The following is a 68,273-nucleotide window of genomic DNA, read 5'->3' as shown; positions in this document are numbered from 1 at the left end:
CCCAGGTGCTCTCTCCCTGGTGCTCTCTCCCAGGTGCTCTCTCCCAGGTGCTCTCTCTCAGGTGTACTCTCCCAGGTGCACTCTCCCAGGCACTCTCTGCCAGGTGCTCTCTCCCAGGCGCTCTATCCCAAGCTTGAATAAAGGAGACTATGAAGGTATGAGAGCAGAACTGAGTAGAGTGGATTGGGAAAATAGGTTAAAGGGTAAGACGATACATGATCAGTGGTGTACATTTAAGGAGTTATTTTACAACTTCCAAAAAATATATATTCCACTGAGAAGAAAAGGGTGTAAAAGAAAAGACAGCCATTCGTGGCTAAGTAAAGAAATTAAGGATAGTATTCGACTAAAAACAAGGGCATATAAGGTAGCCAAATCTAATGGGAGGATAGAGGATTGGGAAAACTTTAAAAGACAGCAAAAAATAACAAAAAGATTGATTGAGAAAGGGAAGATTGATTATGAAAGTAAATTAGCAAAAAATATAAAAACAGATAGTAAGAGTTTTTATAGTTATAAAAAAAGAAAAAGGGTGGCTAAAGTAAATGTTGGTCCCTTAGAGGATGAGACCGGGAAATTAATGGTGGGAAATATGGAGATGGCAAAAACACTGAATGAATATTTTGTATCAGTCTTTACAGTAGAGGACACTAAGAATATCCCAACACTGGACAAACAGGGGGCTAAAGGGGGGGAGGAGCTAAACACGATCAAAATCACTAAGGAAGTGGTACTCGGTAAAATAATGGGACTCAAGGTGGATAAATCACCTGGACCTGATGGCTTACATCCAAGGGTCTTGAGGGAAGTGGCGGTAGGGATTGTGGATGCATTGGTAATAATTTTCCCAAACTCCATGGACTCAGCAAAGGTCCCGGCAGACTGGAAAACTGCTAATGTAACACCCTTATTTAAAAAGGGCAGTAGACAGAAGGCTGGAAACTATTGCCTAACATCTGTGGTAGGTAAAATTTTGGAGTCCATTATTAAGGAGACAGTAACAGAACATTTGGATAATCATAATTTAATAGGACAAAGTCAGCATGGTTTTATGAAGGGGAAGTCATGTTTGACAAATTTGCTGGAGTTCTTTAAGGAAGTAACATATAGGGTGGATAAAGGGGAACCAGTGGACGTAGTGTATTTAGACTTCCAGAAGGCATTTGACAAGGTGCCACACAAAAGATTATTGCTTAAGATAAAAAATCACGGGATTGGGGGTAATATTCTGGCATGGATAGAGGATTGGCTATCTAACAGAAGGCAGAGAGTTGGGATAAATGGTTCATTCTCAGACTGGCAATCAGTAACTAGTGGTGTTCCGCAGGGGTCAGTGCTGGGTCCCCAACTCTTTACAATCTATATTAACGATTTGGAGGAGGGGACCGAGTGTAACATATCAAAGTTTGCAGATGATACTAAGATGGGAGGGAAAATAGTGAGTGAGGATGACATAAAAAACCTGCAAGGGGACATAGACAGGCTAAGTAAGTGGGCAGAGACTTGGCAGATGGAATACAATACTGGAAAGTGTGAGGTTATGCACTTTGGCAGGAAAAATCGTAGAGCAAGTTATTATCTTAATGGCAAGAAACTGGAAAGTACTGAAGTACAAAGGGATCTGGGGGTCCTGGTGCATGAAACTCAAAAGGTTGGTATGCAGGTGCAGCAAGTGATTAAGAAGGCCAATGGAATGTTGGCTTTCATTGCTAGGGGGATAGTGTAGGAGTCTACGTACTCCTAACAAAATATGCTGAACTCGGAGAGGTTCAACAGAAAAGATTTAATTGTTGAGACTACATGTTGAACACAAAAATGGCGTCAGAGACTACACCAAGTTGGTCTGCCTTTCATCAGTCCACAGCTTCGACTGCTCCTCCCCCGCTCTGGGCTTAACTATGTTGCAGATCGAGTTTCTTAAAGGTGTGATCCTTCTTAAAGGCATGACGCCTGATTTATAGTCTACGGACCGAAAAGCGGATTGTGTCCTTTCTGTGATCGGTACGCCACACAGCTCCCCGCAGAATCCGTTAGTAGGGAGTGTACGAACCGGCGTGGCGGCTTGATGGCACGGCCGGAACGGCTCTTGGCAGTTGGTGTCGGGAGCGGGGCGGTCGGACGCGTCGGGCTCTTAGGTGGTCTGCCCCACGGTGGGGGTTGGCCCACTTGAACGGGTTCGTCGGGGTCTCGGTGCGCCAGCTTGAGCCGGTCGACCGACACCTTGTCAGTTCTGCCATCCACTTGGAGGAGGAAGAACATGTTCCCCGTCTGGAGTACCTTGTAGGGTTCGTCGTATGGGGGCCATAGAGGTCCTCGGTGGGTGTCATGGCGCACGAAAACAAATTTGGCCATGTGCAGGCTAGGTGGTACGCGGGTTGCTGGTTCGCCGTGCTGGCCGGTGGGTACCGGAGCGAACTGTTGTGCTCGGTTGGCGAAAGCGCGGCGTTGATGGTCAGCCGACCAGGGGATCGTAGCGGTGGGCAGGAACTCTCCGGGTACGTGCAGCGGCTGGCCGTACACGAGTTCCGCCGCCGAGGCTTGCAGGTCTTCCTTGACCGCGGAGCGTAGGCCAAGTAGCACCCACGGGAGGCGGTCGATCCAAGCCTCATCCTCGAGGCTGGCGTGGAGGGACGCCTTCATGGGCCTGTGGAATCGCTCGCACAGTCCGTTGGCTTGGGGGTGGTAAGCCGTGGTGCGGTGAACGGCCACCCCGAGGTTTCGGGCGATGGCGGCCCACAGATCAGAGGTGAACTGCGGGCCTCTATCCGACGTCATGTCGGAGGGGACGCCGAACCGAGCGACCCAGGTCCCGATGAACGCCCTCGCGATGTCGGCGGTGGTGGTGGACGTCAGTGGAATGGCCTCGGGCCAGCGGGTGGTACGGTCCACGATTGTCAGCAGGTGCGTGTGAACTTGTGATGGCGGCAGGGGGCCGACGAGGTCGATGTGGATGTGGTCAAACCTTCTTTCTGGCACGGTGAACTCCTCGAGTGGGGCTTTGACATGCTGGTGGATTTTGGCACGCTGGCAAGCTATGCAGGATCTGGACCAGACGTGCACATCTTTGCGCAGGCCGCGCCAGACAAATCGGTTGGCCACCAGTCTAATGGACGCGCGGGTGCCGGGGTGTGAGAGGCCGTGGACGATGTCGAACACCCGTTTTCGCCAGGACGCCGGGACTACGGGGCGGGGTTGCGCCAAGGAGGTGTCGCATTTGACTGTGATGGCAGACGGGCCGCAGGCGACGTCGGTCAGTCACAGCCCTGGGAGGGTTGTGGGCGCGGAGAGCAGATCGGGGTCGGTGCGTTGCTCCGCTGCCAGTTGAGCATAGTCCTTTGCCAGGTGGGCGCCGTGGACGGCGGGGCGGGATAGGCAGTCGGCCACCACGTTGTCTCGACCGGAGACGTGCTGGATATCCGTGGTGAATTCGGACACCGCGGCGAGCTGGCGTTGTTGCCTGGCTGACCACGGGTCCCCAGATTTTGCCATCGCGAATGTCAGGGGTTTGTGGTCGACAATCACGGTGAAGGGGCGGCCCTCCAGAAGAAATCTAAAATGGCGGACTGCCAGGTACAGTACGAGGAGCTCGCGGTCAAAGGCGCTGTATTTGGCCTCCGGGGGGCGCAGTTGGCGGCTGAAAAAGGCCAGCGGTTGCCAGGCCCCGTCGACCCACTGTTCATACACGGCGCTGACCGCGTGGTCAGAGGCGTCCATGGTGAGGGCCACCCTAGCGTTGGGCTGTGGGTGAGCGAGCATGGTGGCGTCGGCAAGCGTCTTTTTGGTCGAGTTGAAAGCGGTCAACATGTCCGCCGACCACTCGATCGCCATTCTGTCTTTCTTACCCCGGAGGGCTTCGTATGGGGGCCACATGAGGGAGGCCACTCCAGGAATGAAGCGGTTGTAAAAGTTGATCACCCCCAAGAACTCCTGGAGGCCTTTGATGGTGGTAGGCCGGGGGAACTGCTGGACGGCTTGCACCTTGGCAGGCAGGGGAATGGCTCCGTCCTGTGTGATGTGGTGGCCGATGAATTCGATCCTGCTGAGGCCGAATTGGCACTTGGCTGGGCTGATGATGAGCCCGTGCTCACTGAGCCGCTGGAACAGGGTGCGGAGGTGCTCGATGTGTTCCTGCTTGGAGGAGCTAGCTACCAGGATGTCATCCAGGTAGACAAAGAGGAACTTCAGGTCCCGGAGGACCGAGTCCATGAGCCGCTGGAAGGCCTGGGCCGCGTTTTTGAGGCCGATGGTCATTCGGAGGAACTCGAACAGCCCAAAAGGGTGATTATGGCCGTCTTGGGAACGTCCGTGGGGTGGACTGGCACCTGATGGTAACTGCGCACCAGGTCGACTTTGGAGAAGACTGAGCGGCCGGCCAGTCTAGCCGAGAAGTCTTGAATGTGCGGTATGGGGTACCGATCTGGCGTGGTGGCGTTGTTTAGGCGCCGGTCGTCCCCGCAGGGGCGCCATCCCCCGTCGGGTTTGGTGACGATGTGGTGTGGGGAGGCCCAGGGGCTGTTGGAGCGGCGGATGATGCCGAGCTGTTCCATTGTGGCAAACTCGGCCTGCGCGATCTCCAGCTTGGCCGGGTCCAGCCTGCGTGCGTGGGCATACACCGGTGGGGATGAAGTGTTCTACCCCGTGCTTAGCAACTTTCGCGGAGAAGGTCGGGTTGGTGAGGGCTGGGAACTCAGCCAGGAGTGCTGAGTAGTCGTCCGTTGAGCGGGCGCGGCACTGCCACGCCATTTCGGCAGGTTGGGAGGGGCCCATGTCCTCCGGGATAGGTGACATGGTGTTCATGTCCACGAGGCGGTGCCGAGGCATGTCGACCAACAGGCCGTGGGCGCACAGGAAATCCGCACCGAGGAGCGGGGAGAGCACCTTGGCGGTGATAAACTCCCAGTGGTAGCGGCGGCCTGCGAGGTCGATGGTGACGGTGCGGGTGCCGTACGTCCGGATGTCGGTGCCGTTGGCGGCAGCCAGCGCAGGGCCGCGGTCGCCTCGCTGGATCTCGAGGGCGGACGCGGGGATGATGCTGCGCTGCGCGCCTGTATCGCATAGGAAACGGTGTCCGGAGGCGCTGTCCGTAATATACAGCAGCGCGCCTGCTTGCCCCACGGCCATCGTGTAGGCCGGTGTGGGGGTGGTTGGAAACGTGCAGGGATGGCTGCAGCGGCATGCCCGTGCGCCGAACCGGGTATGGAAGTAGCAGTAGCCCGAGGTCGGAGGGCTTGGGGGATGTGGGGGCCTGGGGGGCCTCGTGGCCGAGCTGTGTGGCCGCGCGATAGAGGGTGGAGCGCGCACCGACGCTGCGGAGGCCAGGTCGGGGGTGACGGCATGGTTGGAGCCGGCGGACAGGAGCTTATCGGCTTCGTCGGCCAGGTCCTCGAGGTCCGTGAGGCTGGTCGCCACGATCGCCGGGCTGACGCTGGGGGTTAGTTGGCGGATAAAGAGCGTGCGGAAGAGGGAGCCGGGCGGTTTCTCGTCGGTCAGAGCAAGCATGTGTGAGAGCAAGTCTGACGGCGTGGAGTCACCGAGGCCCGGGAGGTCCAGGAGGTGGCAGTTGCGCACGAATTGGGAGGCTGTGAATTTTTTAAGGAGCGCGGCCTTGAGATGTGCGTACTTGCCTTCCTCCGAAGGGTTTTGTAGTGTTGTCCAGACTTTCGTGATTGTGGAGCTGCCCAGGGAGGCGAGGAGGTAGTCATACATCGTTGCGTCGGCGGTGATGCCGCGGAGTCGGAATTGCGACTCGGCTTGAAGGAACCAGGCGGTGGCTAGGTTCTCCCAGAACTCCGGCAGCTTCACAGAAACTGCGTTTGTGTCAGCCATGGTTACGCTTAGGAGTCGTCCTGAGCATCGGGGTCACCAATGTAGGAGTCTACGTACTCCTAACAAAATATACTGAACTCGGAGAGGTTCAACAGAAAAGGTTTAATTGTTGAGACTACATGTTGAACACAAAAATGGCGTCAGAGACTACACCAAGTTGGTCTGCCTTTCACCAGTCCACAGCTTCGACTGCTCCTCCCCCGCTCTGGGCTTAACTATGTTGCAGATCGAGTTTCTTAAAGGTGTGATCCTTCTTAAAGGCATGACACCTGATTTATAGTCTACGGACCGAAAAGCGGATTGTGTCCTTTCTGTGATCGGTACACCACAATAGAATATAAAAATAGGGAGGTATTGCTTCAGTTGTACAAGGTATTGGTGAGACCGCACCTGGAATACTGCATACAGTTTTGGTGTCCATACTTAAGAAAAGACATACTTGCTCTCGAGTCAGTACAAAGAAGGTTCACTCGGTTAATCCCGGGGATGAGGGGATGGACATATGAGGAGAGGTTGAGTAGATTGGGACTCTACTCATTGGAGTTCAGAAGAATGAGAGGCGATCTGATTGAAACATATAAGATTGTGAAGGGGTTGGATCGGGTGGATGCAGGGAGGATGTTCCCGATGATGGGTGAAACTAGAACTAGGGGACATAGTCCTAGAATATGGGGCTGCTCTTTCAAAACTGAGATGAGGAGGAACTACTTCACTCAGAGGGTGGTAGGTCCATGGAATATGCTGCCTCAAAAAGCTGTAGAAGCTATATCATGACATAAATTTAAAACAGAAATAGACAGTTTCCTAGAAGTAAAGGGAATTAAGGGTTACGGGGAACAGGCAGGAATTTGGACATGAGTCTAGGTTCGGATCGGACATGGCCCTGTGGGTAGCGGAGCGGGCCCAGGGGCCATGTAGTCTGATCCTGCTCCTATTTCGTGTGTCTAATTCTGTTAGATTCAGGAGATGGCTCTGTGATAGTAGATTGGCGGTTAGGATCAGATCAGCCATGATCTTATTGAATGGCGGAGCAGGCTCGAGGGGCCGATTGGCCTACTCCTGCTCCTATTTCTTATGTTCTTATGTTCTCTCCCCCAGGTGCACTCCCCCAGGTGCACTCTCCCAGGTGCTCTCTCCCAGGTGCTCTCTCCCAGGTGATCTCTCCCAGGTACACTCCCTCAGGTGCTCCATCCCAGGTGCACTCTCACAGGTACTCTCTCCCAGGTGATCTCTTCCAGGTGTACTCTCTCAGGTGCTCTATTCCAGGTACTCTCTCCCAGATGCTCTCTCCCAGGTGCAATCTCCCAGGTGCACTCTCCCAGGTGCTCTCCCCAGGTGCTCTCTCCCTGGTTCTCTCTCTTCCAGGTGCGGTCTCACAAGTGCTCTCTCCCAGGTTCTCTCTCTCCCAGGTGCTCTCTCCCAGGTGTTCTCTCCACCAATTACCATCTCTCAGATCCCACTCCCAGGTGCTCTCTCCCAGGTACTCCCTCCCAGGAACACTCTCCCAGGCGCACTCTCCCAGGCGCTCTATCCCAGGTGCTCTCCCCCAGGTGCTCCCTCCCATGTGCACTCTCCCAGGTGCTCTCTCACAGGTGCTCTCTCCCAGGTGCTCTTTCCCAGGTGCTCTCTCCTAGGTGCTCTCTCCCAGCTGCTCTCTCCCAGGTGCACTCGACCAGTTGCTCTCTCCCAGGTGCACTGTTCCAGGTGCTCTTTCCCAGGTGCTCTCTCCCAGGTACTCCCTCCCAGGAACTCTCTCCCAGTCGCTCTCTCCCAGGTATCCTCTCCCAAGCACCCTGTCTCAGGTGGTCCCTCTCCGATGATGTCTCCCATGTGCATATTCCCAGCTACCCTCTCCCAGGTGCTCAATCCCAGGAATCCTCTCCTGGGTGCTCTCTCCCAGGTATCCCCTCCCAGGTGCTCCCTCCCAGGTGCACTCTCCCAGGTGCACTCTCCCAGGTGCTCTCTCCCAGGTGCTCTCTCCCAGGTGTTCTCTCCCAGGCGCTCCCTCCCAGGTGCTCTCTCCCAGGTGCTCTTTCCCAGGTGCTCTCTCCCAGGTGCACTCTCCCATGTGCTCCCTTCCAGGTTCTCTCTCCCATGTTCTCTCTCCCAGGTGCACTCTCCCAGGTGCACTCTCCCAGGTGCTCTCTCCCAGGTGCTCTCTCCCAGGTGCTCTCTCCCATGTAAACATTCCCAGGTGCACTTCCCAGGCGCACTCTCCCAGGTGCTCTCTCCCCGGTGCTCTCTACCAGGTGCTCTCTCCCGGGTGCGCTCTCCCAGGTGCACTCTCCCAGGTGCGCTCTCCCAGGTGCACTCTCCCAGGTGCTCACTCCCAGGTGTTCTTTCCCAGATGCACTCTCCCTGGTGCTCTCTCCCAGGTGCTCTCTCCCAGGCGCTCTATCCCAGGTTCTCTCCCCCAGGTGCACTCCCCCAGGTGCACTCCCCCAGGTGCACTCTCCCAGGTGCACTCTCCCAGGTGCACTCTCCCAGGTGCACTCCCCCAGGTGCACTCCCCCAGGTGCACTCCCCCAGGTGCACTCTCCCAGGTGCACTCTCCCAGGTACACACTCTCAGGTGCTCCCTCCCAGGTGTGCTCTCTCAGGTGCTCTCTCCCAGGTAATCTCTCCCAGGTGATCACTTCCAGGTGCAATCTCCCAGGTGCTCTCTCCCAGGTGCACTCGCTCAGGTGCTCTATTCCAGGTACTCTCGCACAGGTGCTCTCTCCCAGGTGCACTCTCCCAGGTGCACTCTCCCAAGTGCTCGCTTCCAGGTGCTCTTCGCAGGTGCTCTCTGCCAGGATCTCACTCTTCCAGGTGCGCTCTCACAGGTGCTCTCTCACAGGTTCTCTCTCTCTCCCAGGTGTTCTCTAACAGGTGCTCTCTCCACCAATTACCATCTCTCAGATCCCACTCCCAGGTGCTCTCTCCCAGGTACTCCCTGCCAGGAACCCGCTCCCAGGTGCACTCTCCCAGGCGCTCTCTCCCAGGCGCTCTCTCCCAGGTGCTCTCTCCCAGGTGCTCTCTCCCAGGAGCTCCCTCCCAGGTGCACTCTCCCAGGTGCTCTCTCACAGGTGCTCTTTCCCAGGCACTCTCTCCCAGGTGCTCTTTCCCAGGTGCTCTCTCCCAGGTGCTCTCTCCCCGCTACTCTATCCGAGGTGCACTCGACCAGTTGCTCTCTCCCAGGTGCACTGTCCCAGGTGCTCTTTCCCAGGTGCTCTCTCCCAGGAACTCCCTCCCAGGAACTCTCTCCCAGTCGCTCTCTCCCAGGTATCCTCTCCCAGGCACCCTGTCTCAGGTGCTCCCTCTCAGATGATCTCTCCCATGTGCATATTCCCAGCTGCCCTCCCCCAGGTGCTCTCTCCCAGGTGCACTCTCCCAGGTGCACTCTCCCAGGTGCACTCTCCCAGGTGCTCTCTCCCAGGTGCTCACTATGAGGTATTCTCACCCAGGTGCACTCTCCCAGGTGCTCTCTCTCAGGTGCACTCTCCCAGGTGCTCACTCCCAGGTGATCTCTCCCAGGTGCTCTCTCCCTGGTGCTCTCTCCCAGGTGCTCTCTTCCAGGCGCTCTATCCCAGGTTCTCTCTCCCAGGTGCACTCCCACAGGTGCACTCTCCCAGGTGCTCTCTCCCAGGTGCTCTCTCCCAGGTGCACTCTCTCAGGTGCTCTATTCCAGGTACTCTCTCCCAGGTGCAGTCACCCAGGCGCACTCTCCCAGGTGCTCTCCCAAGGTGCTCTCCCCCAGGTTCTCTCTCTTCCAGGTGCGCTCTCACAGGTGCTCTCTCCCAGATTCTCTCTCTCCCAGGTGCTCTCTCCCAGGTGCTCTCTCCACCAATTACCTTCTCTCAGATCCCACTCCCAGGTGCTCTCTCCCAGGTACTCCCTCCCAGGAACCCTCTCCCAGGTGCACTCTCCCAGGCGCTCTCTCCCAGGTGCTCTCTCCCAGGAGCTCGCTCCCAGGATCCCACTCCCAGGTGCTGTACTCACAGGTGCCCTTTCCCAGGCGCTCCCAGGTGCTCTTTCCCAGGTGTTCTCTCCCAGCTGCTCTCTCCCAGGTGCACTCGACCAGTTGCTCTCTCCCAGGTGCACTGTCCCAGGTGCTCTTTCCCAGGTGCTCTCTCCCAGGTACTCCCTCCCAGGAACTCTCTCCCTGTCGCTCTTGCCCAGGTATCCTCTCCCAGGCACCCTGTCTCATGTGCTCCCTCTCAGATGATCTCGCCCACATGCATATTCCCAGCTGTCCTCCCCCAGGTGCTCTCTCCCAGGTCCTCTCTGCTAGGAACCATCTCCCAAGTGCTCGATCCCAGGAATCCTCTCCCAGGTGCTCTCTCCCAGGTATCCTCTCCCAGGTACTCCCTCCCAGGTGCTCCCTCCCAGGTGCTCCCTCCCAGGTGCTCTCTCCCAGGTGCTCTCTCCCAGGTGCGATCTCCCAGGTGCTCCCTCCCAGGTGCTCTCTTCCATGTTCTCTCTCCCAGGTTCTCTCTCCCAGGTGAAATCTCCCAGGTGAAATCTCCCAGGAGCACTCTCCCAGGTGCTCTCTCCCAGGTGCTCTCTCCCATGTAGACTTTCGCAGGTGCACTCTCCCAGGCGCTCTCTCCCAGGTGCACTCTCCCAGGTGCTCTCTTTCTGGTGCTCACTACCAGGTGCTCTCTCCCTGGTGCTCACTACCAAGTGCTCTCTCCCGGGTGCTCACTACCAGGTGCTCTCTCCCAGCTGCTCTCTCTCAGGTGCACTCTCCCAGGTGATCTCCCAGGTGCTCCCTCCCAGGTGCTCGCTCCCAGGCGCTCTTTCCCAGGTGCTCTCTCCCAGGTGCACTCTCCCAGGTGCTCCCTCCCAGGTGCTCTCTCCCATGTTCTCTCTCTCCCGTGTTCTCTCTCCCAGGTTCTCTCTCCCAGGTGAAATCTCGCAGGTGAAATCTCCCAGGAGCACTCTCCCAGGTGCTCTCTCCCATGTAGACTTTCGCAGGTGCACTCTCCCAGGCGCTCTCTCCCAGGTGCACTCTCCCAGGTGCTCTCTCTCTGGTGCTCACTACCAGGTGCTCTCTCCCTGGTGCTCACTACCAAGTGCTCTCTCCCGGGTGCTCACTACCAGGTGCTCTCTCCCAGGTGCTCTCTCCCAGCTGCTCACTCCCAGGTGTTCTCCCCCAGGTGCACTCTCCCAGGTGCACTCTCCCAGGTGCACTCTCCCAGGTGCTCCCTCCCAGGTGCTCTCTCCCAGGAGCTCGCTCCCAGGATCCCACTCCCAGGTGCTGTACTCACAGGTGCCCTTTCCCAGGCGCTCCCAGGTGCTCTTTCCCAGGTGTTCTCTCCCAGCTGCTCTCTCCCAGGTGCACTCGACCAGTTGCTCTCTCCCAGGTGCACTGTCCCAGGTGCTCTTTCCCAGGTGCTCTCTCCCAGGTACTCCCTCCCAGGAACTCTCTCCCTGTCGCTCTTGCCCAGGTATCCTCTCCCAGGCACCCTGTCTCATGTGCTCCCTCTCAGATGATCTCGCCCACATGCATATTCCCAGCTGTCCTCCCCCAGGTGCTCTCTCCCAGGTCCTCTCTGCTAGGAACCATCTCCCAAGTGCTCGATCCCAGGAATCCTCTCCCAGGTGCTCTCTCCCAGGTATCCTCTCCCAGGTACTCCCTCCCAGGTGCTCCCTCCCAGGTGCTCTCTCCCAGGTGCTCTCTCCCAGGTGCACTCTTCCAGTTGCTCTCTTCCAGGTGCTCTCTCCCAGGTACTCTTTCCCAGGTACTCTCTCCCAGGTGCGCTCTCACAGGTGCTCTCTCCCTGGTTCTCTCTCTCACAGATGCTCTCTCCCAGGTGCTCTCTCCACTAATTACCATCTCTCAGATCCCACTCCCAGGTGCTCTCTCCCAGGTACTCCCTTCCCGGAACCCTCTCCCAGGTGCACTCTCCCAGGTGATCTCTCACAGGTGCTCTTTCCCAGGTGCTCTCTCGCAGGTGCTCTCTCCTAGCTCCTCTCTCCCAGGTGCACTTGACCATTTGCACTCTCCCAGGTGCACTGCCCCAGGTGCTCTTTCCCAGGTGCTCTCTCCCAGGTACTCCCTCCCAGGAACTCTCTACCAGTCGCTCTCTCCCAGGTATCCTCTCCCAGGCACCCTGTCTCAGGTGCTCCCTCTCAGATGATCTCTCCCATGTGCATATTCCCAGCTGCCCTCCCCCAGGTGCTCTCTCCCAGGTCCTCCCTGCCAGGAACACTCTCCCAGGTGCTCGATCCCAGGAATCCTCTCCCAGGTGCTCTCTCCCAGGTGCTCCCTCCCAGGTGCTCCCTCCCAGGTGCTCTCTCTCAGGTGCACTCTCCCAGGCGCTCCCTCCCAGGTGCTCTCTCCCAGGTGCTCTTTCCCAGGTGCTCTTTCCCAGGTGCTCTCTCCCAGGTGCACTCTCCCAGGTGCTCCCTCCCAGGTGCTCTCTCCCATGTTCTCTCTCCCGTATTCTCTCTCCCAGGTTCTCTCTCCGAGGTGCATTCTCCCAGGCGCTCTCTCCCAGGTGCACTCTTCCAGGTGCTCTCTGCCTGCTGCTCACTGCCAGGTTCTCTCTCCTGGGTGCACTTTCCCAGGTGCTCTTTCTCAGGCTCTATCCCCCAGGTGCACCTTCTGAGGTGCTCTCTCCCAGGTGCTCTCTCCCAGGTGATCTCTAGCATGTGGTCTCTTCCCAGGTGCTCTCTCCAAGGTGCTCTCTTCCAGGTGCTCTCTCCCAGCCTCTCTCTCCCAGTTGCACTCTCCCAGTAGCTGTCTCCCAGGTGCTTGATCACAGGTGCACTCTCCCAACTGCTCACTCCCAGATTGTCTCTCCCACATGCACTCTCCCAGTCGCTCTCTCCCAGGTGCACATTCCCATGTGCTCTCTCTCAGGTTCTCTCTCCCTGGTGCTCTCTCCCAGGTGCCCTCTCCCAGGTGCACATTCCCAGGTGCTCTCTCTCAGTTTCTCTCTCCCAGGTGCTCTCTCCCAGGTGCACATTCTCAGGTTATCTCTCTCAGGTTCTCTCTCCGGGATGCACTTTCCCAGCTGCTCTCTCTCAGATTCTCTCTCCCAGGTGCACATTCCCAGGACCTATCCCTCAGGTTCTCTCTCCCAGTCACCCTCTCACAGGTGTCCTCTCACAGATGCATGCTCACAGTTATCTTCTCCCAGGTGCACTCGCCCAGTTGCTCTCTCTCTGGTACCCTTGCTCAGGTGCCCTATCCCTGGTGCACTCTCACATGTGCTCTCTCCCAGGTGCTCTCTCCCAGGTGCTCTCTCCCAGATGCATTCTCCGTGGTGCACTCTTACCAGGTGCACTCTCTGAGGTGCTGACTCCCAGGTGCACTCTCCTTGGAGCTCTCTCCCAGATGCACTCTCCGAGGTGCACTCTCCCCAGGTGCACTCTCTCAGGTGCTGACTCCCAGGTGCACTCTCCTTGGAGCTCTCTCCCAGATGCAATCTCCGAGGTGCACTCTCCCCAGGTGCACTCTCTCAGGTTCTGTCTCCCAGGTGCACTCTACCAGGTATACTCTCCTTGGTGCTCTCTCCCAGGTGATCACTCCCAGGAGCCCTCTCCCAGGTCCTCTCCCCCAGGTGCTCGCTCCCAGGTGATCTCTCCCAGGTGCACTCTCCCAGGTGTACTCACCTAGGTGCACTCTCCCAGGTGTTCTATCCCATTTTCTCCCTTCCAGGTGCTCCCTACCAGGTGCTCCGTCCCAGGTGCTCTCTCCCAGGGACCCTCTCCCAGGTGATCGCTCCCAGGTACCCTCTCCCAGGTACCCGCACCCAGGTACACTCACCAATGTGCTGTCTTCCAGTTGCTGTCTCCCAGGTGCTCTCTCCCAGGTGCTCTCTTCCAGGTGCTCTGTCCCAGGTGCTCTATCCCAGTTGCTCCCAGCCAGTTACTCTCTCCCAGATGCACTCTCCGAGCTGCACTCTTCCCAGGTGCACTCTCTCAGCTGCTGTCTCCCAGGTGCACTCTCCCAGGTATCCTTTCCTTGGTGCTCTCTCCCAGATGCTCGCTCCCAGGAGCCCTCTCCCAAGTCCTCTCTCCCAGGTGCTCGCTCCCAGATGAACTCTCCCACGTGAACTCTCCCATGTGCACTCTACCAGGTGCCCTCTCCCATTTTCTCATCCCAGGTGCTCTCTCCCAGGTGCTCGCTCCCAGGTGCTCTCTCCCAGGTGCTCTCTCCCAGGTGCTCTCTCCCAGGTGCTCTCTCCCAGGTGCTCTCTCCCAGGTGCTCTCTCCCATGTTGCCTCTCCCAGGTGCGCACTCCCAGGCACTCCCTCCCAGGTGCACTCTCCCAGGTGCTCTTTCTCAGGTTCCATCTCCCAGGTGCATCTTCTGAGCTGCTCTCTTGCAGGTGCTCTCTCCCAAGTGCCCTCTACCATGTGGTCTCTCCCAGGTGCTCTCAAAAAAGGTGCAATCTTCCAGGTGCTCCCTGCCAGGTGCTCTCTCCCAATCTCTCTCTCCCAGTTGCACGCTCCCAGGTGCTGTCTTCCAGGTGCTTGATCCCAGGTGAACTCTCAAAGGTGCTCCCTCCCAGTTGCAATTTCCCAGGTGCTTTCTCACCGGTGCACTCGTCCCAGGTGCTCACTCCCATTCGCTCTTTCCCACATGCACTCTCCCAGTCACTCTCTCCCAGGTGCTCTCTCCCAGGTGTTCTTTCCCAGGTGCTCTCTCTGAGGTACCCTCTCCCAGGTGCACATTCCCAGGTACTCTCAACTAGGTGCACATTCCCAGGTGATCTCCCCCAGGTGCTCTCTGCCAGTTGCCCTCTCCCAGGTGCTCATTCCCAGGTGCTCTCTCTCAGGTTCTCTCTACCAGGTGCTCTCTCTCAGGTGCCCTCTCCCAGGTGCACATTCCCAGGTACTCTCAACTAGGTGCACATTCCCAGGTACCCCCTCCCAGGTGCTCTCTCCCAGGTGCACATTCCCAGGTGCTCTCTCTCAACTTCTCTCTCCCAGGTGCTCTCTCGCAGGTGCACATTCCCAGGTTATCTCTCTCAGGTTCTCTCTCCGGGATGCACTTTCCCAGCTGCTCTCTCTCAGATTCTCTCTCCCAGGTGCACATTCCCAGGACCTATCCCTCAGTTTCTCTCTCCCAGTCACCCTCTCACAGGTGTTCTCTCCCAGGTGCATGCTCACAGTTATCTTCTCCCAGGTGCACTCGCCCAGTTGCTCTCTCTCTGGTACCTTCGCTCAGGTGCCCTATCCCAGGTGCAATCTCACATGTGCTCTCAACCAGTTGCTCTCTCCCAGGTGCTCTCTCCCAGATGCACTCTCCGAGGTGCACTCTTCCCAGGTGCACTCTCTCAGTTGCTGTCTCCCAGGTGCACTCTCCCAGGTATCCTCTCCTTGGTGCTCTCTCCCAGGTGCTCGCTCCCAGGTCCTCTCTCCCAGGTGCTCGCTCCCAGCTGAACTCTCCCAAGTGCACTCTCCCAGGTGTACTCTCCCAGGTGCACTCTCCCAGGTGTTCTCTCCCATTTTCTCCCTCCCAGGTGCTCCTACCAGGTGCTCCCTACCAGGTGCTCTCTCCCAGTTGCTCCCTTCCAAGTGCTGTCTCCCAGGGACCCTCTCCCAGGTGATCGCTCCCAGGTGCTCTCTCCCAGGTGCTCTCTCCACCAATTACCATCTCTCAGATCCCACTCCCAGGTGCTCTCTCCCAGGTACTCCCTCCCAGGAATCCTCTCCCAGGAATCCTCTCCCAGGTGCACTCTCCCAGGTGCTCTCCCCCAGGTGCTCCCTCCCAGGTGCACTCTCCCAGGTGCTCTCACACAGGGACTCTCTCCCAGGCGCTCTCTCCCAGGCGCTATTTCCCAGGTGCTCTCTCCCAGGTGCTCTCTCCCAGCTGCTCTCTCCCAGGTGCACTCGACCAGTTGCTCTCTCCCAGGTGCACTGTCCCAGGTGCTCTTTCCCAGGTGCTCTCTCCCAGGTACTCCCTCCCAGGAACTCTCTCCCAGTCGCTCTCTCCCAGGTATCCTCTCCCAGGCACACTGTCTCAGGTGCTCCCTCTCAGATGATGTCTCCCATGTGCATATTCCCTGTTACCCTCTCCCAGGTGCTCGATCCCAGGAATCCTCTCCCAGGTGCTCTCTCCCAGGTATCCTCTCCCAGGTGCTCCCTCCCAGGTGCACTCTCCCAGGTGCTCTCTCCCAGGTGCTCCCTCCCAGGTGCTCCCTCCCAGGTGCTCCCTCCCAGGTGCTCTCTCCCAGGTGCTCTTTCCCAGGTGCTCTCTCCCAGGTGCACTCTCCCAGTTGCTCGCTCCCAGGTACACTCTCCCAGGTGCTGTCTCCCAGGTGCTGTCTCCCAGGTGCTCGCTCCCAGGTGCTCGCTCCCAGGTGTACTCTCCCAGGTGCTATCTCCCAGGTTTCTTCTCACAGGTGCTTTCTCCCTGATGCTCTCTCCCAAGTGCTCTCTACCAGGTGCTCCCAGGTGCTCTCTCCCAGGTGCTCTAACCAAGGTACTCTCAACTAGGTGCATATTCCCAGGTACCCTCTCCCAGGTGCTCTCTCCCAGGTGCACATTCCCAGGTGCTCTCTCTGATGTTCTCTCTCCCAGGTGCACATTCACAGGTTATCTCTCTCAGGTTCTCTCTCCGTGATGCACTCTCCCAGCTGCTCTCTCTCAGATTCTCTCTCCCAGGTGCACATTCCCAGGACCTATCCCTCAGGTTCGCTCTCCCAGTCACCCTCTCACAGGTGTTCTCTCCCAGGTGCATGCTCACAGTTATCTTCTCCCGGGTGCACTCGCCCAGTTGCTCTCTCTCTGGTACCCTCACTCAGTTGCCCTATCCAAGGTTCACTCTCACGTATGCTCTCAACCAGTTGCTCTCTCCCAGGTGCCCTCTCCCAGATGCACTCTCCGAGCTGCACTCTTACTAGGTGCACTCTCTCAGGTGCTGTCTCCCAGGTGCACTCTCCCAGGTCGTCTCTCCCAGGTGCTCTCTCCCAGGTGTACTCTCCCAGGTGCACTCTCCCAGGTGCACTCTCCCAACTGTTCTCTCCCATTTTCTCCCTCCCAGGTGTTCCTACCAGGTGCTCGCTCCCAGGTGCTCCCTCCCAGGGACCCTTTCCCAGGTGATAGCTTACAGGTACCATCTCTCAGGTCCCCGCCCACAGGTACACTCACCCAGGTGTTGTCTCCCAGGTGCTCTCTCCCAGGTGCTCTCTCCCAGGTGCTCTCTCCCAGGTGCTCTGTCCCAGGCGCTCTGTCCCAGGTGCTCTCTCCCAGTTGCTCCCAGCCAGTTGCTCTCTCCCAAGTGCTCTCTCCCAGATGCACTCTCTGAGGTGCACTCTTCCTAGTTGCACTCTCTCAGCTGCTCGCTCCCAGGTGAACTCTCCCAGGTGCTCTCTCCCATGTAGACTCTCCCAGGTGCACTCTTCCAGGCCCTCTCTACCAGGTGCTCCTAACAAGTGATCCCTAGCAGGTGCACCCTACCCTGTGCTCACTGCCAATCTCTCTCTCCCAGTTGCACTCTCCCAGGTGCTCTCTCCAAGGTGCACTCTTCCAGGTGCACTCTCCCGTGTTCTCTCTCCCAGGTGCTCCCTACCAGGTTCTCTCTCCCAGTCTCTCTCTCTCCCACTTGCACTCTCCCAGGTGCTGTCTCCCAGATGCACTCTCTGAGGTGCACTCTTCCCAGGTGCACTCTCTCAGGAGCCCTCTCCCAGGAGCACGCTCCCAGTTGAACTCTCCCAGGTGCTCTCTCCCATGTAGACTCTCCCAGGTGCTCTCTCCCAGTTTTCTTCTCACAGGTGCTTTCTCCCTGATGCTCTCTCCCAAGCGCTCACTCCCAGGTGCTCTAACCCAGGTGCACTCTCCCAGGTGCTCTTTCTCAGTTTCTCTCTCCCAGGTGCTCTCTCCCAGGTGCTCTCTCCCAGGTGCTCTCTCCCAGGTGCTCTCTCCCACATGCTCTCTCCCAGGTGGTCTCTCCCAGGTGCTCTCTCCAAGGTGCACTCTTCCAGGTGCACTCTCCCGTGTTCTCTCTCCCAGGTGCTCCCTACCAGGTGCTCTCTCCCAGTCTCTCTCTCTCTCAGTTGCACTCTCCCAGGTGCTGCCTCCCAGGTGCTTGATCCCAGGTGCTCTCTCAAAGGTGCTCCTTCCCTGTCACAATTTCCCAGGTGCTCTCTCACAGGTGCACTCTTCCAGGTGCTCACTCCCAGGTGCTCCCAGGTGCTCACTCCCAGGTGCTCCCAGGTGCTCTCTCCCAGGTGCTCCCAGGTGCTCTCTCTCAGGTGCCCTTACCCTGGTGCTCTCTCCCAGGTGCTCTCTCAGGTGCTCTAACCCTGGTACTCTCTCCCAAGTGCTCTCTCCCAGGTGTTCCCGTTGCTCTATCTCAGGTGCTCTAAACCTGGTGCTCTCTCCCAGGTGCTCTTTCTCAATTTCTCTTTCCCAGGTGGTCATTCACAGGTGCACTCTCCCAGTCTCTCTCTCCCAGTTGCACTCTCCCAGGTGCTCTCTCCCAGTCTCTCTCTCCCAGGTGTTCCCGTTGCTCTATCTCAGGTGCTCTAAACCTGGTGCACTCTCCCAGGTGCTCTTTCTCAATTTCTCTCTCCCAGGTGGACATTCCCAGGTGCTCCCTCCCAGGAACCTTCTCCCAGGTGCTTTCTCCCAGGTGCTCTCAGCCAGGTGCTCTCAGCCAGGTGCTCTCTCCCAGGTGCTCTCTCCCATTTGCTCTCTCCCAGTTGCACTCCCCCTGGTGCACTCTCCCATTTGCACTCTTCCAGGAGCTCTCTCCCGTGTTCTCCCTCCCAGGTGCTCTCTCCAAGGTGCTCGCTCTCAGGTGCTCTCTCCTAGGTGCTTTCTCCCAGGTGCTATCTCCCAGGTGCTCTCTCCAAGGTGCTCGCTCTCAGGTGCTCTCTCCCAGGTGCTCTCTCCCAGCTGCTATCTTACAGGTGCTCTCTCCCAGGTCTTCTCTCCCAGTTGCACTTCCCCTGGTGCACTCGTCCACGTGCTCTCTCCCAGGAGCTCTCTCCCGTGTTCTCCCTCCTAGGTGCTCTCTCCCAGGTGCTCTCTCCCAGGTCCCTTCTCCCAGGTGCTCTCTTCCAGGTCCCTTCTCCCAGGTGATCACTCCCAGGTGCACTCTCCCAGGTGCACTCTCCCAGGTGCACTCTCCCAGGTGCTTTCTCCCAGGTGGTCTCTCCAAGGTGCTCTCTCCCAGGTGCCTTCTCCCAGGTGCTCTCTCCCAGATGCTCCCTACCAGCTGCTATTTTCCAGGTCCTCTCTCCCAGGTCCCTTCTCCCAGGTGCGCTCTCCCAGGTCCCTTCTCCCAGGTGATCGCTCCCAGGTGCTCTCTCCCAGGTGCACTCTCCCAGGTGCGTTCTCCCAGGTGCTCTCTCCAAGGTTCTCTCTCCCAGGTGCTCTCTCCCTGATGCTCTCTCCCTGGTGCTCTCTCCCTGATGCTCTCTCCCAGGTGCTCTCTCCCAGGTGCTCTCTGCCAGTTGCTATCTCCCAAGTCTTCTCTCCCAGGTTTCTTCTCCCAGGTGCTCTCTCCCAGGTGATCCCAGGTGCTCTCTCCCAGGTGCTCTAACCCTGGTGCACTCTCCCAGGTGCACTCTCCCAGGTGCACTCTGCCAGGTGCTCTTTTCCTTGTCCTCTCTCCCAGGTGCTCTCTCCCAGGTGCTCTCTCCCATGTCGACTCTCCGAGGTGCACTCTCCCAGGTGATCTCTCCCAGGTGCTCTCTCCCATGTAGACTCTCCGAGGTGCACTCTCCCAGGCGCTCTTTCAGAGGTGCACTCTCCCAGGTGATCTCTCCCAGGTGCTCGCTCCCAGGTGCTCTCTCCCAGTGCTCTCTCCCAGGTGCTCTCTCCCAAGTGCTCTCTCCCAGGTTCTGTCTCCCATGTAGACTCTCCCAGGTGCACACTACCAGGCCCTCCCACCCAGGTGCTATCTCCCAGGTGCACTCTCCCAGGTGCTCTCTCCCAGGTGCTCTAACACAGGTGCACTCTCCCAGGTGCTCTCTCCCAGGTAGACTCTCCCAGGTGCTCTCTCCCAGGTGCTCTCTCCCAGGTGCACTCTCCCAGGTGCTCTAACACAGGTGCACTCTCCCAGGTGCTCTTTCTCAGTTTCTATCTCCCAGGTGGACCTTCCCAGCTGCTGTCTTCCAGGTGCACTCTCCTGTGTTCTCTCTCCCAGGTGCTCCCTGCCAGGTGCTCTCTCCCAGTCTCTCTCTCTCCCAGTTGCACTCTCCCAGGTGCTGTCTCCCAGATGCACTCTCCAAGGTGCACTCTTCCCAGGTGCACTCTCTCAGGTGCTGTCTCCCAGGTGCACTCACCCAGGTATCCTCTCCTTGGTGCTCTCTCCCAGGTGCTTGCTCCCAGGAGCCCTCTCCCAGGAGCACTCTGCCAGGTCCTCTCTCCCAGGTGCTCTCTCCCATGTAGACTCTCCCAGGTGCACTCTTCCAGGCCCTCTCTCCCAGGTGCTCCTACCAGGTGCTCCCTACCAGGTGCTCTCTCCCAGGTGCTCCCTACTATGTGCTCACTGCCAGTCTCCCTCTCCCAGTTACATAGAAACATAAAAGATAGGAGCAGGAGTAGGCCATTTGGCCCCTCGAGCCTGCTCCGCCATTCAATGCGATCATGGCTAATCATCCAAATTCAGTACCCTGTCCCTGCTTTCTCCCCATATCCCTTGATTCCCTTAGCCTTAAGAAATATATCTAACTCCCTCTCGAATATATTTAATGAAGTGGCCTCCACTGTCTTCTGTGGTAGAGAATTCCACAGGTTCATCACTCTCTGGGTGAAGAAATTCCTCTTCATCTCAGTCCTAAATAGCTTACCCCTTATCCTTAGACTGTGACCCCTGGTTCTGGAATCCCCGCCATCAGGAACATCCTTCCTGAATCTAGTCTGACTAGTCCTGTTACAATTTTATAATTTTCAATGAGATCCCCTCTCATTCTTCTAAACTCTAGCGAATATAAGCCTAATCGACCCAATCTCTCCTCATACGTCATTCCTGCCATCCCAGGTATCAGTCTGGTGAACCTTCGCTGCACTCCCTCCATGGCAAGAACCTCCTTCCTCAGATAAGGACATCCTTCCTCAGATAAGGACATCCTTCCTCAGATAAGGACATCCTTCCTCAGATAACGACTGTGAAATTCATAATGTAACTCTGGAAATTCAGATCAAAGTGGGACAGTTCCTGCTGCCTGTGATAATAGGATTGAGGCCAGTTCTGTGCCTCTGTCGCTCTGTGAGTGATAATGTACTTACTGTGTGTCAGAAGGAGCTGCCTGCACTGTTACTTGCATTCCGGGTGGAGGAAAGATCATATTCATGCAGTTGCACTCTCACAGATGCTCGCTCCCGGGTGCTCTCTCCCGGGTGCTCTCTCCCAGGTGCTCTCTCACATTTAGACTCTCCCAGGTGCAATCTACCAGGCCCTCTCTCCCAGGTGCACTCTCCCAGGTGCTCTCTCCCAGGTGCTCTCTCCCAGGTGCTCTCTCCCAGGTGCTCTCTTCCTGCTGCACTCTCCCAGGTGCTCTCTCCCAGGTGTCTTCTCACAGGTGCTTTCTCCCTGATGCTCTCTCCCAAGTGCTCTCTCCCAGGTGCTCTAACCCAGGTGCACTCTCCCAGGTGCTCTCTCCCAATCTCTCTCTCCCAGTTGCACGCTCCCAGGTGCTGTCTTCCAGGTGCTTGATCCCAGGTGAACACTCAAAGGTGCTCCCTCCCAGTTGCAATTTCCCAGGTGCTTTCTCACCGGTGCACTCGTCCCAGGTGCTCACTCCCAGTCGCTCTTTCCCACATGCACTCTCCCAGTCACTCTCTCCCAGGTGCTCTCTCCCAGGTGTTCTTTCCCAGGTGCTCTCTCTGAGGTACCCTCTCCCAGGTGCACATTCCCAGGTACTCTCAACTAGGTGCACATTCCCAGGTGATCTCCCCCAGGTGCTCTCTGCCAGTTGCCCTCTCCCAGGTGCTCATTCCCAGGTGCTCTCTCTCAGGTTCTCTCTACCAGGTGCTCTCTCTCAGGTGCCCTCTCCCAGGTGCACATTCCCAGGTACTCTCAACTAGGTGCACATTCCCAGGTACCCCCTCCCAGGTGCTCTCTCCCAGGTGCTCTCTCCCAGGTGCACATTCCCAGGTGCTCTCTCTCAACTTCTCTCTCCCAGGTGCTCTCTCCCAGGTGCTCTCTCCCAGGTGCACATTCCCAGGTGCTCTCTCTCAACTTCTCTCTCCCAGGTGCTCTCTCGCAGGTGCACATTCACAGGTTATCTCTCTCAGGTTCTCTCTCCGTGATGCACTCTCCCAGCTGCTCTCTCTCAGATTCTCTCTCCCAGGTGCACATTCCCAGGACCTATCCCTCAGGTTCTCTCTCCCAGTCACCCTCTCACAGGTGTTCTCTCCCAGGTGCATGCTCACAGTTATCTTCTCCCAGGTGCACTCGCCCAGTTGCTCTCTCTCTGGTACCTTCGCTCAGGTGCCCTATCCCAGGTGCAATCTCACATGTGCTCTCAACCAGTTGCTCTCTCCCAGGTGCTCTCTCCGAGGTGCACTCTTCCCAGGTGCACTCTCTCAGTTGCTGTCTCCCAGGTGCACTCTCCCAGGTATCCTCTCCTTGGTGCTCTCTCCCAGGTGCTCGCTCCCAGGTCCTCTCTCCCAGGTGCTCGCTCCCAGCTGAACTCTCCCAAGTGCACTCTCCCAGGTGTACTCTCCCAGGTGCACTCTCCCAGGTGCACTCTCCCAGGTGTTCTCTCCCATTTTCTCCCTCCCAGGTGCTCCTACCAGGTGCTCCCTACCAGGTGCTCTCTCCCAGTTGCTCCCTTCCAAGTGCTGTCTCCCAGGGACCCTCTCCCAGGTGATCGCTCCCAGGTGCTCTCTCCCAGGTGCTCTCTCCACCAATTACCATCTCTCAGATCCCACTCCCAGGTGCTCTCTCCCAGGTACACCCTCCCAGGAATCCTCTCCCAGGAATCCTCTCCCAGGTGCACTCTCCCAGGTGCTCTCCCCCAGGTGCTCTCCCCCAGGTGCTCCCTCCCAGGTGCACTCTCCCAGGTGCTCTCACACAGGGGCTCTCTCCCAGTGGCTCTCTCCCAGGTGCTCTCTCCCAGCTGCTCTCTCCCAGGTGCACTCGACCAGTTGCTCTCTCCCAGGTGCACTGTCCCAGGTGCTCTTTCCCAGGTGCTCTCTCCCAGGTACTCTCTCCCAGTCGCTCTCTCCCAGGTATCCTCTCCCAGGCACACTGTCTCAGGTGCTCCCTCTCAGATGATGTCTCCCATGTGCATATTCCCTGCTACCCTCTCCCAGGTGCTCGATCCCAGGAATCCTCTCCCAGGTGCTCCCTCCCAGGTGCACTCTCCCAGGTGCACTCTCCCAGGTGCTCTCTCCCATGTGCTCTCTCCCAGGTGCTCCCTCCCAGGTGCTCCCTCCCAGGTGCTCCCTCCCAGGTGCTCCCTCCCAGGTGCTCCCTCCCAGGTGCTCCCTCCCAGGTGCTCTCTCCCAGGTGCTCTTTCCCAGGTGCTCTCTCCCAGGTGCACTCTAGCAGTTGCTCGCTCCCAGGTACACTCTCCCAGGTGCTGTCCCCCAGGTGCTGTCCCCCAGGTGCTGTCTCCCAGGTGCTCGCTCCCAGGTGCACTCTCCCAGGTGCACTCTCCCAGGTGCTATCTCCCAGGTTTCTTCTCACAGGTGCTTTCTCCCTGATGCTCTCTCCCAAGTGCTCTCTACCAGGTGCTCCCAGGTGCTCTCTCCCAGGTGCTCTAACCAAGGTACTCTCAACTAGGTGCATATTCCCAGGTACCCTCTCCCAGGTGCTCTCTCCCAGGTGCACATTCCCAGGTGCTCTCTCTGAGGTTCCCTCTCCCAGGTACTCTCTCCCAGGTGCACATTCACAGGTTATCTCTCTCAGGTTCTCTCTCCGGGATGCACTCTCCCAGCTGCTCTCTCTCAGATTCTCTCTCCCAGGTGCACATTCCCAGGACCTATCCCTCAGGTTCGCTCTCCCAGTCACCCTCTCACAAGTGTTCTCTCCCAGGTGCATGCTCACAGTTATCTTCTCCCGGGTGCACTCGCCCAGTTGCTCTCTCTCTGGTACCCTCACTCAGTTGCCCTATCCAAGGTTCACTCTCACGTATGCTCTCAACCAGTTGCTCTCTCCCAGGTGCTCTCTCCCAGATGCACTCTCCGAGGTGCACTCTTACTAGGTGCACTCTCTCAGGTGCTGTCTCCCAGGTGCACTCTCCCAGGTATACTCTCCTTGGTGCTCTCTCCCAGGTGCTCGCTCCCAGGAGCCCTCTCCCAGGTCCTCTCTCCCAGGTATACTCTCCCAGGTGCACTCTCCCAACTGTTCTCTCCCATTTTCTCCCTCCCAGGTGTTCCTACCAGGTGCTCGCTCCCAGGTGCTCCCTCCCAGGGACCCTTTCACAGGTGATAGCTTACAGGTACCATCTCTCAGGTCCCCGCCCACAGGTACACTCACCCAGGTGTTGTCTCCCAGGTGCTCTCTCCCAGGTGCTCCCTCCCAGGTGCTCTCTCCCAGGCGCTCTGTCCCAGGTGCTCTCTCCCAGTTGCTCCCAGCCAGTTGCTCTCTCCCAAGTGCTCTCTGCCAGATGCACTCTCTGAGGTGCACTCTTCCTAGGTGCACTCTCTCAGCTGCTCGCTCCCAGGTGAACTCTCCCAGGTGCTCTCTCCCATGTAGACTCTCCCAGGTGCACTCTTCCAGGCCCTCTCTACCAGGTTCTCCTAACAAGTGATCCCTAGCAGGTGCTCCCTACCCTGTGCTCACTGCCAATCTCTCTCTCCCAGTTGCACTCTCCCAGGTGCTCTCTCCAAGGTGCACTCTTCCAGGTGCACTCTCCCGTGTTCTCTCTCCCAGGTGCTCCCTACCAGGTGCTCTCTCCCAGTCTCTCTCCCAGTTGCACTCTCCCAGGTGCTGTCTCCCAGATGCACTCTCTGAGGTGCACTCTTCCCAGGTGCACTCTTCCCAGGTGCACTCTTCCCAGGAGCCCTCTCCCAGGAGCACGCTCCCAGTTGAACTCTCCCAGGTGCTCTCTCCCATGTAGACTCTCCCAGGTGCTCTCTCCCAGTTTTCTTCTCACAGGTGCTTTCTCCCTGATGCTCTCTCCCAAGTGCACACTCCCAGGTGCTCTAACCCAGGTGCACTCTCCCAGGTGCTCTTTCTCAGTTTCTCTCTCCCAGGTGCTCTCTCCCACATGCTCTCTCCCAGGTGGTCTCTCCCAGGTGCTCTCTCCAAGGTGCACTCTTCCAGGTGCACTCTCCCGTGTTCTCTCTCCCAGGTGCTCCCTACCAGGTGCTCTCTCCCAGTCTCTCTCTCTCTCAGTTGCACTGTCCCAGGTGCTGCCTCCCAGGTGCTTGATCCCAGGTGCTCTCTCAAAGGTGCTCCTTCCCTGTCACAATTTCCCAGGTGCTCTCTCACAGGTGCACTCTTCCAGGTGCTCACTCCCAGGTGCTCACTCCCAGGTGCTCCCAGGTGCTCTCTCCCAGGTGCTCTCTCTCAGGTGCCCTTACCCTGGTGCTCTCTCCCAGGTGCTCTCTCAGGTGCTCTAACCCTGGTACTCTCTCCCAAGTGCTCTCTCCCAGGTGTTCCCGTTGCTCTATCTCAGGTGCTCTAAACCTGGTGCACTCTCCCAGGTGCTCTTTCTCAATTTCTCTCTCCCAGGTGGTCATTCACAGGTGCACTCTCCCAGTCTCTCTCTCCCAGTTGCACTCTCCCAGGTGCTCTCTCCCAGTCTCTCTCTCCCAGGTGTACCCGTTGCTCTATCTCAGGTGCTCTAAACCTGGTGCACTCTCCCAGGTGCTCTTTCTCAATTTCTCTCTCCCAGGTGGACATTCCCAGGTGCACTCTCCCAGTCACTCTCTCCCAGGTGCTCCCTCCCAGGAACCTTCTCCCAGGTGCTTTCTCCCAGGTGCACTCAGCCAGGTGCTCTCTCCCAGGTGCTCTCTCCCATTTGCTCTCTCCCAGTTGCACTCCCCCTGGTGCACTCTCCCATTTGCACTCTTCCAGGAGCTCTCTCCCGTGTTCTCCCTCCCAGGTGCTCTCTCCAAGGTGCTCGCTCTCAGGTGCTCTCTCCTAGGTGCTTTCTCCCAGGTGCTATCTCCCAGGTGCTCTCTCCAAGGTGCTCGCTCTCAGGTGCTCTCTCCCAGGTGCTCTCTCCCAGCTGCTATCTTACAGGTGCTCTCTCCCAGGTCTTCTCTCCCAGTTGCACTTCCCCTGGTGCACTCGTCCACGTGCTCTCTCCCAGGAGCTCTCTCCCGTGTTCTCCCTCCCAGGTGCTCTCTCCCAGGTCCCTTCTCCCAGGTCCCTTCTCCCAGGTCCCTTCTCCCAGGTGATTGCTCCCAGGTGCTCTCTCCCAGGTGCACTCTCCCAGGTGCATTCTCCCAGGTGCTCTCTCCAAGGTGCTCTCTCCCAGGTGCCTTCTCCCAGGTGCTCTCTCCCAGATGCTCCCTCCCAGGTGCTATTTTCCAGGTCCTCTCTCCCAGGTCCCTTCTCCCAGGTGCGCTCTCCCAGGTCCCTTCTCCCAGGTGATCGCTCCCAGGTGCTCTCTCCCAGGTGCACTCTCCCAGGTGTGTTCTCCCAGGTGCTCTCTCCAAGGTTCTCTCTCCCAGGTGCCCTCTCCCAGGTGCCCTCTCACAGTTGCTCTCTCTCAGGTGCCCTATCTCAGGTGAAATCTCCAAGGTGCACTCTCCCAGGTGCACTCTCCCAGGTGCTCTCTCCCTGATGCTCTCTCCCAGGTGCTCTCTCCCAGGTGCTCTCTCCCAGTTGCTATCTCCCAGGTGCTCTCTCCCAGGTTTCTTCTCCCAGGTGCTCTCTCCCAGGTGATCCCAGGTGCTCTCTCCCAGGTGCTCTAACCCTGGTGCACTCTCCCAGGTGCACTCTCCCAGGTGCACTCTGCCAGGTGCTCTTTTCCTTGTCCTCTCTCCCAGGTGCTCTCTCCCAGGTGCTCTCTTCTAGGTTTCTTCTACCAGGTGCTCTCTCCCTGATGCTCTCTCCCAGGTGCTCTTTCTCAGTTTCTATCTCCCAGGTGCTCCTTCCGAGGTGCTCTCTCCCAGGTGCTCTCTCCCAGGTGCTCTCTCCCATGTAGACTCTCCGAGGTGCACTCTCCCAGGCGCTCTTTCAGAGGTGCACTCTCCCAGGTGATCTCTCCCAGGTGCTCGCTCCCAGGTGCTCTCTCCCAGGTGCTCTCTCCCAGGTGCTCTCTCCCATGTAGACTCTCCGAGGTGCACTCTCCCAGGCGCTCTTTCAGAGGTGCACTCTCCCAGGTGATCTCTCCCAGGTGCTCGCTCCCAGGTTCTCTCTCCCAGGTGCTCACTCCCAGGTGCTCTCTCCAAGGTTCTCTCTCCCAGGTGCTCTCTCCCTGATGCTCTCTCCCTGGTGCTCTCTCCCTGATGCTCTCTCCCAGGTGCTCTCTCCCAGGTGCTCTCTGCCAGTTGCTATCTCCCAAGTCTTCTCTCCCAGGTTTCTTCTCCCAGGTGCTCTCTCCCAGGTGATCCCAGGTGCTCTCTCCCAGGTGCTCTAACCCTGGTGCACTCTCCCAGGTGCACTCTCCCAGGTGCACTCTGCCAGGTGCTCTTTTCCTTGTCCTCTCTCCCAGGTGCTCTCTCCCAGGTGCTCTCTTCTAGGTTTCTTCTACCAGGTGCTCTCTCCCTGATGCTCTCTCCCAGGTGCTCTTTCTCAGTTTCTATCTCCCAGGTGCTCCTTCCGAGGTGCTCTCTCCCAGGTGCTCTCTCCCAGGTGCTCTCTCCCATGTAGACTCTCCGAGGTGCACTCTCCCAGGCGCTCTTTCAGAGGTGCACTCTCCCAGGTGATCTCTCCCAGGTGCTCGCTCCCAGGTTCTCTCTCCCATGTAGACTCTCCCAGGTGCACTCTACCAGGCCCTCCCACCCAGGTGCTCTCTCCCAGGTGCACTCTCCCAGGTGCTCTCTCCCAGTTGCTCTAACACAGGTGCACTCTCCCAGGTGCTCTCTCCCATGTAGACTCTCCCAGGTGCTCTCTCCCAGGTGCTCTCTCCCAGGTGCTCTCTCCCAGGTGCACTCTCCCAGGTGCTCTCTCCCAGGTAGACTCTCCCAGGTGCTCTCTCCCATGTAGACTCTCCCAGGTGCCCTCTCCCAGGTGCTCTAACACAGATGCACTCTCCCAGGTGCTCTTTCTCAGTTTCTATCTCCCAGGTGGACCTTCCCAGCTGCTGTCTTCCAGGTGCACTCTCCTGTGTTCTCTCTCCCAGGTGCTCCCTGCCAGGTGCTCTCTCCCAGTCTCTCTCTCTCCCAGTTGCACTCTCCCAGGTGCTGTCTCCCAGATGCACTCTCCAAGGTGCACTCTTCCCAGGTGCACTCTCTCAGGTGCTGTCTCCCAGGTGCACTCACCCAGGTATCCTCTCCTTGGTGCTCTCTCCCAGGTGCTTGCTCCCAGGAGCCCTCTCCCAGGAGCACTCTGCCAGGTCCTCTCTCCCAGGTGCTCTCTCCCATGTAGACTCTCCCAGGTGCACTCTTCCAGGCCCTCTCTCCCAGGTGCTCCTACCAGGTGCTCCCTACCAGGTGCTCTCTCCCAGGTGCTCCCTACTATGTGCTCACTGCCAGTCTCCCTCTCCCAGTTACATAGAAACATAAAAGATAGGAGCAGGAGTAGGCCATTTGGCCCCTCGAGCCTGCTCCGCCATTCAATGCGATCATGGCTAATCATCCAAATTCAGTACCCTGTCCCTGCTTTCTCCCCATATCCCTTGATTCCCTTAGCCTTAAGAAATATATCTAACTCCCTCTCGAATATATTTAATGAAGTGGCCTCCACTGTCTTCTGTGGTAGAGAATTCCACAGGTTCATCACTCTCTGGGTGAAGAAATTCCTCTTCATCTCAGTCCTAAATAGCTTACCCCTTATCCTTAGACTGTGACCCCTGGTTCTGGAATCCCCCGCCATCAGGAACAGCCTTCCTGAATCTAGTCTGACTAGTCCTGTTACAATTTTATAAGTTTCAATGAGATCCCCTCTCATTCTTCTAAACTCTAGCGAATATAAGCCTAATCGACCCAATCTCTCCTCATACGTCATTCCTGCCATCCCAGGTATCAGTCTGGTGAACCTTCGCTGCACTCCCTCCATGGCAAGAACCTCCTTCCTCAGATAAGGACATCCTTCCTCAGATAAGGACATCCTTCCTCAGATAACGACTGTGAGATTCATAATGTAACTCAGGAAATTCAGCTCAAAGTGGGACAGTTCCTGCTGCCTGTGATAATAGGATTGAGGCCAGTTCTGTGCCTCTGTCGCTCTGTGAGTGATAATGTACTTACTGTGTGTCAGAAGGAGCTGCCTGCACTGTTCCTTGCATTCCGGGTGGAGGAAAGATCATATTCATGCAGTTGCACTCTCACAGATGCTCGCTCCCGGGTGCTCTCTCCCAGGTGCTCTCTCACATTTAGACTCTCCCAGGCGCAATCTACCAGGCCCTCTCTCCCAGGTGCACTCTCCCAGGTGCTCTCTCCCAGGTGCACATTCCCAGGACCTATCCCTCAGGTTCGCTCTCCCAGTCACCCTCTCACAGGTGTTCTCTCCCAGGTGCATGCTCACAGTTATCTTCTCCCGGGTGCACTCGCCCAGTTGCTCTCTCTCTGGTACCCTCACTCAGTTGCCCTATCCAAGGTTCACTCTCACGTATGCTCTCAACCAGTTGCTCTCTCCCAGGTGCTCTCTCCCAGATGCACTCTCTGAGCTGCACTCTTACTAGGTGCACTCTCTCAGGTGCTGTCTCCCAGGTGCACTCTCCCAGGTATACTCTCCTTGGTGCTCTCTCCCAGGTGCTCGCTCCCAGGAGCCCTCTCCCAGGTGCTCTCTCCCAGGTGTACTCTCCCAGGTGCACTCTCCCAACTGTTCTCTCCCATTTTCTCCCTCCCAGGTGTTCCTACCAGGTGCTCGCTCCCAGGTGCTCCCTCCCAGGGACCCTTTCCCAGGTGATAGCTTACAGGTACCATCTCTCAGGTCCCCGCCCACAGGTACACTCACCCAGGTGTTGTCTCCCAGGTGCTCTCTCCCAGGTGCTCCCTCCCAGGTGCTCTCTCCCAGGTGCTCTGTCCCAGGCGCTCTGTCCCAGGTGCTCTCTCCCAGTTGCTCCCAGCCAGTTGCTCTCTCCCAAGTGCTCTCTGCCAGATGCACTCTCTGAGGTGCACTCTTCCTCGGTGCACTCTCTCAGCTGCTCGCTCCCAGGTGAACTCTCCCAGGTGCTCTCTCCCATGTAGACTCTCCCAGGTGCACTCTTCCAGGCCCTCTCTACCAGGTGCTCCTAACAAGTGATCCCTAGCAGGTGCTCCCTACCCTGTGCTCACTGCCAATCTCTCTCTCCCAGTTGCACTCTCCCAGGTGCTCTCTCCAAGGTGCACTCTTCCAGGTGCACTCTCCCGTGTTCTCTCTCCCAGGTGCTCCCTACCAGGTGCTCTCTCCCAGTCTCTCTCCCAGTTGCACTCTCCCAGGTGCTGTCTCCCAGATGCACTCTCTGAGGTGCACTCTTCCCAGGTGCACTCTCTCAGGAGCCCTCTCCCAGGAGCACGCTCCCAGTTGAACTCTCCCAGGTGCTCTCTCCCATGTAGACTCTCCCAGGTGCTCTCTCCCAGTTTTCTTCTCACAGGTGCTTTCTCCCTGATGCTCTCTCCCAAGTGCACACTCCCAGGTGCTCTAACCCAGGTGCACTCTCCCAGGTGCACTTTCTCAGTTTCTCTCTCCCAGGTGCTCTCTCCCAGGTGCTCTCTCCCACATGCTCTCTCCCAGGTGGTCTCTCCCAGGTGCTCTCTCCAAGGTGCACTCTTCCAGGTGCACTCTCCCGTGTTCTCTCTCCCAGGTGCTCCCTACCAGGTGCTCTCTCCCAGTCTCTCTCTCTCTCAGTTGCACTCTCCCAGGTGCTGCCTCCCAGGTGCTTGATCCCAGGTGCTCTCTCAAAGGTGCTCCTTCCCTGTCACAATTTCCCAGGTGCTCTCTCACAGGTGCACTCTTCCAGGTGCTCACTCCCAGGTGCTCACTCCCAGGTGCTCCCAGGTGCTCTCTCCCAGGTGCTCTCTCTCAGGTGCCCTTACCCTGGTGCTCTCTCCCAGGTGCTCTCTCAGATGCTCTAACCCTGGTACTCTCTCCCAAGTGCTCTCTCCCAGGTGTTCCCGTTGCTCTATCTCAGGTGCTCTAAACCTGGTGCACTCTCCCAGGTGCTCTTTCTCAATTTCTCTCTCCCAGGTGGTCATTCACAGGTGCACTCTCCCAGTCTCTCTCTCCCAGTTGCACTCTGCCAGGTGCTCTCTCCCAGTCTCTCTCTCCCAGGTGTTCCCGTTGCTCTATCTCAGGTGCTCTAAACCTGGTGCACTCTCCCAGGTGCTCTTTCTCAATTTCTCTCTCCGAGGTGGACATTCCCAGGTGCACTCTCCCAGTCACTCTCTCCCAGTTGCACTCTCCCAGGTGCTCCCTCCCAGGTGCTTTCTCCCAGGTGCTTTCTCCCAGGTGCTCTCAGCCAGGTGCTCTCAGCCAGGTGCTCTCTCCCAGGTGCTCTCTCCCATTTGCTCTCTCCCAGTTGCACTCCCCCTGGTGCACTCTCCCATTTGCACTCTTCCAGGAGCTCTCTCCCGTGTTCTCCCTCCCAGGTGCTCTCTCCAAGGTGCTCGCTCTCAGGTGCTCTCTCCCAGGTGCTCTCTCCCAGCTGCTATCTTACAGGTGCTCTCTCCCAGGTCTTCTCTCCCAGTTGCACTTCCCCTGGTGCACTCGCCCACGTGCTCTCTCCCAGGAGCTCTCTCCCGTGTTCTCCCTCCCAGCTGCTCTCTCCCAGGTCCCTTCTCCCAGGTCCCTTCTCCCAGGTCCCTTCTCCCAGGTGATCGCTCCCAGGTGCTCTCTCCCAGGTGCACTCTCCCAGGTGCATTCTCCCAGGTGCTCTCTCCAAGGTGCTCTCTCCCAGGTGCCTTCTCCCAGGTGCTCTCTCCCAGATGCTCCCTCCCAGGTGCTATTTTCCAGGTCCTCTCTCCCAGGTCCCTTCTCCCAGGTGCGCTCTCCCAGGTCCCTTCTCCCAGGTGCTCACTCCCAGGTGCTCACTCCCAGGTGCTCTCTCCCAGGTGCTCACTCCCAGGTGCTCTCTCCAAGGTTCTCTCTCCCAGGTGCATTCTCCCAGGTGCTCTCTCCCAGGTGCTCTCTCCCAGGTGCACTCTCCCAGGTGCACTCTCCAAGGTTCTCTCTCCCAGGTGCTCACTCCCAGGTGCTCTCTCCAAGGTTCTCTCTCCCAGGTGCACTCTCCCAGGTGCTCTCTCCCAGGTGCTCTCTCCCAGGTGCACTCTCCCAGGTGCTCTCTCCCAGGTGCTCTCTCCCAGGTGCACTCTCCCAGGTGCTCTCTCCCAGGTGCTCTCTCCCAGGTGCACTCTCCCAGGTGCACTCTCCAAGGTTCTCTCTCCCAGGTGCACTCTCCCAGGTGCTCTCTCCCAGGTGCACTCTCCCAGGTGCGCTCTCCCAGGTGCACTCTCCCAGGTGCTCTCTCCCTGATGCTCTCTCCCAGGTGCTCTCTCCCAGTTGCTATCTCCCAGGTGCTCTCTCCCAGGTTTCTTCTCCCAGGTGCTCTCTCCCAGGTGATCCCAGGTGCTCTCTCCCCGGTGCACTCTGCCAGGTGCTCTTTTCCTTGTCCTCTCTCCCAGGTGCTCTCTTCTAGGTTTCTTCTACCAGGTGCTCTCTCCCTGATGCTCTCTCCCAGGTGCTCTTTCTCAGTTTCTATCTCCCAGGTGCTCCTTCCGAGGTGCTCTCTCCCAGGTGCTCGCTCCCAGGTGCTCTGTCCCAGGTGCTCTCTCCCAAGTGCTCTCTCCCAGGTGCACTCTCCCAGGTGCACTCTCCCAGGTGCTCTCTCCCAGGTGCTCTCTCCCAAGTGCTCTCTCCCAGGTTCTGTCTCCCATGTAGACTCTCCCAGGTGCACTCTACCAGGCCCTCCCCCCCAGGTGCTCTCTCCCAGGTGCACTCTCCCAGGTGCACTCTCCCAGGTGCTCTCTCCCAGGTGCTCTCTCCCAGGTGCTCTCTCCCAGGTGCTCTCTCCCAGGTGCAGTCTCCCAGGTGCTCTCTCCCAGGTGCTCTAACACAGGTGCACTCTCCCAGGTGCTCTCTCCCATGTAGACTCTCCCAGGTGCTCTAACACAGGTGCACTCTCCCAGGTGCTCTTTCTCAGTTTCTATCTCCCAGGTGGACCTTCCCAGCTGCTGTCTTCCAGGTGCACTCTCCTGTGTTCTCTCTCCCAGGTGCTCCCTGCCAGGTGCTCTCTCCCAGTCTCTCTCTCTCCCAGTTGCACTCTCCCAGGTGCTGTCTCCCAGATGCACTCTCCAAGGTGCACTCTTCCCAGGTGCACTCTCTCAGGTGCTTTCTCCCAGGTGCACTCACCCAGGTATCCTCTCCTTGGTGCTCTCTCCCAGGTGCTTGCTCCCAGGAGCCCTCTCCCAGGAGCACTCTGCCAGGTCCTCTCTCCCAGGTGCTCTCTCCCATGTAGACTCTCCCAGGTGCACTCTTCCAGGCCCTCTCTCCCAGGTGCTCCCTACCAGGTGCTCCCTACCAGGTGCTCTCTCCCAGGTGCTCCCTACTATGTGCTCACTGCCAGTCTCCCTCTCCCAGTTACATAGAAACATAAAAGATAGGAGCAGGAGTAGGCCATTTGGCCCCTCGAGCCTGCTCCGCCATTCAATGCGATCATGGCTAATCATCCAAATTCAGTACCCTGTCCCTGCTTTCTCCCCATATCCCTTGATTCCCTTAGCCTTAAGAAATATATCTAACTCCCTCTCGAATATATTTAATGAAGTGGCCTCCACTGTCTTCTGTGGTAGAGAATTCCACAGGTTCATCACTCTCTGGGTGAAGAAATTCCTCTTCATCTCAGTCCTAAATAGCTTACCCCTTATCCTTAGACTGTGACCCCTGGTTCTGGAATCCCCCGCCATCAGGAACAGCCTTCCTGAATCTAGTCTGACTAGTCCTGTTACAATTTTATAAGTTTCAATGAGATCCCCTCTCATTCTTCTAAACTCTAGCGAATATAAGCCTACTCGACCCAATCTCTCCTCATACGTCATTCCTGCCATCCCAGGTATCAGTCTGGTGAATCTTCGCTGCACTCCCTCCATGGCAAGAACCTCCTTCCTCAGATAAGGACATCCTTCCTCAGATAAGGACATCCTTCCTCAGATAAGGACATCCTTCCTCAGATAACGACTGTGAGATTCATAATGTAACTCAGGAAATTCAGATCAAAGTGGGACAGTTCCTGCTGCCTGTGATAATAGGATTGAGGCCAGTTCTGTGCCTCTGTCGCTCTGTGAGTGATAATGTACTTACTGTGTGTCAGAAGGAGCTGCCTGCACTGTTCCTTGCATTCCGGGTGGAGGAAAGATCATATTCATGCAGTTGCACTCTCACAGATGCTCGCTCCCGGGTGCTCTCTCCCAGGTGCTCTCTCACATTTAGACTCTCCCAGGCGCAATCTACCAGGCCCTCTCTCCCAGGTGCTCTCTCCCAGGTGCTCTCTGCCAGGTGCTCACTCCCAGGTGCTCTCTCCCTGCTGCACTCTCCCAGGTGCTCTCTCCCAGGTGTCTTCTCACAGGTGCTTTCTCCCTGATGCTCTCTCCCAAGTGCTCTCTCCCAGGTGCTCTAACCCAGGTGCACTCTCCCAGGTGCTCTTTCTCAGTTTCTATCTCCCAGGTGCACCTTCCCAGGTGCTCTCTCCCAGGTGCTCTCTCCCAGGTGTTCTCTCCAAGGTGCACTCTTGCAGGTGCACTCTCCCGTGTTCTCTCTCCCAGGTGCTCCTATAGTAATCTGGGATGTTATGATTAAGGTTATCCACCAGGTGGTGCTGTAGCCAATTCTGCTGCTAAGGTAAGAGGTTTGCTTCCTGTTAAGGTCAGAGGTTTGCTTCCTGCCAAGATCAGCAAAGGTGCAATGCCTGGATGCAAGCCTGCCTGGTTGTTTTGCAGTCATTTAATAAAGTACTCTTATTAATCCTAATACCTCGCCTCTTCGAGTCCTTGTCTCACTACATGGATTTATCACATTTGGCGACGAAGATAACTAAAGGACCTTGAATAAAGAACAAAAGTCTGCCAGGACGTTTAAACAACAAAATTACGAGCTACGATTAGCTAGCAGCTGGAAGAGAGCATGGCTGCCACAGTAGGAATGGTTTCTGCTTTTGATAGTCAAGCACAAACCTAGGAGGAATACTGTGAAATGTTGGGTTATTTTTTCGAAGCAAATGAAATAAATGATGCCGGAAAAAGGAAAGCCATTCTGCTCAGTTCAGTGGGAAGCCAAACCTACAGTTTGATGAAGAATCTGCTCAGTCCTGAAAAGCCTGGAGACAAATAATTTGTTGAATTAGTGGCCTTGCTACAGAGATTGGAGAGGGCAGGTTTCCGGCTCAAGAGGAGTAAGTGCACTTTCCTGGGGAATGAGGCAGTGTTCCTGGGACACAGAGTGGACGCCACGGGGCTCCATCCACTCAAGGAGAAGGTACAAGCACTGCAGGATGCCCCTGCTCCTACAAATATGGCTGAGTTAAAAGCTTACCTGGGACTGCTGAACTATTATAACAGGTTTTTACCAAACTTGTCAACTGTGTTAGCACCTCTTCACAAACTACTGCGCAAGGAGACACAGTGACAGTGGGGAGAGGAGCAGCGGGTTTCATTTGAACAGTCCAAGAAACTGATGCTGTCGTCGGATGTGCTGGTTCACTACAATGCAGAGAAAGACATCATTCTCTCTTGTGACGCTTCACCTTACGGGGTGGGGGCAGTTCTTTCACACTGCATGGAAGATGGAACTGAAAGACCAATAGGGTTTATGTCCTGAACTCTAACACCAGCGGAAAAAAACTATTCCCAGTTAGACAAAGAGGGGTTAGCAGTAACGTTTGGGTTACAGAGGTTCCACAAGTACATATATGGCAGGAAGTTCACCATATGCACCGATCATAAACCTCTTCTCTCTCTTTTCAATGAAATGAAAGGAGTTCCACAGATGGTGTCACCCCGGATCCAGAGGTGGGCAGTGACGTTGAGGGCACATGAGTATGTCATCGTCTACAAGGCGGGCAAGTACCATGGGAACGCAGATGCCTTGAGCCATCTTCCACTGCCAGGCACACCTATCTGTGCAGCTCCAGAGGACAGAGTTTTGATGTTGGAGGACACTGACACAGCACTTGTGACTGCAGAGCAAGTAATAACATGGACAGGTAAAGATCCAGTACTGTCTAGAGTTCAAGAATATGTGGTGAGGGGATGGCCACAGCATCAGGAAGGGGCTGACTTCACACCCTACAGTGTCAGGAAAACAAAGCTGAGTGTGCAGGATGGTTGCGTGTTGTGGGGAGCATGAGTGATTATTCCACAGCCAGCATGACAGTCTATCCTAGAGCAACTACATCAGTGTCATCCTGGGGTTTCGCGTATGAAAGCCTTGGCTAGGAGTTACTTGTGGTGGTCAGAGCTAGATGAGGAGATAGAAAATCTAGTCAAGACATGCAGCACTTGTCGGGAACACCGGAAGGCATCAGCAGCGGCTCCTCTCCACCCCTGGGAGTGGCCGGATAAACCATGGAGAAGATTGCACTTAGATTATGCGGGTCCATTCATGGGGAAGATGTTCCTCATAATCATTGATGCACATTCCAAATGGATGGATGTTTATCCTGTAAATTCTGCTTCCGCCACTACTACTATAGACTGCCTGCGTCGGAGCTTTAGTAATCAAGGGCTACCGGAGATCGTGGTGAGTGACAATGCCACTTGTTTTGTGAGTACAGAGACAAAAGAGTTCCTGAGAAAAAATGGCATAGTGCAGGTGACCTCGGCTCCATATCATCCATCCTCGAATGGACTTGCGGAGAGAGCCATACAAACATTTAAGGAGATGATGAAAAAAAGTGCAGAAGGGAGTTTAGCAGCCAAAGTGTCACGGGTTCTGTTCAGCTACAGAATAACACCTCAATCCACCACAGGACTCTCTCCTGCTGAGATGTTATTAGGTCGTAGACTACACTCCACTCTTGACCTTGTCCACCCAGACCTAAAAAGGAAAATGGAAAACAGATAAAACAAACAAAAAGAGAACCATGACAAAAGAACAAAGAGCCGAAGTTTTGGAGAAGTAGATGCAGTCCTTACCAGGAATTTCAGTTATGGACCAACGTGGATTCCTGGCTTCATTGACTCAATGACAGGTCCAGTATCATACAAGGTCATGTTGGGAGATGATAGGGTAGTACGCAGACATGTAGATCAGATACTTACCAGACAAGGGGAAATTGAAATGAAGGTTCCAGATGCAATGACTGAAGACAGGGTTGCCCCCAGTTATCCAAGTGCATCTGTGATGCCACCACCAGGGACAGAGACAATTCCACAGGAACCTATTCATCAAGAGGAAACCATCGTTGCAGAGTCAGATACTCTGAGCACTGCTCAGGAGCAGCTGGTGGCTTCACCACAAACAATCAGGGACTTTACTGTTAGATGTTCACAAAGGACTCGCAAGCCACCAGAGAGATTGACACTGAACTGTTAGATTTGTCAAGTATGGAACATGATGAATGGAGACTCCTTATGTGATCCTCAGGAATGGTTGTTTGTTAAGAAATTCATATTGAAATCTTAAGAGGGGAGGGATATAGTAATCTGGGATGTTATGAGTAAGGTTATCCACCAGGTGGTGCTGTAGCCAATGCTGCTGCTAAGGTCAGAGGTTTGCTTCCTGTTAAGGTCAGAGGTTTGCTTCCTGCCAAGGTCAGCAAAGGTGCAATGACTGGATGCAAGCCTGCCTGGTTGTTTCACAGTTGTTTAATAAAGTACTCTTATTAATCCTAATACCTCGCCTCTTCGAGTCCTTGTATCACTACATGGATTTATCACAGCTCCCTACCAGGTGCTCTCTCCCAGTCTCTCTCTCTCCCAGTTGCACTCTCCCAGGTGCTGTCTCCCAGGAGCTGTTTCCCAGGTGTTCTCTCAAAGGAGCTCCCTCCCAGGTGCTCACTCCCAGATTGTCTCTCCCACATGCACTCTCCCAGTCACACTCTCCCAGTCGCTCTCTCCCAGGTGCTCTCTCCCAGGTGCTCTCTCCCAGGTGTCCTCTCCCAGGAGCACATTCCCAGGTGCTCTCTCTCACGTTTTCTCTCCCAGGTGCTCTCTCTGAGGTACCCTCTCCCAGGTGCACATTCTCAGGTACTCTCAACTAGGTGCACATTCCCAGGTGCTCTCTCCCAGGTACTCTCTCCCAGGTGCACACTCGCAGGTGCTCTCTCCCAGTTACCATGTCTCAGGTCCCTCTCCCAGGTGCCATTTCCCAGGTGCTCTCTCCCAGGTGCTTGCTCCCAGGTTCTCTCTCCCAGGTGCTCTCTCCCAGGTGCTCCCAGGTGCTCTATCCCAGGTTCCCTCTCTCTGTGGTCCACTCTCCCAGGTGCTCAGCCCCAGTCTCTCTCTCCCAGTTGCATTCTTCCAGGTGCTCTCTCCCAGGTGCTCTCTCCCAGGTGCTTTCTTCCAGGTGCACTCTCCGAGGTGCTCTCTTCCCAGGTGCACTCTCTCAGGTGCAATCTCCCAGGTATCCTTTCTTTGGTGCAAGCTCCCAGGAGCCCTCTCCCAGGTGCTCTCTCCCAGGTGCTGTGTCCGAGTTCAACTCTCCCAGGAGCCCTCTCCCAGGTGGCCTCTCCCAGGTCCACTCTCCCAGGTGCAATCTCCCAGGTGCTCTCTCCAATTTTCTCCCTCCCAGATGCTCCCTGCCAGGTGCTCTCTCACAGCTGCTCTTTCTCAGGTGCACTCTCCCAGGAGCTCTCTCCCAGGAGCTCTCTCCCAGGAGCTCTCTCCCATGTGCTCTCTCCCAGGTGCTCTCTCCCAGATCTCCTCTCCCAGGTGCTCTCCCCCAGATGCTATGTCCCAAGTGCTCGCTCCCAGGTGCTCTCTCCCAGGTAAACAATCCCAGGTGATATCTCCCAGGTGCACATTTGCAGGTGCTCTCTCTCAGGTTCTCTCTCCCAGGTGCACTCTCCCAGGTGCTCTCTCCCAGGTGCTCTTTCCCAGGTGCACTCTCCCAGGTGCTCTCTCCCAGGTGCTCCCTTTCAGGTGCACTCTCCCAGGTGCTCGCTCTCAGGTTCTCTCTCTCAGCTGGACATTCCCAGGTGAACTCTCCCATTTACTCTCTCCCATGTGCTCTTTCCCAAGTGCTCTCTACCAGGTGCATTCTCCCAGGTGCTCTCTCCCAGGTGCACAATCCCAGCTGCTCTCTCCCAGCTGCTCTCTCCCTGGTATCCTCTCCCAGGTGCTCTCTCCCAGGTGCGCTCTCCCAGGTGTCCTCTCCCAGATGTTCTCTCCAAGGTGCTCTCTCCCAAGTGTTCCCAGGTGCTCGCTCGCAGGTACTATCTCCGAGATGCACTCTCCCAGATGCTCACTCCGAGGTACACTCTCCCATTGCACATTCCCGGGAGTAAACTCCAAGGTTCACATTCCCAGGTGCTCTCTCTCAGGTTCTCTTTCCCAGGTGCACTGTCCAAGGTACACACTCCCAGGAGCACTCTCCCAGGTGCTCTCTCCCAGGTGCTCACTCCTAGGTGCTCTCTCCCAGTCTCTCTCTCCCAGTCAATCTCTCCCAGGTACTCTCTCCAAGGTGCTCTTTCCCAGGTGCTCTCTCCCAGGTGCTCTCTCCCAGGTGCTCTCTCCCAGGTGCTCCCTCCCAGGTGCACTCTCCCAGGTGCTCTCTCCCAGGTGCTCTCTCCCAGGTGCTCTCTCCCAGGTGCTCGCTCCCAGCTGCCTTCTCCCAGTTGTTCTCTCCCAGATGCTCTCTCCCAGGTGCTCCCTCCCAAGTGCTCCCAGGTGCTCTCTCGCAGATGGTATCTCCAAGGTGCACTCTCCCAGGAGCTCACTCCGAGGTACCCTCTCCCATTGCATATTCCCGGGTGGGAAGTCACTCCCAGGTGCACATTCCCAGGTGCTCTCTCTCAGGTTCTCTCTCCCAGGTGCACATTCCCAGGTGCAATCTCCCAGGTGCTTCCTCCCAGGTGCTCTCTCCCAGGTGCACTCTGCATGGTGCTCTCTCCCAGGTTCTCTCTCCCAGGTGCAGTCTCGCAAGTACACTCTCCCAGGTGCTCTCTCCCAGGTGCACTCTGCATGATGCTCCCTCCCAGGTGCTTGCTCCAAGATGTTCTCTCCAAGGTGCCGTGTCCCAGGGGCCGTCTCCCAGGTGCTCTCTCTCCCAGATGCTATCTCCCAGGTGATCTCTCCCAGGTGCTCCCATGTGCTCTCTACCAGGTGCTCTCTCCGAGGTACCCTGTCCCAGGTGCTTATTCCCAGGTGAACTCTCCCAGTTGCACATTCCCAGGTGCTCTCTCAGGTTCTCTCTCCCAGGTGCGCTCTCCCAGGTCCTCTCTCCCAGTTGCTCATCCCAGGTGCTCTCTCCCAGGTGCTCTCTCCCAGGTGCTGTCTCCCAGGTGCTGTCTCTGAGTTCAACTATCCCAAGTGTACTCTCCCAGGTGCACTCTCCCAGGTGTTCACTGCCAGTCTCGCTCTCTCCCAGTTGCACTCTCTCAGTTGATCCCAAGTGCCCTCTCCCAGGTCCACTCTCCCAGGTGCTCACTCCCAGGTTCTCTCTCTCAGCTGGACATTCCCAGGTGCACTCTCCCATTTACTCTCTCCCATGTGCTCTTTCCCAGGTGCTCTCTACCAGGTGCATTCTCCCAGGTGCTCTCTCCCAGGTGCACACTCCCAGCTGCTCTCTCCCAGGTACACTCTCCCAGATGTTCTCTCCAAGGTGCTCTCTCCCAAGTGCTCCCAGGTGCTCGCTCGCAGGTACTATCTCCGAGATGCACTCTCCCAGATGCTCATCCGAGGTACACTCTCCCATTGCACATTCCCAGGAGTAAACTCCAAGGTGCACATTCCCAGGTGCTCTCTCTCAGGTTCTCTTTCCCAGGTGCACTGTCCCAGGTGCACAATCCCAGGAGCAGTCTCCCAGGTGCTCTCTCCCAGGTGCTCGCTCCCAGGTGCTCTCCCCCAGGTGACCTCTACCAGGTGCTCTCTCCCTGGTTCCCTCTCCTAAGTGCTCTCCCCGAGGTGCGCTCCCCCAGGTGCACTCTCCCAGTTGCACTGTCCCTGGTACTCTCTCCCATGTGCACTCTCCCAGGCGCTGTCTCCCAGGTGATCTCTCCCAGGTGATCTCTCCCAGGTGCTCTCTCCCAGGTGCACTGTCCCAGGTGCTGTCTCCCAGAGGCTCTCTCCCTGATGCTCTCTCCTAGGGCCTCCCTACCAGGTGCACTTTCAAAGGTTCCCTCTCCCAATTGCTTTCTCCCAGGTGCACTCCCCCAGGTGCTCTCTCCCAGAGGCTCTCACCCTGGTGCTCTCTCCCAGGTACTCTCCCCCAGGGGCTCCCTACCAGGTGCGCTTTCACAGGTTCCCTCTCCCAAGTTCTCTCTCCCAGGTGCTCTCTCCCAGGTGCACTCTCCCAGGTGCTCTCTCTCAGTTTCTCTCTCTCAGGTGGACATTCCCAGGTGCACACTCCCATGTGCTCTCTCCCAGGTGCGCTCTCCCAGATGCTCTTTCCCAGGTGCACTCTCCCAAGTGATCTCTCCCAGGTGCTCTCTCCCAGGTGCTCTCTCCCAGGTGCTCTCTCCCAGGTGCTTTCTCCCAGGGGCTCTCTCAGAGGTGCTCCCTCCAAGGTGCGCTCCCTCAGGTGCTCTCTCTCAGTTTCTCTCTCTCAGGTGGACATTCCCAATTGCACTCTCCCATGTGCTCTCTCCCATTTGCTCATTCCCAGCTGCTCTCTACCAGGTGCAGTCTCCCAGGTGCTCTCTCCCAGATGCTCTCTCCCAAGTGCTCCCAGGTGCTCTCTCGCAGGTGCTATTTCCGAGGTGCACTCTCCCAGGTGCTCACTCCGAGGTAGCCTCTCCCATTGCATATTCCCTGGAGTAAACTTCCATGTGCATATTCCCAGGTGCTCTCTCTCTCAGGTTCTCTCTCCCAGGTGCACTGTCCCAGGTGCACACACCCAGGAGCACTCTCCCAGGTGCACACACCCAGGAGCACTCTCCCAGGTGCTCTCTCCCAGGTGCTCTCTCACAGGTGCTCACTCCCAGGTGCTCTCTCCCAGTCTCTCTCTCCCATGTGCTCTCACCTAGGTGGTCTCTCCCAGGTGCACTCTCTCAGGTGCACTCTCCCAGGTGCTCTCTCCGAGATGCTCTCTCCGAGGTGCTCGCTCCCAGGTGCTCTCTCCCAGGTGCTCGCTCCCAGGTGCTCTCTCCCAGGTGCACTCTCCATGGTGCTCTCTCCCAGGTGCTCTCTCTCCCAGATGCTATGTCCCAGGTGCTCTCTCCCAATTGCTCCCACGCAGTCTTACGAGGCGCTCTCTCCGAGGTACCCTCTCCCAGGTGCACATTCCCAGGTGCTCTCTCTCAGGTTCTCTCTCCCAACTGCTTTCTCACAGGTGCACTCACAAAAGTGTTCCCTCCCAGGTGCTCTCTCCAAGGTGCTCCCAGGTGCACTCTCGCAGGTGCTCTCTCTCAGTTTCTCACTCTCAGGTGGACATTCCCAGGTGCACTCTCCCATGTGCTCTCTCCCTGTGTCCTATCCCAGGTGCTCTCTACCAGGTGCACTCTCCCAGGTGCTCTCTCCAATTTTCTCCCTCCCAGGTGCTCCCTGCCAGGTGCTCTCCCACAGCTGCTCTTTCTCAGGTGCACTCTCCCAGGAGCTCTCTCCCAGGAGCTCTCTCCCAGGAGCTCTCTCCCATGTGCTCTCTCCCAGGTGCTCTCTCCCAGATCTCCTCTCCCAGGTGCTCTCCCCCAGATGCTATGTCCCAAGTGCTCGCTCCCAGGTGCTCTCTCCCAGGTACACAATCCCAGGTGATATCTCCCAGGTGCACATTTGCAGGTGCTCTCTCTCAGGTTCTCTCTCCCAGGTGCACTCTCCCAGGTGCTCTCTCCCGGGTGCTCTCTCCCAGGTGCTCTTTCCCAGGTGCACTCTCCCAGGTGCACTCTCCCAGGTGCTCTCTCCCAGGTGCTCTTTCCCAGGTGCACTCTCCCAGGTGCTCTCTCCCAGGTGCTCCCTTTCAGGTGCACTCTCCCAGGTGCTCTCTCTCAGGTTCTCTCTCTCAGCTGGACATTCCCAGGTGCACTCTCCCATTTACTCTCTCCCATGTGCTCTTTCCCATGTGCTCTCTACCAGGTGCATTCTCCCAGCTGCTCTCTCCCAGGTGCACATTCCCAGCTGCTCTCTCCCTGGTATCCTCTCCCAGGTGCTCTCTCCCAGGTGCGCTCTCCCAGGTGTCCTCTCCCAGATGTTCTCTCCAAGGTGCTCTCTCCCAACTGTTCCCAGGTGCTCGCTCGCAGGTACTATCTCCGAGATGCACTCTCCCAGATGCTCACTCCGAGGTACACTCTCCCATTGCACATTCCCGGGAGTAAACTCCAAGGTTCACATTCCCAGGTGCTCTCTCTCAGGTTCTCTTTCCCAGGTGCATTGTCCAAGGTGCACACTCCCAGGAGCACTCTCCCAGGTGCTCTCTCCCAGGTGCTCACTCCCAGGAGCTCTCTCCCAGTCTCTCTCTCCCAGTCAATCTCTCCCAGGTACTCTCTCCAAAGTGCTCTCTCCCAGGTGCTCTCTCCCAAGTGCTCCCTCCCAGGTGCACTCTCCCAGGTGCTCTCTCCCAGGTGCTCTCTCCCAGGTGCTCGCTCCCAGCTGCCTTCTCCCAGTTGTTCTCTCCCAGATGCTCTCTCCCAGGTGCTCCCTCCCAAGTGCTCCCAGGTGCTCTCTCGCAGGTGGTATCTCCGAAGTGCACTCTCCCAGGTGCTCACTCCGAGGTACCCTCTCCCATTGCATATTCCCAGGTGGGAACTCACTCCCAGGTGCACATTCCCAGGTGCTCTCTCCCAGGTGCTCCCATGTGCTCTCTACCAGGTGCTCTCTCCGAGGTAGCCTGTCCCAGGTGCTTATTCCCAGGTGAACTCTCCCAGTTGCACATTCCCAGGTGCTCTCTCAGGCTCTCTCTCCCAGGTGCGCTCTCCCAGGTCCTCTCTCCCAGTTGCTCATCCCAGGTGCTCTCTCCCAGGTGCTCTCTCCCAGGTGCTGTCTCCCAGGTGCTGTCTCTGAGTTCAACTATCCCAAGTGTCCTCTCCCAGGTGCACTCTCCCAGGTGTTCACTGCCAGTCTCGCTCTCTCCCAGTTGCACTCTCTCAATGGATCCCAAGTGCCCTCTCCCAGGTCCACTCTCCCAGGTGCTCTCTCCCAGGTGCTCTCTCCCAGGTGCACACTCGCAGCTGCTCTCTCCCAGGTGCTCGCTCCCTGGTATCCTCTCCCAGGTGCTCTCTCCCAGGTGCGCTCTCCCAGGTACACTCTCCCAGATGTTCTCTCCAAGGTGCTCTCTCCCAAGTGCTCCCAGGTGCTCGCTCGCAGGTACTATATCTGAGATGCACTCTCCCAGATGCTCACTCCGAGGTACACTCTCCCATTGCACATTCCAGGGAGTAAACTCCAAGGTGCACATTTCCAGGTGCTCTCTCTCAGGTTCTCTTTCCCAGGTGCACTGTCCCAGATGCACACTCCCAGGAGCACTCTCCCAGGTGCGCTCTCCCAGGTGGTCGCTCCCAGGTGCTCTCTCCCAGTCTCTCTCTCCCAGTCAATCTCTCCCAGGTGTTCTCTCCAAGGTGCTCTCTCCCAGGTGCTTTCTCCCAGGTGCTCTCTCCCAGGTGCTCGCTCCCAGCTGCCTTCTCCCAGTTGTTCTCTCCCAGATGCTCTCTCCCAGCTGCTCCCTCCCAAGTGCTCCCAGGTGCTCTCTTGCAGGTGCTATCTCCGAGGTGCACTCTCCCAGGTGCTCACTCCGAGGTACCCTCTCCCATTGCATATTCCCGGGTGGGAACTCCCAGGTGCACATTCCCAGGTGCTCTCTCTCAGATTCTCTCTCCCAGGTGCACATTCCCAGTTGCAGTCTCCCAGGTGCTTCCTCCCAGATGCTCTCTCCCAGGTGCACTCTGCATGGTGCTCTCTCCCAGGTTCTCTCTCCCAGGTGCCGTCTCGCAAGTGCACTCTCCCAGGTGCTCTCTCCCAGGTGCACTCTGCATGATGCTCCCTCCCAGGTGCTTGCTCCTAGATGTTCTCTTCCAGGTGCCGTCTCCCAGTGGCCTTCTCCCAGGTGCTCTCTCTCCCAGATGCTGTCTCCCAGGTGCTCTCTCCCAGGTGCTCCCATGTGCTCTCTACCCGGTGCTCTCTCCGATGTACCCTGTCCCAGGTGCTTATTCCCAGGTGAACTCTCCCAGTTGCACATTCCCAGGTGCTCTCTCAGGCTCTCTCTCCCAGGTGCACCCTCCCAGGTGATCTCTCCCAGTTGCTCATCCCAGGTGCTCTCTCCCAGCTGCTCTCTCCCAGGTGCTGTCTCCCAGGTGCTGTCTCTGAGTTCAACTCTCCCAAGTGTACTCTCCCAGGTGATCACTCCCAGGTGTTCACTGCCAGTCTCGCTCTCTCCCAGTTGCACTCTCTCAGTTGCTCCCAAGTGCCCTCTCCCATGTCCACTCTCCCAGGTGCTCGCTCCCAGTTGCAGTCTCCCAGGTGCACTCTCCCAGGTGCTCTCTCCAATTTTCTCCCTCCCAGGTGCTCCCTGCCAGGTACTCTTTCACAGCTGCTCTTTCTCAGGTGCACTCTCCCAGGAGCTCTCTCCCAGGAGCTCTCTCCCAGGAGCTCTCTCCCATGTGCTCTCTCCCAGGGGCTCTCTCCCAGATCTCTTCTCCCAGGTGCACTCTCCCAGAAGCTATCTCCCAGGTGCTCGCCCCCAGGTGCTCGCCCCCAGGTGCTCTCTCCCAGGTGCTTTCTCCCAGGTGCTTTCTCCCAGGTGCTTGATCCCAGGTGTTCTCTCCCAGGGGCTCTCTCAAAGGAGCTCCCTCCCAGGTGCACTCCCCCAGGTGCTCTCTCTCAGTTTCTCTCTCTCAGGTGGACATTCCCAATTGCACTCTCCCATGTGCTCGCTCCCATGTGCTCTTTCCCAGGTGCTCTCTACCAGGTGCACTCTCCAGGTGCTCTCCCCCAGATGCACTCTCCCAGGTGCTCTCTCCCAAGTGCTCCCAGGTGCTCTCTCGCAGGTGCTATTTCCGAGGAGCACTCTTCCAGGTGCTCACTCCGATGTACCCTCTCCCATTGCACATTCCCGGGAGTAAACTTCCAGGTGCATATTCCCAGGTGCTCTCTCTCAGGCTCTCTCTCCCAGGTGCACTGTCCCAGGTGCACACACCCAGGAGCACTCTCCCAGGTGCTCTCTCCCAAGTGCTCACTCCCAGGAGCTCTCTCCCAGTCTCTCTCTCCCATGTGCTCTCTCCCAGGTGCTCTCTCCCATGTGCTCCCTCCCAGGTGCTCTCTCCCTGATGCACTGTCTCAGGTGCACTCTCCCAGGTGCTCGCTCTGAGATGCTCTCTCCGAGGTGCTCTCTCCCAGGGGCACTCTCCCAGGGGCACTCTCCCAGGGGCACTCTCCCAGGTGCTCTCTCCCAGGTGCTCTCTCCCAGGTGCTCTCTCCCAGGTGCTCTCTCTCAGGCGCTCTCTCCCAGCTGCACTCTCCCAGGTGCTCTCTCCCAGGTGCTCACTCCCAGGTGCTCTCTCCCAGTCTCTCACTCCCATGTGCTCTCTCCCAGGTGCTCTCTCCCAGGTGTTCCCTCCCAGGTGCTCTCTCTCAGGTTCTCTCTCCCAGGTGCACTGTCCCAGATGCACACACCCAGGTGCTCTCCCCCAGGTGCACTCTCCCAGGTGCTCTCTCCCAGGTGCTCACTTCCAGGTGCTCTCTCTCAGTCTCTCTCTCCTAGGTGCTCTCTCCCAGGTGCTCTCTCTCCCAGATGCTATCTCCCAGGTGCTCTCTCCCAGTTGCTCCCAGGCACGCTCTGCCAGGCGCTCTCTCCGAGGTAACCTCTCCCAGGTGCACGTTCCCTGGTGCTCTCTCTCAGGTTCTCTCTCCCAGGTTCTCTCTCCCAGAGGCACTCTCCCATGTTCTCTCTCCCAGGTATCCTCTCCCAGGTTCTCTCTTCCAGGTGCTCTCTCCCATGTGCTCTCTCCCAGGCATCCTCTCCCAGGTGTTCTCTCCCAGGTGCGTTTTCTCAGGTGCTCTCTCCCAGATGCTCTCTCCCAGGTATCCTCTCCCAGGTGTTCGCTCCCATGTGCTCTCTCCCAGGAATCCTCTCCCAGGTGCTCCCTCCCAGGTTCTCTCTCCCAGGTGCTCTCTCCCATGTGCTCTCTCCCAGTTATCCTCTCCCAGGTGCTCTTTCCCAGGTGCTCTTTCCCAGGTGCTCTCTCCCAAGTGCTCCCGCATGTACTATCTCCGAAGTGCACTCTCCCAGGTGCTCACTAGGAGGTACCCTCTCCCATTGCACATTCCCAGGAGTAAACTCCCAGGTGCACATTTCCAGGTGCTCTCTCTCAGGTTCTCTCTCCCAGGTGCACTCTCCCAGGTGCTCACTCCCAGGTGCTCTCTCCCAGTCTCTCTCTCCCATGTGTGCTCTCCCAGGTGCTCTCATCAGGTGCTCCCTCCCAGGTGCTCTCTCCCAGTTGCTCTCTCCCAGTTGCTCTCTCCCAGGTGCACTCTCCATGGTGCTCTCTCCCAGGTGCTCTTTCCCCCAGGTGCTCTCTCCCATGTGCTCCCAGGCACTCTCTACCAGGCGCTCTCTCCGAGGTACCCTCTCCCAGGTGCACATTCCCAGGTGATATCTCCCAGGTGCACATTCCCAGGTGATCTCTCAGGTTCTCTCTCCCAGTAGCAATCTCCCAGGTGCTCTCTCTCAGTTTCTCTCTCCCAGGTGGACATTCCCAGGTGCTCTCTCCCTGGTCCTCTCTCCCAGCTGCTCACTCCCAGGTGCTCTTCCCAGGTGCCCTCTCCCAGGTGCTTTCTCCCAGGTGATCTCTCCCAGGTGCTCTCTCCCTGGATCCCTCTCCTAAGTGCTCTCCCCGAGGTGTGCTCCCCCAGGTGCGCACTCCCTGTTGCACTGTCCCTGGTGCTCTCTCCCATGTGCACTCTCCCAGGTGCTGTCTCCCAGGTGACCTCTCCCAGGTGATCTCTCCCAGGTGATCTCTCCCAGGTGCTGTCTCCCAGGTGATCTCTCCCAGGTGCTCTCTCCCATGTGCACTCTCCCAGGTGATCTCTCCCAGGTGATCTCCCCCAGGTGATCTCTCCCAGGTGCTCTCTCCCAGGTGCACTGTCCCAGGTGCTGTCTCCCAGAGGCTCTCTCCCTGATGCTGTCTCCCAGGGCCTCCCTACCAGTTGCACTTTCAAAGGTTCCCTCTCCCAATTGCTTTCTCCCAGGTGCACTCCCCCAGGTGCTCTCTCCCAGAGGCTCTCTCCGTGGTGCTCTCTCCCAGGTACTCTCTCCCAGGGTCTCCCTACCAGGTGCGCTTTCACAGGTTCCCTCTCCCAAGTGCTCTCTCCCAGGTATTCTCTCCCAGGTGTTCTCTCCCAGGTGCACTCTCCCAGGTGCTCTCTCTCAATTTTGCTCTCTTAGGTGGACATTCCCAGGTGCACACTCCCATGTGCTCTTTCCCAGGTGCTCTCTCCCAGGTGCTCTCTCCCAGGTGCTCTCTCGCAGGTGCTCTCTCCCAGGTGCTTTCTCTCAGGTGCTTTCTCCCAGGTGCTTGATCCCAGATGCTCTCTCCCAGGGGCCCTCTCAGAAGTGCTCCCTCCCAGGTGCACTCCCCCAGGTGCTCTCTCTCAGTTTCTCTCTCTCAGGTGGACATTCCCAATTGCACTCTCCCATGTGCTCTCTCCCATGTGCTCATTCCCAGGTGCTCTCTACCAGGTGCACTCTCCCAGGAGCTCTCTCCCAGATGCTCTCTCCCAGGTGCTCTCTCCCAAGTGCTCCCAGGTGCTCTCTCGCAGGTGCTTTTCCGAGGTGCACTCTCCCAGGTGCTCACTCTGAGGTAGCCTCTCCCATTGCACATTCTCGGGAGTGAACTTCCAGGTGCATTTTCCCAGGTGCTCTCTCCCAGGTGCTCTCTCCCAGGTGCTCACTCCCAGGTGCTCTCTCCCAGTCTCTCTCTCCCATGTGCTCTCACCTAGGTGGTCTCTCCCAGGTGCTCCCTCACAGGTGCTCTCTCCCAGGTGCTCTCTCCCAGGTGCACTCTCTCAGGTGCACTCTCCCAGGTGCTCTCTCCGAGATGCTCTCTCCGAGGTGCTCTCTCCCAGGTGCTCTCTCCCAGGTGCTCTCTCCCAGGTGCTCTCTCCCAGGTGCTCGCTCCCAGGTGCATTCTCCATGGTGCTCTCTCCCAGGTGCTCTCTCTCCCAGATGCTATGTCCCAGGTGCTCTCTCCCAGTTGCTCCCACGCAGTCTTACGAGGCGCTCTCTCCGAGGTACCCTCTCCCAGGTGCACATTCCCAGGTGCTCTCTCTCAGGTTCTCTCTCCCAACTGCTATCTGCCAGGTGCACTCACAAATGTGTTCCCTCCCAGGTGCTCTCTCCAAGGTGCTCCCAGGTGCACTCTCGCAGGTGCTCTCTCTCAGTTTCTCTCTCTCAGGTGGACATTCCCAGGTGCACTCTCCCATGTGCTCTCTCCCTGTGTTCTATTCCAGGTGCTATCTACCAGGTGCACTCTCCCAGGTGCTCTCTCCCAGGTGCTCTCTCCCAGCTGCTCCCTCGCAGGTGCACTCTCCCAGGTGCTCTCACCCAGGTGCTTCCTCTCTGGTTCTCTCTCCCATGTGCTCTCTCCCAGGTATCCTCTCCCACGTGCTCTCTCCCAGGTGCGCTCTCCCAGGTGCTCTCTCCCAGATGCTCTCTCCCAGCTGCTCTCTCCCAAGTGCTCCCGCATGTACTATCTCCCAGGTGCACTCTCCCAGGTGCTCACTACGAAGTACCCTCTCCCATTGCACGTTCCCAGGTGCTCTCTCCCAGGTGCGCTCTCCCAGGTGATCTCTCCCATGTGCTCTCTCCCTGGATCCCTCTCCCAAGTGCTCTCCCCCAGGTCCGCTCCCCCAGGTGCACACTCCCAGTTGCACTGTCCCTGGTGCTCTCTCCCATGTGCACTCTCCCAGGTGCTGTCTCCCAGGTGATCTCTCCCAGGTGATCTCTCCCAGGTGCTCTCTCCAAGTGCACTGTCCCAGGTGCTTTCTCCCAGAGGCTCTCTCCCAGGGCCTCCATACCAGGTGCACTTTCAAAGGTTCCCTCTCCCAATTGCTTTTTCCCAGGTGCACACCCCCAGGTGCTCTCTCCCAGAGGCTCTCTCCCTGGGCATCTCTCCCAGGTACTCCCTCCCAGGGGTTGCCTACCAGGTGCGCTTTCACAGGTTCCCTCTCCCAAGTGCTCTCTCCCAGGTGCTCTCTCCCAGGTGCACTCTCCCAGGTGCTCTCTCTCAGTTTCCCTCTCTCAGGTGGACACTCCCAGGTGCACACTCCCATGTGCTCTCTCCCAGGTGCTCTCTCCCAGGTGCACTCTCCCAGGTGCTCTTTCCCAGGTGCACTCTCCCAAGTGATCTCTCCCAAGTGATCTCTCCCAGGTTCTCTCTCCCAGGTGCACTCTCCCAGGTGCTCTCTCCCAGGTGCTTTCTCCCAGGTGCTTTCTCCAGGAGCTTGATCCCAGGTGCTCTCTCCCAGGGGCTCTCTCAGAGGTGCTCCCTCCCAGGTGCACTCTCGCAGGTGCTCTCTCTCAGTTTCTCTCTCTCAGGTGGACATTCCCAATTGCACTCTCCCATGTGCTCTTTCCCATGTGTTCTTTCCCAGGTGCTCTCTCCCAGTCTCTCTCTCCCATGTGCTCTCTCCCAGCTGCTCGCTCCCAGCTGCTTGCTCCCAGGTGCTCGTTCCCAGGTACTCGTTCCCAGGTGCTCGTTCCCAGGTGCTCTCTCCCAGGTGCACTCTCCCAGGTGCTCTCTCCGAGGTGCTCTCTCCGAGATGCTCTCTCCGAGATGCTCTCTCCGAGGTGCTCTCTCCCAGGTGCTCTCTCCCAGGTGCTCTCTGCCAGGTGCTCTCTGCCAGGTGCTCTCTGCCAGGTGCTCTCTCCCAGGTGCTCCCTCCCAGCTGCTTGCTCCCAGGTGCTCGCTCCCAGGTGCTCTCTCCCAGGTGCACTCTCCCTATGCTCTCTCCCAGGTGCACTCTCCATGGTGCTCTCTTCCAGGTGCTCTCTCTCCCAGATGCTATCTCCCAGGTGCTCTCTCCCAGTTGCTCCCAGGCACTCTTATAAAGCCCTCTCTCCGAGGTACCCTCTCCCAGGTGCACATTCCCAGGTGATAGCTCCAAGATGCACATTCCCAGGTGATCTCTCTCAGGTTCTCTCTCCCAGGTGCTCACTCCCAGGTGCTCTCTTCCAGGTGCTCTCTCCCAACTGCTATCTCACAGGTGCACTCACAAATGTGCTCCCACCCAGGTGCTCCCTCCAAGGTGCTCCCAGGTGCACTCTTGCAGGTGCTCTCTCTCAGTTTCTCTCTCTCAGGTGGACATTCCCAGGTGCACTCTCCCATGTGCTCTCTCCCTGTGTTCTATCCCAGGTGCTCTCTCCCAGTTGCTCTCTCCGAGGTGCCTTCTCCAGGTGCCTTCTTCCAGGTGCTCTTTCCCCCAGGTGCTCTCTCCCAGGTACTCCCAGGCACTCTCTACCAGGTGCTCTCTCAAAGGTACCCTCTCCCAGGTGCACATTCCCAGGTGATATCTCCCAGGTGCACATTCCCAGGTGATCTCTCAGGTTCTCTCTCCCAGTAGCAATCTCCCAGGTGCTCTTCCCAGGTGCACTCTCCCAGGTGCTCGCACCCAGCTGCTCGGTCCCAGGTGCACTCTCCCAGGAGCTTTCTCCCACGGGCTCTCTCCCTGGTGCTCTCCCAGGTGCTGTCTCCCAGGTGATCTCTTCCCGGTGCTCTCTCCCTGGTTCCCTCTCCCAAGTGCTCTCCCCCAGGTGCTCTCTCCCAGCTGCTAATTTCCAGGTGTTCTCTTCCTGGTGTTCTCTCCCAGCTGCTCCCTCCCAGGTGCACTCTCCCAGGTGCACTCTCCCAGGTGCTCTCTCCCAGGTGCTCTCTCCCAGGTGCTCTCTCCCAGCTGCTCCCTCTCCCAGGTGCTCTCTCCCAGGTGCTCTCTCCCAGGTGCTCTCTCCCAGGTGCTCTCTCCCAGCTGCTCCCTCCCAGGTGCACTCTCCCAGGTGCTCTCTCCCAGGTGCTCTTTCCCAGGTTCTCTCTCCCAGGTGCTCTCTCCCATGTGCTCTCTCCCAGGTATCCTCTCCCAGGTACTCTCTCCCAAGTGCTCCCGCATGTACTATCTCTGAGGTGCACTCTCCCAGGTGCTCACTACGAGGTACCCTCTCCCATTTCACATTCCCGGGAGTAAACTCCCAGGTGCACATTCCCAGGTGTTCTCTCTCAGGTTCTCACTCCCAGATGCACTCTCCCAGGTGCTCACTCCCAGGTGCTCTCTCCCAGTCCCACTCTACCATGTGTGCTCTCCCAGGTGCTCTCATCAGGTGCTCGCTCCCAGTTGCTCTCTCCCAGTTGCTCTCTCCCAGTTGCTCTCTCCCTGGTGCACTCTCCATGGTGCTCTCTCCCAGGTGCTCTCCCAGATGTTCTCTCCCAGGTGCATTCTCCAGGTGCCTTCACCCAGGTGCTCTTTCTCCCAGGTACTCTCTCCCAGGTGCTCCCAGGCACTCTCTACCAGGCGCTCTCTCCGAGGTACCCTCTCCCAGGTGCACATTCGCAGGTGATATCTCCCAGGTGCACATTCCCAGGTGATCTCTCAGGTTCTCACTCCCAGTAGCAATCTCCCAGGACCTCTCTCTCAGTTTCTCTCTCCCAGGTGGACATTCCCAGGTGTTGTCTCCCAGGTGCTGTCTCCCAGGTGCTGTCTCCCAGGTGCTGTCTCCCAGGTGCTGTCTCCCAGGTGCTCTCTCCCAGGTGCTCACTCCCAGGCGCTCGCTCCCTGGTTCCCTCTCCCAAGTGCTCTCCCCCAGGTGCGCTCCCCCAGGTGCACTCTCCCAGTTGCACTGTCCCTGGTGCTCTCTCCCATGTGCACTCTCCCAGGTGCTGTCTCCCAGTTGATCTCTCCCAGGTGCTCTCTCCCAGGTGCACTGTCCCAGGAGCTGTCTCCCAGAGGCTTTCTCCCTGATGCTCTCTCCCAGGGCCTCCCTACCAGGTGCACTTTCAGAGGTTCCCTCTCCCAATTGCTTTCTCCCAGGTGCACTCCCCCAGGTGCTCTCTCCCAGAGGCTCTCTCCCTGGTGCTCTCTCCAAGGTAGTCTCTCCCAGGGGCTCCCTACCAGATGCGCTTTCACAGGTTCCCTCTCCCAAGCACTCTCTCCAAAGGTGCGCTCTCCCAGGTGCACTCTCCCAGGTGCTCTCTCCCAGGTGCTCTCTCCCAGGTGCTCTCTCCCAGGTGCCTTCTCCCAGGTGCTCTCTCCCGGTTGCTCTCTCTCAGGTCCTCTCTCCCAGGTGCTCTCTCCCAGATCTCTTTTCCCAGGTGCTCTCTCCCAGATGCCATCTCCCAGGTGCTCGCTCCCAGGCGCTCTCTACCAGGTGCTTTCTCCGAGGTACACTCTCCCAGGTGCAAATTCCCAGGTGATATCTCCCAGGTGCACATTCCCAGGTGATCTCTCAGGTTCTCTCTCCCAGTAGCAATCTCCCAGGTGCTCTCTCTCAGTTTCTCTCTCCCAGGTGGACATTCCCAGGTGCTCTCTCCCTGGTCCTCTCTCCCAGCTGCTCACTCCCAGGTGCTCTTCCCAGGTGCTCTCTCCCAGGTGCTTTCTCCCAGGGGCTCTCTCCCTGCTGCTCTCTCCCAGGTGCTGTCTCCCAGGTGATCTCTCCCAGGTGCTCTCTCCCTGGTTCCCTCTCCTAAGTGCTCTCCCCGAGGTGCGCTCCCCCAGGTGCACTCTCCCTGTTGCACTGTCCCTGGTGCTCTCTCCCATGTGCACTCTCCCAGGTGCTGTCTCCCAGGTGATCTCTCCCAGGTTATCTCTCCCAGGTGATCTCTCCCAGGTGATCTCCCCCAGGTGATCTCTCCCAGGTGCTCTCTCCCAGGTGCACTGTCCCAGGTGCTGTCTCCCAGAGGCTCTCTCCCTGATGCTGTCTCCCAGGGCCTCCCTACCAGGTGCACTTTCAAAGGTTCCCTCTCCCAATTGCTTTCTCCCAGGTGCACTCCCCCAGGTGCTCTCTCCCAGAGGCTCTCTCTGTGGTGCTCTCTCCCAGGTGCTCTCTCCCAGCGTCTCCCTACCACGTGCGCTTTCACAGGTTCCCTCTCCCAAGTGCTCTCTCCCAGGTGTTCTCTCCCAGGTGCACTCTCCCAGGTGCTCTCTCTCAATTTCGCTCTCTCAGGTGGACATTCCCAGGTGCACACTCCCATGTGCTCTTTCCCAGGTGCTCTCTCCCAGGTGCACTCTCCCAGGTGCTCTTTCCCAGGTGCACTCTCCCAAGTGATCTCTCCCAGGTGCTTTCTCTCAGGTGCTTTCTCCCAGGTGCTTGATCCCAGATGCTCTCTCCCAGGGGCCCTCTCAGAAGTGCTCCCTCCCAGGTGCACTCCCCCAGGTGCTCTCTCTCAGTTTCTCTCTCAGGTGGACATTCCCAATTGCACTCTCCCATGTGCTCTCTCCCATGTGCTCATTCCCAGGTGCTCTCTACCAGGTGCACTCTCCCAGGTGCTCTCTCCCAGATGCTCTCTCCCAGGTGCTCTCTCCCAAGTGCTCCCAGGTGCTCTCTCGCAGGTGCTTTTCCGAGGTGCACTCTCCCAGGTACTCACTCTGAGGTAGCCTCTCCCATTGCACATTCCCGGGAGTAAACTTCCAGGTGCATTTTCCCAGGTGCTCTCTCCCAGGTGCTCTCTCCCAGGTGCCCACTCCCAGGTGTTCTCTCCCAGTCTCTCTCTCCCATGTGCTCTCACCTAGGTGGTCTCTCCCAGGTGCTCCCTCCCAGGTGCTCTCTCCCAGGTGCACTCTCTCAGGTGCACTCTCCCAGGTGCTCTCTCCGAGGTGCTCTCTCCGAGATGCTCTCTCCGAGATGCTCTCTCCGAGGTGCTCTCTCCCAGGTGCTCTCTGCCAGGTGCTCTCTGCCAGGTGCTCTCTGCCAGGTGCTCTCTCCCAGGTGCTCCCTCCCAGCTGCTTGCTCCCAGGTGCTCGCTCCCAGGTGCTCTCTCCCAGGTGCACTCTCCCTATGCTCTCTCCCAGGTGCACTCTCCATGGTGCTCTCTTCCAGGTGCTCTCTCTCCCAGATGCTATCTCCCAGGTGCTCTCTCCCAGTTGCTCCCAGGCACTCTTATAAAGCCCTCTCTCCGAGGTACCCTCTCCCAGGTGCACATTCCCAGGTGATAGCTCCAAGATGCACATTCCCAGGTGATCTCTCTCAGGTTCTCTCTCCCAGGTGCTCACTCCCAGGTGCTCTCTTCCAGGTGCTCTCTCCCAACTGCTATCTCACAGGTGCACTCACAAATGTGCTCCCTCCCAGGTGCTCCCTCCAAGGTGCTCCCAGGTGCACTCTTGCAGGTGCTCTCTCTCAGTTTCTCTCTCTCAGGTGGACATTCCCAGGTGCACTCTCCCATGTGCTCTCTCCCTGTGTTCTATCCCAGGTGCTCTCTCCCAGTTGCTCTCTCCGAGGTGCCTTCTCCAGGTGCCTTCTTCCAGGTGCTCTTTCCCCCAGGTGCTCTCTCCCAGGTACTCCCAGGCACTCTCTACCAGGTGCTCTCTCAAAGGTACCCTCTCCCAGGTGCACATTCCCAGGTGATATCTCCCAGGTGCACATTCCCAGGTGATCTCTCAGGTTCTCTCTCCCAGTAGCAATCTCCCAGGTGCTCTCTCTCAGTTTCTCTCTCCCAGGTGCTCTCTCCCAGGTGCTCTTCCCAGGTGCACTCTCCCAGGTGCTCGCACCCAGCTGCTCGGTCCCAGGTGCACTCTCCCAGGAGCTTTCTCCCACGGGCTCTCTCCCTGGTGCTCTCCCAGGTGCTGTCTCCCAGGTGATCTCTTCCCGGTGCTCTCTCCCTGGTTCCCTCTCCCAAGTGCTCTCCCCCAGGTGCTCTCTCCCAGCTGCTAATTTCCAGGTGTTCTCTTCCTGGTGTTCTCTCCCAGCTGCTCCCTCCCAGGTGCACTCTCCCAGGTGCACTCTCCCAGGTGCTCTCTCCCAGGTGCTCTCTCCCAGGTGCTCTCTCCCAGCTGCTCCCTCTCCCAGGTGCTCTCTCCCAGGTGCTCTCTCCCAGGTGCTCTCTCCCAGCTGCTCCCTCCCAGGTGCACTCTCCCAGGTGCTCTCTCCCAGGTGCTCTTTCCCAGGTTCTCTCTCCCAGGTGCTCTCTCCCATGTGCTCTCTCCCAGGTATCCTCTCCCAGGTACTCTCTCCCAGGTGCTCTCTCCCAAGTGCTCCCGCATGTACTATCTCTGAGGTGCACTCTCCCAGGTGCTCACTACGAGGTACCCTCTCCCATTTCACATTCCCGGGAGTAAACTCCCAGGTGCACATTCCCAGGTGTTCTCTCTCAGGTTCTCACTCCCAGATGCACTCTCCCAGGTGCTCACTCCCAGGTGCTCTCTCCCAGTCCCACTCTACCATGTGTGCTCTCCCAGGTGCTCTCATCAGGTGCTCGCTCCCAGTTGCTCTCTCCCAGTTGCTCTCTCCCAGTTGCTCTCTCCCTGGTGCACTCTCCATGGTGCTCTCTCCCAGGTGCTCTCCCAGATGTTCTCTCCCAGGTGCATTCTCCAGGTGCCTTCACCCAGGTGCTCTTTCTCCCAGGTACTCTCTCCCAGGTGCTCCCAGGCACTCTCTACCAGGCGCTCTCTCCGAGGTACCCTCTCCCAGGTGCACATTCGCAGGTGATATCTCCCAGGTGCACATTCCCAGGTGATCTCTCAGGTTCTCACTCCCAGTAGCAATCTCCCAGGACCTCTCTCTCAGTTTCTCTCTCCCAGGTGGACATTCCCAGGTGTTGTCTCCCAGGTGCTGTCTCCCAGGTGCTGTCTCCCAGGTGCTGTCTCCCAGGTGCTCTCTCCCAGGTGCTCACTCCCAGGTGCTCTTCCCTGGTGCTCTCGCCCAGGTGTTCGCACCCAGCTGCTTGTTCCCAGGTGCTCTCTCCCAGGTGCTGTCTCCCAGGTGATCTCTCCCAGGCGCTCGCTCCCTGGTTCCCTCTCCCAAGTGCTCTCCCCCAGGTGCGCTCCCCCAGGTGCACTCTCCCAGTTGCACTGTCCCTGGTGCTCTCTCCCATGTGCACTCTCCCAGGTGCTGTCTCCCAGTTGATCTCTCCCAGGTGCTCTCTCCCAGGTGCACTGTCCCAGGAGCTGTCTCCCAGAGGCTTTCTCCCTGATGCTCTCTCCCAGGGCCTCCCTACCAGGTGCACTTTCAGAGGTTCCCTCTCCCAATTGCTTTCTCCCAGGTGCACTCCCCCAGGTGCTCTCTCCCAGAGGCTCTCTCCCTGGTGCTCTCTCCAAGGTAGTCTCTCCCAGGGGCTCCCTACCAGATGCGCTTTCACAGGTTCCCTCTCCCAAGCACTCTCTCCAAAGGTGCGCTCTCCCAGGTGCACTCTCCCAGGTGCTCTCTCCCAGGTGCTCTCTCCCAGGTGCCTTCTCCCAGGTGCTCTCTCCCGGTTGCTCTCTCTCAGGTCCTCTCTCCCAGGTGCTCTCTCCCAGATCTCTTTTCCCAGGTGCTCTCTCCCAGATGCCATCTCCCAGGTGCTCGCTCCCAGGCGCTCTCTACCAGGTGCTTTCTCCGAGGTACACTCTCCCAGGTGCAAATTCCCAGGTGATATCTCCCAGGTGCACATTCCCAGGTGATCTCTCAGGTTCTCTCTCCCAGTAGCAATCTCCCAGGTGCTCTCTCTCAGTTTCTCTCTCCCAGGTGGACATTCCCAGGTGCTCTCTCCCTGGTCCTCTCTCCCAGCTGCTCACTCCCAGGTGCTCTTCCCAGGTGCTCTCTCCCAGGTGCTTTCTCCCAGGGGCTCTCTCCCTGCTGCTCTCTCCAAGGTGCTGTCTCCCAGGTGATCTCTCCCAGGTGCTCTCTCCCTGGTTCCCTCTCCTAAGTGCTCTCCCCGAGGTGCGCTCCCCCAGGTGCACTCTCCCTGTTGCACTGTCCCTGGTGCTCTCTCCCATGTGCACTCTCCCAGGTGCTGTCTCCCAGGTGATCTCTCCCAGGTTATCTCTCCCAGGTGATCTCTCCCAGGTGATCACCCCCAGGTGATCTCTCCCAGGTGCTCTCTCCCAGGTGCACTGTCCCAGGTGCTGTCTCCCAGAGGCTCTCTCCCTGATGCTGTCTCCCAGGGCCTCCCTACCAGGTGCACTTTCAAAGGTTCCCTCTCCCAATTGCTTTCTCCCAGGTGCACTCCCCCAGGTGCTCTCTCCCAGAGGCTCTCTCTGTGGTGCTCTCTCCCAGGTACTCTCTCCCAGCGTCTCCCTACCACGTGCGCTTTCACAGGTTCCCTCTCCCAAGTGCTCTCTCCCAGGTGTTCTCTCCCAGGTGCACTCTCCCAGGTGCTCTCTCTCAATTTCGCTCTCTCAGGTGGACATTCCCAGGTGCACACTCCCATGTGCTCTTTCCCAGGTGCTCTCTCCCAGGTGCACTCTCCCAGGTGCTCTTTCCCAGGTGCACTCTCCCAAGTGATCTCTCCCAGGTGCTTTCTCTCAGGTGCTTTCTCCCAGGTGCTTGATCCCAGATGCTCTCTCCCAGGGGCCCTCTCAGAAGTGCTCCCTCCCAGGTGCACTCCCCCAGGTGCTCTCTCTCAGTTTCTCTCTCAGGTGGACATTCCCAATTGCACTCTCCCATGTGCTCTCTCCCATGTGCTCATTCCCAGGTGCTCTCTACCAGGTGCACTCTCCCAGGTGCTCTCTCCCAGATGCTCTCTCCCAGGTGCTCTCTCCCAAGTGCTCCCAGGTGCTCTCTCGCAGGTGCTTTTCCGAGGTGCACTCTCCCAGGTACTCACTCTGAGGTAGCCTCTCCCATTGCACATTCCCGGGAGTAAACTTCCAGGTGCATTTTCCCAGGTGCTCTCTCCCAGGTGCTCTCTCCCAGGTGCCCACTCCCAGGTGTTCTCTCCCAGTCTCTCTCTCCCATGTGCTCTCACCTAGGTGGTCTCTCCCAGGTGCTCCCTCCCAGGTGCTCTCTCCCAGGTGCACTCTCTCAGGTGCACTCTCCCAGGTGCTCTCTCCGAGATGCTCTCTCCGAGATGCTCTCTCCGAGGTGCTCTCTCCCATGTGCTCCCTCCCAGGTGCTCTCTCCCAGGTGCACTCTCTCAGGTGCACTCTCCCAGGTGCTCTCTCCGAGATGCTCTCTCCAAGATGCTCTCTCCGAGATGCTCTCTCCGAGGTGCTCTCTCCCAGGTGCTCTCTCCCAGGTGCTCTCTCCCAGGTGCTCGCTCCCAGGTGCTCTCTCCCAGGTGCACTCTCCATGGTGCTCTCTCCCAGGTGCTCTCTCTCCCAGATGCTATGTCCCAGGTGCTCTCTCCCAGTTGCTCCCACGCAGTCTTACGAGGCGCTCTCTCCGAGGTACCCTCTCCCAGGTGCACATTCCCAGGTGCTCTCTCTCAGGTTCTCTTTCCCAACTGCTATCTCCCAGGTGCACTCACAAATGTGTTCCCTCCCAGGTGCTCTCTCCAAGCTGCTCCCAGGTGCACTCTCGCAGGTGCTCTCTCTCAGTTTCTCTCTCTCAGGTGGACATTCCCAGGTGCACTCTCCCATGTGCTCTCTCCCTGTGTTCTATCCCAGGTGCTCTCTACCAGGTGCACTCTCCCAGGTGCTCTCTCCCAGGTGCTCTCTCCCAGCTGCTCCCTCGCAGGTGCACTCTCCCAGGTGCTCTCACCCAGGTACTTCCTCTCTGGTTCTCTCTCCCAGGTGCTCTCTCCCATGTGTTCTTTCCCAGGTGCTCTCTCCCAGGTGCTCACTCCCAGGTGCAATCTCCCAGGTGCTCTCTCCCAGGTGCTCTCTCCCAGGTGCTCTCTCCCAGGATCAATCTCCCAGGTGCTCTCTCCCAGATGCTCTCTCCCAGGTGCTCTCTCCCAAGTGCTCCCAGGTGCTCTCTCGCAGGTGCTGTTTCCGAGTGCACTCTCCCAGGTGCTCACTCTGAGGTAGCCTCTCCCATTGCACATTCCCGGGAGTAAACTTCCAGCTGCATATTCCCAGGTGCTCTCTCTCATGTTCTCTCTCCCAGGTGCACTGTCCCAGGTGCACACAGCCAGGAGCACTCTCCAAGGTGCTCTCTCCCAGGTTCTCACTCCCAGGTGCTCCCTCCCAGTCTCTCTCTCCCATGTGCTCTCTCCCAGGTGCTCTCTCCCTGGTGCTCCCTCCCAGGTGCTCTTTCCCTGGTGCAATATCTCAGGTGCACTCTCCCAGGTGCTCTCTCCGAGGTGCTCTCTCTGAGGTGCTCTCTCCCAGGTGCTCACTCCCAGCTGCTTGCTCCCAGGTGCTCGTTCCCAGGTGCTCCCTCCCAGGTGCTCTCTCCCAGGCGCACTCTCTCAGGTGCAATCTCCCAGGTGCTCTCTCTGAGATGCTCTCTCCGAGGTGCTCTCTCCCAGGTGCTCTCTCCCAGGTGCTCTCTCCCAGGTGCTCGCTCCCAGCTGCTTGCTCCCAGGTGCTCGCTCCCAGGTGCTCTCTCCCAGGTGATCTCTCCCTGTGCTCTCTCCCAGGTGCACTCTCCATGGTGCTCTCTTCCAGGTGCTCTCTCTCCCAGATGCTATCTACCAGGTGCTCTCTCCCAGTTGCTCTCTCCCAGCTGCTCCCTCGCAGGTGCACTCTCCCAGGTGCTCTCACCCAGGTACTTCCTCTCTGGTTCTCTCTCCCAGGTGCTCTCTCCCATGTGCTCTCTCCCAGGTGCTCTCTCCCAGGTGCGCTCTCCCAGGTGCTCTCTCCCAGATGCTCTCTCCCAGCTGCTCTCTCCCAAGTGCTCCCGCATGTACTATCTCCCAGGTGCACTCTCCCAGGTGCTCACTACGAGGTACACTCTCCCATTGCACGTTCCCAGGTGCTCTCTCCCTGGTGCGCTCTCCCAGGTGATCTCTCCCAGGTGCTCTCTCCCTGGATCCCTCTCCCAAGTGCTCTCCCCCAGGTGCGCTCCCCCAGGTGCACACTCCCAGTTGCACTGTCCCTGGTGCTCTCTCCCATGTGCACTCTCCCAGGTGCTGTCTCCCAGGTGATCTCTCCCAGGTGATCTCTCCCAGGTGCTTTCTCCAAGTGCACTGTCCCAGGTGCTGTCTCCCAGAGGCTCTCTCCCAGGGCCTCCATAACAGGTGCACTTTCAAAGGTTCCCTCTCCCAATTGCTTTCTCCCAGGTGCACACCCCCAGGTGCTCTCTCCCAGAGACTCTCTCCCTGGGCATCTCTCCCAGGTACTCCCTCCCAGGGGCTCCCTACCAGGTGCGCTTTCACAGGTTCCCTCTCCCAAGTGCTCTCTCCCAGGTGCACTCTCCCAGGTGCTCTCTCTCAGTTTCTCTCTCTCAGGTGGACACTCCCAGGTGCACACGCCCATGTGCTCTTTCCCAGGTGCTCTCTCCCAGGTGCTCTCTCCCAGGTGCACTCTCCCAGGTGCACTCTCCCAAGTGATCTCTCCCAGGTGCTCTCTCCCAGGTGCTCTCTCCCAGGTGCTTTCTCCCAGGTGCTTTCTCCAGGAGCTTGATCCCAGGTGCTCTCTCCCAGGGGCTCTCTCAGAGGTGCTCCCTCCCAGGTGCACTCTCGCAGGTGCTCTCTCTCAGTTTCTCTCCCTCAGGTGGACATTCCCAATTGCACTCTCCCATGTGCTCTCTCCCATGTGTTCTTTCCCAGGTGCTCTCTCCCAGGTGCTCACTCCCAGGTGCAATCTCCCAGGTGCTCTCTCCCAGGTGCTCTCTCCCAGGTGCTCTCTCCCAGGATCAATCTCCCAGGTGCTCTCTCCCAGATGCTCTCTCCCAGGTGCTCTCTCCCAAGTGCTCCCAGGTGCTCTCTCGCAGGTGCTGTTTCCGAGTGCACTCTCCCAGGTGCTCACTCCGAGGTAGCCTCTCCCATTGCACATTCCCGGGAATAAACTTCCAGCTGCATATTCCCAGGTGCTCTCTCTCATGTTCTCTCTCCCAGGTGCACTGTCCCAGGTGCACACAGCCAGGAGCACTCTCCAAGGTGCTCTCTCCCAGGTTCTCACTCCCAGGTGCTCCCTCCCAGTCTCTCTCTCCCATGTGCTCTCTCCCAGGTGCTCTCTCCCTGGTGCTCCCTCCCAGGTGCTCTTTCCCTGGTGCAATATCTCAGGTGCACTCTCCCAGGTGCTCTCTCCGAGGTGCTCTCTCTGAGGTGCTCTCTCCCAGGTGCTCACTCCCAGCTGCTTGCTCCCAGGTGCTCGTTCCCAGGTGCTCCCTCCCAGGTGCTCTCTCCCAGGCGCACTCTCTCAGGTGCAATCTCCCAGGTGCTCTCTCTGAGATGCTCTCTCCGAGGTGCTCTCTCCCAGGTGCTCTCTCCCAGGTGCTCTCTCCCAGGTGCTCGCTCCCAGCTGCTTGCTCCCAGGTGCTCGCTCCCAGGTGCTCTCTCCCAGGTGATCTCTCCCTGTGCTCTCTCCCAGGTGCACTCTCCATGGTGCTCTCTTCCAGGTGCTCTCTCTCCCAGATGCTATCTCCCAGGTGCTCTCTCCCAGTTGCTCCCAGGCACTCTTATAAAGCCCTCTCTCCGAGGTACCCTCTCCCAGGTGCACATTCCCAGGTGATAGCTCCAAGATGCACATTCCCAGGTGATCTCTCTCAGGTTCTCTCTCCCAGGTGCTCACTCCCAGGTGCTCTCTTCCAGGTGCTCTCTCCCAACTGCTATCTCACAGGTGCACTCACAAATGTGCTCCCTCCCAGGTGCTCCCTCCAAGGTGCTCCCAGGTGCACTCTTGCAGGTGCTCTCTCTCAGTTTCTCTCTCTCAGGTGGACATTCCCAGGTGCACTCTCCCATGTGCTCTCTCCCTGTGTTCTATCCCAGGTGCTCTCTCCCAGTTGCTCTCTCCGAGGTGCCTTCTCCAGGTGCCTTCTTCCAGGTGCTCTTTCCCCCAGGTGCTCTCTCCCAGGTACTCCCAGGCACTCTCTACCAGGTGCTCTCTCAAAGGTACCCTCTCCCAGGTGCACATTCCCAGGTGATATCTCCCAGGTGCACATTCCCAGGTGATCTCTCAGGTTCTCTCTCCCAGTAGCAATCTCCCAGGTGCTCTCTCTCAGTTTCTCTCTCCCAGGTGCTCTCTCCCAGGTGCTCTTCCCAGGTGCACTCTCCCAGGTGCTCGCACCCAGCTGCTCGGTCCCAGGTGCACTCTCCCAGGAGCTTTCTCCCACGGGCTCTCTCCCTGGTGCTCTCCCAGGTGCTGTCTCCCAGGTGATCTCTTCCCGGTGCTCTCTCCCTGGTTCCCTCTCCCAAGTGCTCTCCCCCAGGTGCTCTCTCCCAGCTGCTAATTTCCAGGTGTTCTCTTCCTGGTGTTCTCCCCCAGCTGCTCCCTCCCAGGTGCACTCTCCCAGGTGCACTCTCCCAGGTGCTCTCTCCCAGGTGCTCTCTCCCAGGTGCTCTCTCCCAGCTGCTCCCTCTCCCAGGTGCTCTCTCCCAGGTGCTCTCTCCCAGGTGCTCTCTCCCAGCTGCTCCCTCCCAGGTGCACTCTCCCAGGTGCTCTCTCCCAGGTGCTCTTTCCCAGGTTCTCTCTCCCAGGTGCTCTCTCCCATGTGCTCTCTCCCAGGTACTCTCTCCCAGGTGCTCTCTCCCAAGTGCTCCCGCATGTACTATCTCTGAGGTGCACTCTCCCAGGTGCTCACTACGAGGTACCCTCTCCCATTTCACATTCCCGGGAGTAAACTCCCAGGTGCACATTCCCAGGTGTTCTCTCTCAGGTTCTCACTCCCAGATGCACTCTCCCAGGTGCTCACTCCCAGGTGCTCTCTCCCAGTCCCACTCTACCATGTGTGCTCTCCCAGGTGCTCTCATCAGGTGCTCGCTCCCAGTTGCTCTCTCCCAGTTGCTCTCTCCCTGGTGCACTCTCCATGGTGCTCTCTCCCAGGTGCTCTCCCAGATGTTCTCTCCCAGGTGCATTCTCCAGGTGCCTTCACCCAGGTGCTCTTTCTCCCAGGTACTCTCTCCCAGGTGCTCCCAGGCACTCTCTACCAGGCGCTCTCTCCGAGGTACCCTCTCCCAGGTGCACATTCGCAGGTGATATCTCCCAGGTGCACATTCCCAGGTGATCTCTCAGGTTCTCACTCCCAGTAGCAATCTCCCAGGACCTCTCTCTCAGTTTCTCTCTCCCAGGTGGACATTCCCAGGTGCTCTCTCCCAGGTGCTGTCTCCAGGTGCTGTCTCCCAGGTGCTGTCTCCCAGGTGCTGTCTCCCAGGTGCTGTCTCCCAGGTGCTCTCTCCCAGGTGCTCACTCCCAGGTGCTCTTCCCTGGTGCTCTCGCCCAGGTGTTCGCACCCAGCTGCTTGTTCCCAGGTGCTCTCTCCCAGGTGCTGTCTCCCAGGTGATCTCTACCAGGTGCTCGCTCCCTGGTTCCCTCTCCCAAGTGCTCTCCCCCAGGTGCGCTGCCCCAGGTGCACTCTCCCAGTTGCACTGTCCCTGGTGCTCTCTCCCATGTGCACTCTCCCAGGTGCTGTCTCCCAGTTGATCTCTCCCAGGTGCTCTCTCCCAGGTGCACTGTCCCAGGAGCTGTCTCCCAGAGGCTTTCTCCCTGATGCTCTCTCCCAGGGCCTCCCTACCAGGTGCACTTTCAGAGGTTCCCTCTCCCAATTGCTTTCTCCCAGGTGCACTCCCCCAGGTGCTCTCTCCCAGAGGCTCTCTCCCTGGTGCTCTCTCCAAGGTAGTCTCTCCCAGGGGCTCCCTACCAGATGCGCTTTCACAGGTTCCCTCTCCCAAGCACTCTCTCCAAAGGTGCGCTCTCCCAGGTGCCCTCTCCCAGGTGCTCTCTCCCAGGTGCTCTCTCCCAGGTGCCTTCTCCCAGGTGCTCTCTCCCGGTTGCTCTCTCTCAGGTCCTCTCTCCCAGGTGCTCTCTCCCAGATCTCTTTTCCCAGGTGCTCTCTCCCAGATGCCATCTCCCAGGTGCTCTCTCCCTGGTCCTCTCTCCCAGCTGCTCACTCCCAGGTGCTCTTCCCAGGTGCTCTCTCCCAGGTGCTTTCTCCCAGGGGCTCTCTCCCTGGTGCTCTCTCCCAGGTGCTGTCTCCCAGGTGATCTCTCCCAGGTGCTCTCTCCCTGGTTCCCTCTCCTAAGTGCTCTCCCCGAGGTGCGCTCCCCCAGGTGCACTCTCCCTGTTGCACTGTCCCTGGAGCTCTCTCCCATGTGCACTCTCCCAGGTGCTGTCTCCCAGGTGATCTCTCCCAGGTTATCTCTCCCAGGTGATCTCTCCCAGGTGCTGTCTCCCAGGTGATCTCTCCCAGGTGCTCTCTCCCATGTGCACTCTCACAGGTGATCTCTCCCAGGTGATCTCCCCCAGGTGATCTCTCCCAGGTGCTCTCTCCCAGGTGCACTGTCCCAGGTGCTGTCTCCCAGAGGCTCTCTCCCTGATGCTGTCTCCCAGGGCCTCCCTACCAGGTGCACTTTCAAAGGTTCCCTCTCCCAATTGCTTTCTCCCAGGTGCACTCCCCCAGGTGCTCTCTCCCAGAGGCTCTCTCTGTGGTGCTCTCTCCCAGGTACTCTCTCCCAGCGTCTCCCTACCACGTGCGCTTTCACAGGTTCCCTCTCCCAAGTGCTCTCTCCCAGGTGTTCTCTCCCAGGTGCACTCTCCCAGGTGCTCTCTCTCAATTTCGCTCTCTCAGGTGGACATTCCCAGGTGCACACTCCCATGTGCTCTTTCCCAGGTGCTCTCTCCCAGGTGCACTCTCCCAGGTGCTCTTTCCCAGGTGCACTCTCCCAAGTGATCTCTCCCAGGTGCTCTCTCCCAGGTGCTCTCTCCCAGGTGCTCTCTCCCAGGTGCTCTCTCCCAGGTGCTTTCTCTCAGGTGCTTTCTCCCAGGTGCTTGATCCCAGATGCTCTCTCCCAGGGGCCCTCTCAGAAGTGCTCCCTCCCAGGTGCACTCCCCCAGGTGCTCTCTCTCAGTTTCTCTCTCAGGTGGACATTCCCAATTGCACTCTCCCATGTGCTCTCTCCCATGTGCTCTCTCCCATGTGCTCATTCCCAGGTGCTCTCTACCAGGTGCACTCTCCCAGGTGCTCTCTCCCAGATGCTCTCTCCCAGGTGCTCTCTCCCAAGTGCTCCCAGGTGCTCTCTCGCAGGTGCTTTTCCGAGGTGCACTCTCCCAGGTACTCACTCTGAGGTAGCCTCTCCCATTGCACATTCCCGGGAGTAAACTTCCAGGTGCATTTTCCCAGGTGCTCTCTCCCAGGTGCTCTCTCCCAGGTGCTCACTCCCAGGTGCTCTCTCCCAGTCTCTCTCTCCCATGTGCTCTCACCTAGGTGGTCTCTCCCAGGTGCTCCCTCCCAGGTGCTCTCTCCCAGGTGCACTCTCTCAGGTGCACTCTCCCAGGTGCTCTCTCCGAGATGCTCTCTCCGAGATGCTCTCTCCGAGGTGCTCTCTCCCAGGTGCTCTCTCCCAGGTGCTCTCTCCCAGGTGCTCGCTCCCAGGTGCTCTCTCCCAGGTGCACTCTCCATGGTGCTCTCTCCCAGGTGCTCTCTCTCCCAGATGCTATGTCCCAGGTGCTCTCTCCCAGTTGCTCCCACGCAGTCTTACGAGGCGCTCTCTCCGAGGTACCCTCTCCCAGGTGCACATTCCCAGGTGCTCTCTCTCAGGTTCTCTTTCCCAACTGCTATCTCCCAGGTGCACTCACAAATGTGTTCCCTCCCAGGTGCTCTCTCCAAGCTGCTCCCAGGTGCACTCTCGCAGGTGCTCTCTCTCAGTTTCTCTCTCTCAGGTGGACATTCCCAGGTGCACTCTCCCATGTGCTCACTCCCTGTGTTCTATCCCAGGTGCTCTCTACCAGGTGCACTCTCCCAGGTGCTCTCTCCCAGGTGCTCTCTCCCAGCTGCTCCCTCGCAGGTGCACTCTCCCAAGTGCTCTCACCCAGGTACTTCCTCTCTGGTTCTCTCTCCCAGGTGCTCTCTCCCATGTGCTCTCTCCCAGGTGCTCTCTCCCAGGTGCGCTCTCCCAGGTGCTCTCTCCCAGATGCTCTCTCCCAGCTGCTCTCTCCCAAGTGCTCCCGCATGTACTATCTCCCAGGTGCACTCTCCCAGGTGCTCACTACGAGGTACCCTCTCCCATTGCACGTTCCCAGGTGCTCTCTCCCTGGTGCGCTCTCCCAGGTGATCTCTCCCAGGTGCTCTCTCCCTGGATCCCTCTCCCAAGTGCTCTCCCCCAGGTGCGCTCCCCCAGGTGCACACTCCCAGTTGCACTGTCCCTGGTGCTCTCTCCCATGTGCACTCTCCCAGGTGCTGTCTCCCAGGTCATCTCTCCCAGGTGATCTCTCCCAGGTGCTTTCTCCAAGTGCACTGTCCCAGGTGCTGTCTCCCAGAGGCTCTCTCCCAGGGCCTCCATACCAGGTGCACTTTCAAAGGTTCCCTCTCCCAATTGCTTTCTCCCAGGTGCACACCCCCAGGTGCTCTCTCCCAGAGGCTCTCTCCCTGGGCATCTCTCCCAGGTACTCCCTCCCAGGGGCTCCCTACCAGGTGCGCTTTCACAGGTTCCCTCTCCCAAGTGCTCTCTCCCAGGTGCACTCTCCCAGGTGCTCTCTCTCAGTTTCTCTCTCTCAGGTGGACACTCCCAGGTGCACACGCCCATGTGCTCTTTCCCAGGTGCTCTCTCCCAGGTGCACTCTCCCAGGTGCACTCTCCCAAGTGATCTCTCCCAGGTGCTCTCTCCCAGGTGCTCTCTCCCAGGTGCTCTCTCCCAGGTGCTTTCTCCCAGGTGCTTTCTCCAGGAGCTTGATCCCAGGTGCTCTCTCCCAGGGGCTCTCTCAGAGGTGCTCCCTCCCAGGTGCACTCTCGCAGGTGCTCTCTCTCAGTTTCTCTCTCTCAGGTGGACATTCCCAATTGCACTCTCCCATGTGCTCTCTCCCATGTGTTCTTTCCCAGGTGCTCTCTCCCAGGTGCTCACTCCCAGGTGCAATCTCCCAGGTGCTCTCTCCCAGGTGCTCTCTCCCAGGTGCTCTCTCCCAGGCGCAATCTCCCAGGTGCTCTCTCCCAGATGCTCTCTCCCAGGTGCTCTCTCCCAAGTGCTCCCAGGTGCTCTCTCGCAGGTGCTGTTTCCGAGTGCACTCTCCAGGTGCTCAATCCGAGGTAGCCTCTCCCATTGCACATTCCCGGGAGTAAACTTCCAGCTGCATATTCCCAGGTGCTCTCTCTCATGTTCTCTCTCCCAGGTGCACTGTCCCAGGTGCACACAGCCAGGAGCACTCTCCAAGCTGCTCTCTCCCAGGTTCTCACTCCCAGGTGCTCCCTCCCAGTCTCTCTCTCCCATGTGCTCTCTCCCAGGTGCTCTCTCCCTGGTGCTCCCTCCCAGGTGCTCTTTCCCTGGTGCAATATCTCAGGTGCACTCTCCCAGGTGCTCTCTCCGAGGTGCTCTCTCTGAGGTGCTCTCTCCCAGGTGCTCACTCCCAGCTGCTTGCTCCCAGGTGCTCGTTCCCAGGTGCTCCCTCCCAGGTGCTCTCTCCCAGGCGCACTCTCTCAGGTGCAATCTCCCAGGTGCTCTCTCCGAGATGCTCTCTCCGAGGTGCTCTCTCCCAGGTGCTCTCTCCCAGGTGCTCTCTCCCAGGTGCTCGC

Source organism: Somniosus microcephalus, chromosome 3 (genome assembly GCF_052327205.1).
Source record: "Somniosus microcephalus isolate GS21.2 chromosome 3, FLI_Smic_1.0, whole genome shotgun sequence".
NCBI lineage: Eukaryota > Metazoa > Chordata > Chondrichthyes > Squaliformes > Somniosidae > Somniosus > Somniosus microcephalus.
This window is presented reverse-complemented; position numbering follows the sequence as displayed.